Below are 71,242 nucleotides of genomic sequence, written 5' to 3' on the forward strand. Positions count from 1 at the left end.
TGTGTTTTTTTGTGTTTTTGGTTTATTTTTGTGTATTTGTGTATTTTTTGCGTATTAGCTCTAAGTTTTATCTTTTTGTGTATTTTATGTATTTTTGTGTTTTTTCGTTTTTTGTGTTTTGTTGTGTTTTTGGTTTATTTTTGTGTATTTGTGTATTTGTGTATTAGCTCTAACTTTGTGTATTTTTGTGTTTTAATGTTTTTTTGTGTTTTTGTGTATTTTGTGTATTAGACCATTTTTGGGTTTTAAAGAAAAACAAAAAAAAAATTAGAAATAAAAAGAAATACCTCGTTGAAGCGGAGACAAGCTTCCCAAGGATTAGAATCGAAACAAAATATTCCTAAAACATTAAGTAAAGTATAAAACGATTAGTAAACTTGGAAACCTAACGAATCAACAAACAAAAGTTACATGCATCCCTCAACATTATATTGTTTAGATTCAGATTAAGATTTGATATAAAGAGTCAAAAATAAAAATCAATAAGCAAATGGTCTCTAAGGGCTCAAGCATTAAGTCAACCAAACACTATATGCATACTCATGACAAACGTGTATATGAGCATCCTAAACATTCAGGTGCAAGAATAATCATGAAGTAAAAGAAAAACTTTCAAAGTCTCTAGAAACTAAAATCTGAACTCCAAAAATGAAAGAGAAATATTCCTCTTAACACATGCATGAGTGACCAACAAATAACAACAACCATGAGTGTATAAGACTAATTTTTAACAAATTTTTCTGTTCAAAATACCATAAAAATCAGAAGAGAGTGTAAGAGAGACTATAAGGAAATGGTCTCTAAGGTCTCAAGCAATAAGTCAACCAAACACTATATGCATACTCCTGAAAAACGTGTATATGATCATCCTTAACATTCAGGTGCAAGATAAATCATGAAGTAAAAGAAAAACTTTCAAAGTTTCTAGAAACTAAAATCTGAACTCCAAAAATGAAAGAGAAACATTCCTCTTAACACATGGATGAGTGACCAACAAATAACAACAAACTGGAATTAAGAACCAAAAAACTGAATGTATAACCAAACATTAAAGGCTTTAAAACACACACTTGATTATGCAGAATAACAGAAACAGCAGCCAAGGTATATATTATAATGTACCTTCGCAATTTGATTGACACTGATCACGTATTTGGCGTCTTCAGTGTTTGGCATTATTATCTTTGTGCATCTCGCAACCTGGACAGAGAATAACGTTTACCTTAACCCCTTATAGTCACCATGAGATAAGAAGACGTTTCAGACAACTATCTAGGAAAGAAAGCCTACCTGCAGAGGTTGCTCCTCTTGCATCATTTGCTTATCAGATACAAGATCCCATTGACTGGGACGAGCTAAACCATCAGACTCCTTGGTACCTGCATATTTCCATATAAGCAACCAATAAACATTTTAGTCATTCCGTAAACAGAAGTCATTAGCTAATCAAAGTAAGCCCAACACTTGAGCAGCAAAGAGTGTGCACATACCACATAGATCGTTGATCTTCTTGGTGAGTTCCTTAAATCTCTTTCTCAGCTTTCTTGATAGGTGCAGAGTAAGGCCCTAACCCCCTGCATAGGTATGACATATACGAAGGTCAGCATATGGAGAGAGCAGATACACGAGCAGATACAGCAAATACCCAATCATCTAAGTAGAAAATAACACAGAATTGAACTAAGTAGAACAATCAAGCACATCATAAAGCACCTAAGAACGGATCTAGCTTGAAATTACTTAGGAAAAAAAATCAAATTGGTTTGCAAAGAGACGAAACCCTCACATTCGAGAAACCAAAAAGCGCTTAGTAACTAAATCAACTCGCTTTACAGAAGAGACTAAGATGAAGATAAAAAAACCTGTACCGATTTGGGTTTGAGACGTGGTGAAGAAAGAAGCAATGCGGCGTCACGGCGATGAATCACCGGAGGACTCTGATCCCAACAACTCTTTCTCGTGGAATCCAAACTCATCCTCATCTCAACAAGATTCTTCTTTTTCGTAGTTGGATTTCATCGGAACGTAAGTGGCGTGGAGAGAGTCAGAGACTTTGACGAAGAATGCTTTGCTACGTCATTGGTCGTCTCTAATCTCAGCCTCAATATCTCTCACCATGTTCGCCGGATTTCGAATCGGAGATCTGAGATTCAAAGGTTGAGAAATTGAATTACTATTATGTGTCTTGCCTGAGAAGAAAGTTGCTCTATTTCTGTTGGATTGAATTCTCGGGAGTTCCTAATTCTAGACACTTTCCCTTTTCCTAGTATAATCCCCAAGTTCACTCTATTCTTAATGAAAATTGCAATCCCCAAGTTTTCCCTTACCAAACCGATTCAAACCGATTCATCAAACCAATTTTTAATTAAATTAATTATAAAAAAATCCAAAATTGCTGCTTGTCAAAACAAAAAAAAAACACTTCAAAATTGGTTCCATCGTCTCTTCTTCCTCTCCAGTCTTTCACCATTAAAACTCAAGCTTAAATATTTAAATCTTATATTTTCTTTTTCCTATTACTTTTAGCTTAAATCTCCTTTAATCCATAGAGTATTAAATCGATTTGGGTTGTTTTATTTGAATTTTAGAGATTTTAATTAGATTTGAAACTTGTGTTGACAATTATAATCTATTATGGGTCGATTAATAAATATGAATGGACTCTAGTTGCTGAATCGTGGTAAATCATAGGTAGAAAAAACAGAGACTAACCTTCCGAAAGCATTAAAGACAGCCTGAGAGAAACTTGGATAGCTAGTTTCACAGCCAAGATAAAATTCAAGATTAGTGTATTTTTCAATGTACATATGTAGTTTATGTTTTTGTATAACTTGGTAAAACTCGGTCTTGTAATGGTACAACTACGTATGTCTTTGCTCGTATTCAGTTTGTAAAATGTGGTACAACTAACGGTACAACTACGACCAATTTCTTAAAAATTCAAAAGTACTTTATAAATATATTTTTTTGGAAAATGTTAATAATCTTTCATATTCACTTTATTAATTGAAATTTGTGTGACAAATCTTCTAAGATAGCATCAAAAGAAAAGAAAAAAAGAAGAAGATAGTGTTCATTAAATTCATTTGTATACAAGAAAGACCTTATAGTTTTAAGATGACTATCTTATTGTTAACTCAATTACATTAAAAACACACAAAAATAAGGTTTTGATTCATATTTTTGCATAAAGATATGGGGAATGTAATAAAAATAAGTAAAATCTTCAGTCCAACTACAAAGGTTTTGTTTGAATAAAAGTATAACTGACTATACTTAAAAATCTCAAAAAATACAACTATATAAAAGAGAGTACAACTTGGAAACTAGGAACAACTATGTTCATTTCTACGGTGCCACGTGTCATGTTTGGTGACTCCATGTGTTTACGTGCAGTTTATACGATGTGGCCCACATTTTCCCCATTTTTTGAAAATTTTGTCTAAATAAAAAAAATTAATTTTATTTTCCCATCCAACTAATCCCAAATTTCCCAGTTATTAGGCTTTGATAATTTGAGATCCGATTTCAGATCTTGTGATTGTTTTTTTTTTTTTTTTTTTTTTTGTAAACCACAATTTTATTAATGAAAAAAAAAACAGAATTAGCCACCATTACAGGAGGAAGACAGCATAAGACCTGCTACAAAGTACACAGCACTAAAGGCTGAAGAGGCTGCAAACACATAGACAATACAATAGATTAACACAAGAAACAAAGAGATAAACCGGAGGTGAAGAAAGTTGAGAACAAGCAAAATTCTTCCTGGCTCAACGGTGACTTCAAGTGACTTCTAAGGTTTTGTAAAGAGCTGAGAATCCAACAACAAGTGCAAAACCAAAATGTATTCCTTCCACGCCAACAAGAGGGTGTTCTTCCGTAAAGAGGTAGTCTTCGCCATGTTATCTTCTGTTTCCCATGTAAGGGTGCTAGAACGATAAGCGATAGAGCTCTCCTGCAAGGGAACTTCAAGGGTTTTAGAAGAAATCATGTCCAAACAAGATGCGACATCGAGTCCACCAACACCAAAAAAGCTCTTATTCCCTGCAAATAAATTGAAAGATTCAATTTCAATACTCGACAGTTATAGATTCAATTTGAGTTTGTACAACTGGTTCAGTTGAGTAACTCTGAGACATAAATTTATCTTTTTTGTCGATATGGTTTCGAATACTCAATATGAAAAAAGCCCAAGCCTCGAACTCAAGTGAAACCTCCTTTACCCGAGCAATAGTAAAGGTTCATGAAATTCTAAAGAGGTGTAGGTGTGACGAAGGAATCATTGAAAATATCTATATACGATCATACGATCCATATTAAGTTGTACCAAGTTTTATGAAGTTGTATTTTTTAGTTTTAAAAACTTTTAAATTACAAAATCAACATAGTTATACCAAGTTATACATAGTTATACACAGTTAAGAGATTTATTGTTGAATCCCCATTAGACGGCTTTGTTTCTTCATAATCAACTGGAATTGGTGACTATTGTATCTTTTGGTTTGAGTATTTTTTTTTTAAACGGGAATAATTGAACCAAGTTGTACTTAGTTGTGCACGGTTTTGAGAACAAAATTTCTTAAACTTAAATCGAAAAGAAGAAATCGATATGAAGTTATACAAATTTGGAGTTGTTCATAACTTTATCCATATATGAGGAAGAGACACAGTTGGGTTTCTATATTATGCGAAAGAGAAGAAGATTCGAAATCTAGAAAATTAAAAAAATAATAATTGTTAATTGCTTAAGATAAATTCAACCCAGAAAAAATGGGTTCGGGTAATTAAAGAACCAATTAGATTGGTTGAGTCGTACATACTATATACTTTTAAGGGTTATGAAGTCTTCTTCTATTTTCTGATTTAAATAAATAAAATTTAAATTAGTTTTTAGAAAAAGAGTATTTGAGATATTTTTGGGGGAATATTATCTATAATGCCAGTTTTACACCCAAAATAATTGGAACTACTAGTTTTCTTTTGGTCTTCTATGAAGTGCCATACACAGTAAAAAGGTTGTGGGCAAATAGACGAAAATACCCTCTACCAAAGGGATAGCATTTTGCACAGTTTTCAAAAACTTGATGGGATGAGACATTATTTTCGACAGCTACAGGGGGTATTAATTGGTGACAACGTAAGCTATTACCATAGGACTATTGATTTTGTTTGTATTTAGATAGCAAATCAAAAAAAAAAGAAGGTTTTTTCTACACACCCAGTTGTCCACCATCCTCTTATGTAGTTCTACACACCCCAGTTGTCCACCATCCGAGCTGCTACCATGGACTTTTTACTCATATTGTCCACCCAGTATAGTGGAAACCATACTTTCATCACCTACTATTTTACCCGTCTATGGACAACTGATGCTCGAATGTGTCATGAATATTTGTCCATGATGTTTTCATCAGATTTGGTCCACCGATCTGGTCCACTAAATCTAGTCCATCAGATCTAGTCCATCGATCTACCAGATCTCGTCCATTGAAAGACAAATGCAAAATTTGGCTAATAGATCCGGTCCACCGGGTGTAACACACATCTTCAAATGAAACATCTTATCTCATCTACAACAGAAGCAGGTAGATCAAAATAGATGTTGTATTGAAACAATTTGAAACTTAAAAAAAATTATAAGTGGATAATTAGAAAACAATGTAGAAGAAAAAGAAGAGATATATAAAAAAAAGAGAAACAAAAAGTGTTGAGAAATAAAAAGGTGAGTGAAATGAGAGAGAAAAAGGAATAATTTTTTTTTAAAAAATAAGGGCAAAATTGTCTTTCTTGTTGTTGAGTGTGGCAGGCGAGAGAAGCCAATTAAGAAAGTGGCAGTCCATACAATTTTTGTCACTGTTCATGTCAATGTAGACAATTTTCTCATTTTTTGGTAGCTTGAGGAGCTCCCGAGAATTTGATCCGATCGGCCCTAAGTGGAAGGCAATAAACAAGGTTAAGTGGCATAGCCTGCACATGCTCGTATGGACTGTTTGCATGTAGCATATGTGTTTTTTTTATATTAATGTATGTTTGATGTTAATTATGATGACTCAATCTTGATCCGTGAAATAGATGAGTCTAGCTAGAATGACCCAACTAAATACAGAATAGTGTTTTTCCAATTATGAAATAGAGCCCAAGAAAAGCTTGTAAAAATTAACTCCTACAGAAAATAATGAACGGAACAAGCATTGTATGTGTTTAAATAATTTGTCAACAGCTTTTTAAGGTCAACTTAAAGCCAATTCGAAATAATATTCTTAAGAGAAAATCTTTTAAATACCGTTAAACATAGTTTTAGTTCCTAACTTACCATTTATTACTTATTTTTCCATTAATACTGTCATTAATTCAACAAAAAACCTATTATATATCTGTGTTATAAACACTTAATTTGTTACATGCTCATCATTTGTTTAACTACGTCGTCGCTCGCTACCCGGAATCTCCGACGAGTTCAGACAATTCCGTCGGTCATCGCTCACAAGCACAAATCTCGGACTAGTTCATACGGCTCCGACTTTCTTTGATATCTTTGGTCTCCGATGTCGTTAAATAGTTTGACACCGCTTTGCTTTCATCGACAATGGCGTCAACGGTCTCTTAACTCACCAGTTCACCATCAGATCTGAATGATCTCGAAGCATCAATGAAATGGAATGAAAATTAGATCTGTTTCTTAGTTTGCTTCAACCTCTAATGAAATCGAGAGAAATGGGAGGTCCATTCATCATCTTTCATCCAATTATCAAGATCAACACTCTCATGTACCATTTTATAACTCGAAATCTAAACGTAGAGCAGTACGGAACTAGTGTGCATGATAGTGTGGTACGAAATATATCAAATTTTTATGTCTGAGGGTTTTGTATCTCTATATGTGCTCACAATAAGAATTGGTAGATATAAATTTATAGCAATGTTTTTCCTTTGAGGAATTTCAATGTCCAACTCGTGCATGCGTGTTGTGCGGACTTTGCAGATGTCAACATAAAATATGTTGCATAATGTCAACATCAAATATGTTGTATACAAAGAATTTGATATAATATTATTGGGAACAAACCAGTTGGTAAAAAGTAAGAAAGTTTTTTGTTGTCGTCGATTTCGATATCTTTGACTTCTTCGATTTATAGGTCATAAGTTATAGAGCTTGTTGATACAAGGATTTTTAATCATTTATGTTCAATCTCCTTAGTGGAAAGGGTTTATCGATCCAAATAAGTGCGAAAGTAAACAATCAGAATTGTAACATGAACTAAAAGCCAAGCCAATTTTGTAAAGTTTTTAATAATCCTAAGTGCAACTGAATTTAAACAAGGTGAAACTATGGAATATAAGCTAAGCACCCAAAAACTAACATAAAATAAAATGAAACGTAGTTTAAACTAGTTAAAAAATCAAAAGAGTAAAGCTCTCAAGGATAACCGGTTATCGATTCAGTGGAGTCTTTTAATCTAAGTAGATGCCAAACAAACTCGATCAAGCTATCCCTAGACAGTGAACTTCATAAACTATTCAATCTAGTTTTGTGGCATAAACTATCAAATTAACCTAATCACATCTAAAGTCAAATCCCTTTGATGAATTATGATCAAGCAAACATTAAATTCTAAATCATTAATGTCAATAATCATCTTAGACATCTAATCGCTTAGGCTAAAAATGTAAATGTTTGGTACTAGCTGTTTCAGACATTTCATCAAACACACTTTTGGTGCTGAAATGTCTAAGACCTAATTCCAAATGATCATAATGAAACTAGCTAATAAGACATTTGTCCACAACAGAAAGCAATCAATACTAAGTTTAGGCATCCTAATAGACTAAGATTCTTCATATAATCTATACATCCTTAAGAACTCTAATCACTACATAAAACCCATAAAATATGATGAAGAACACAAACCTAGAAAAATATTAAAATAGACATATTTATATAGATCAAGATCTAAGGATCAATATTGTACAAAGACGCAAGTGCAAATTCTTAACAACTTAAAACATATTTGGATTACAAGTTTCTAGAAGTTTGGTGGCTAAAAGCCTTATACGTTAATTAAAAGCGAGATCCTTCTAATTGACAAATGTGCTATCTATATGAAAGAAGGAAAACCTTAAGTCACTAATAGGTAGTGTAGTTCATGTGTGCTTCGGTCGAGCATCAGTCTTCACTCCAATCACGCGATCACATACTCAATCGTTTGATACATTGTGTGATGTGGTTGTGTGCTCCAAGTCTCCTTCTTACTTCTCCACTTGTCTTAGTACATAACTCCATTTAAATTCATTCCTTAGCTCAATTAGATTCCAAAACATATGTTTTTAAGCTCAAATGCAACCATGCATGCAATGCTAATGTAAGACTATTCTAAAGATGCAAAATAGAGTTTAAAATTCCTAATGCCTAAGGAACAAGACTTAAAAAAACAAAATGAAGGATAAATGCAATGCAAAATCAAGTAAAATGCAGAAATATCAACTTCCTCAAACTTATTCTTTGCTTGGTCTCAAGTAATCAAACAAATCCTAAGTTGGGAGACAGGTTTAAATGTGGGGCCTCGGAACCTAAACATTGCTTAATAGAATAGCAAGAATCAAGGTCTAGATTATTAATTCTACAATGCAACGTGAGAGAACCTAAAGTTTGTTATATTTCTACTATTTTATCCAAACTCTTTACATAAATATATTTTACACCTTAATTGACTACACCGCAATAAAATAAAAATATAACATATTCTAGTACGTTAAAAATCATATGTATATGTAAATATTCTCTTGCGCTATAGCGTGGATCCTATCCTAGTTAAAGAGTTAATAACAAGGGCCATGATAATAATCTAATGAATATAACAAGCTAACAAGGTTGAAATTGTAAAGCTCGTGTCCAGTTTTTAGGACACTATCGATCGACACCAACTGTGGGTGTACTCACTACAAAAAAGTGCCTTTGATAGCACATTAAGATAGCACGATTTTGCTAAGTGATATGCTGAGATTTTAGGTTATATTAACAGCAATAGAAAAACGCTAATGTATCAAAACGATAAGCGGGATAATAAAATATCTTTAAGCGCCCAACACTTAGTAATTTTTACTAAAATTTTCAGTTCTAAGCGCCCAACACTTACGTTTTATCCCTCTTCGACAAATTAGGTTTTCTTCCCCAAAAAGAGGAACTCGATTTCATCCTCTTTGTTCCAATTAGAAGCTCGATTTCATCCTCTCAGTCTTTATTTCAAACTCAATTTCATTCCCTCTGTCAGGTAAGAGCTCGATTTCATCGCCTCTGTCGCTAATATAAGCTCCATTTCATCCTCTTGTATCAGTTCGATTCCATCCCTTCTTTCGCACATCTCAGGTGGATTTCATCTTCTCCGTCGCACATCTTAGGTCGATTTCATCCTCCCTCAGTGCTCAGCTCGATATCATTCTCTCTATTGCACATCTGGTTTCGATTGCATATCTAGGTAAGCTATTTCATAGCTTTATATCTTCTTAGTCTTGTTCTCCCAATTTGTTTTATGAGATTTAAGTTTTATTTATGAGATTTAGGTTCTCTCAAGGTTTACTTTATGAGATTTAAACATTTAAAAGAAATGTCTTGTTTTTGCAACCATATATCTAAGCAAAGTTGGGTTTGATTTGGATTGGATTAAGCTTTTTACATTACTGATTCTTTCAAGTTTAAGTAGATTCACGAATGAGTAGACTGATTTTGTTATGTTTCCAAGTTTTGGTGACATGTTATACACATTTACGAAGCTATACATTATCACCCAATCATTGGATTTTGCTCTTAATTTGGTGTAAGGTTTGCTCTCAATATTTTCACTAATAGATACTACAGAGACTGTATTGTTATTTCTGTTTGATAAAGAGCATTATTCATTGTTTATGTGATGTGTTTGCTATGAGATTAGAGTGACTATGCAACTGTTCTTTTTCTCGTAGTATATTTAGGTTGATTTATTACATTGAAGTGGCTTTACTTATATCTTGGTTGTTGTGTCTGTTTGATGTGTTTTTAAAATTCAATGTATTTGCTTATATGTAGTAGTAAAATTGTAATCGGTTATACAAATTTGATGACTAGTTAATATGCATTGTTGCTCAAACGGTTTTAATGAAGGTAAGATCATATAATGTTAGAAAAAGCATGAAGCATCTTTGTAGACATGATCATGCTTATGAGATAGGTGCATGGAATTTTTACAAGACTATCTCACTAGATAACGGAGACAGTCAGTTCATAATTTGCCTTTGTAGAGACTGTCGCATTGTAGATCGTCATTCATGTAGTTATGTTGTTGACCATCTTGTAACAAGAGGTATGGATGATGTTTACAAGCTGCGTAAGGACTGGTACCATCATGGAGAATATAACTCAGTTTTTGAAGCTGAAGAGAAAGTAAATCATTTTAATGAAGAGATTGCTGGGTTATACAGAGCTGCTGAGTATGAAGATCATGGGTTTGATGATGCATATGACTTTTATGAGATTGAGGAGGTAGAGGACAGTAGAGAAGATGAATTCCAGAAAAAGTTAGCAGATGCAGAACTGTAAAAGTTAGAACAAGCTATCAACTATTGTCTCATTATTTCGACTCAAGACATAGAATGGCTGGTCTGACAAGAATTTCAACGATCTGTTTGACACACTGTCAGAGATGTTACCAGCTGAAAACGTGCTGCATACATCATTGTATGATGTAAATAATTTTTTTAAATATTTTGATGTGGGTTATGAGAAGATTCATGCGTGTATGAATGATTGCTGCCTATTTAGAAAGGAGTTAAAGAAGATTGACTATTGTCCAAATTGCAAGGCTTCAAGGTCGAAGGTTAACTTAGAAACCGGTGAGGTGAAGAAAGGTGTACCACATAAAGTTTTACGGTACTTTCCAATAATCCCTAGGCTAAAGCGATTGTTTAGGTCTGATGACATGGCCAGAAACTTAAGGTGGCATGCTACTAACAAGAGCAAAGATGAGAAACTCAGACACCCTGTAGACTCTGTGATCTGAGGCTACTGCAATGTTTAGAGAGAGTGCAAAGGATACTTCACAAGTGGCTGATTTAATTACTTACTATGGGAGAATAATAGAAATTATATTGTTGGATTATAATGTATTCTACGTTCCTATATTCCGGTATCAATGGGCAGTTAGAGGTAACGGGGTTAAAGTAGAAGATGGGTTCACGTTTGTTATCTTGAATCAAAGTCAAGTTTCTTTCATGAGAGATCCGTTCATATTGGCATCTCTGGCTAAGCAAGTCTTTTACTCGAAGGAGAATGATCAAACTGGTTGGTGTGTTTTACTAAAAGGTCCTTCGAGAAAATATAGTGAGGAAGTTGAAAAAGATGGAAACACATATATAGGACCAATGCCATCAATAATTCCAATGGATATTGAGTTAGAGGAAGAAGAGTTCGGACAACTCCCCTTTGCCATTAAAAATAAAAAGGCACAAGGTAAGGGATTTTGTCGAGGAATCTTTTTCCTATTCATGTATCATCGATTTGGGAGGGAGATTTGGATCTGTTTGCTCTTCCCAGCATTTTCCATATGAAATAAATTAGGAATAGAGAATCTATTTCAAAATCAAAACAAGGTAGATTTTATATCTATTCTTTTTTATTGGATTTGATACATGGTGGTCAATCACGTAAGATTGGTGAATTAGTTGAAAGTACGGAAAGAGAGGGATTCGAACCCTCGGTAAACAAAAGTCTACATAACAGTTCCAATGTTACGCCTTCAACCACTCGGCCATCTCTCCGACATCAGGATTATGTCTGAGTATCTGGATGAATAGCGAGTTATTCATCATTTTTTAGATTATGGTTAATAGATACCTTTTTTGACCGGAAAAATTGGAAGTAGATAGAAGGTTTTTTTTATGAGTCCGCTTTTATGTTAGTTCGTACTATACAATTCCTTTGTTTGTGAGAAAATTTTCTCACAAAAGAAAAGGTAAAGGAAATAAAAAGAGTTAGAGAATGGATTACTACCTATGCCAAGATCGCGTATAAATGGAAATTTTATTGATAAAACCTTTACAATTGTAGCCGATATCTTATTACGAGTCATTCCGACAACTTCCGGAGAAAAAGAGGCATTTACTTATTACAGAGATGGTGCGATTTGATTATCATTATTATTTTTTTTCTCGCCGATTTGGATTGGAATAGAAAGAAAAACGAGTATTGAAAAAAAATCTACGCTTTTGAAGGTGAAGTTTATAATATAAAAAAACAATCCCTTCTGTCATGTAGCCACGATTAATGCAGCCTTAGATGCTTTAATTGTGAATTATAGAGAGAACACGAGAACACACATAACCCTTACTTTAAGGTTTCATCGAGTCAAAGGCCACAGGAGTAACTTGTCCGATGTGGCTTGCAATCTCTCTGATAGTGTTCGCAATGTAATGAATCACCGGAATGTTATGAAGAAAAATCCACACTCGCAACACTTTTAAAAACTCCACCGGAGAGTTTGCCATCCAACTCTCCAAAGTAATACTCAAGTAATTAAACGCCCAAGCTCCACTTTCAAAGACCATAGCGAGATCAGAATCATAGTGTTTTCATATTTTTTATTAGTTTGTTGGTAGGTGTTTTCATCTTTGTTTCTTCACTTTCATGCCTAAAAGCTTCAAACTTTTCAACCAACAACTTAGACGTGTGGACTGCGATAACGTCAAACATCAATTTTTGGTTGTTTTCTCCTTTCTCATTGTCTCCTACGTTTCTGACAAGAACCTGGCTCTCATACTACTTGAAAGGATCTTGGATAGAAGATCCATTCCCCTAGAACACTTCATGTGTGGTGTAACAAGAGATGAACGCATGTATAAATTGGATGGCTCAATTGTGTGAATATAGACACGTTATTAACCAAGAGTAGAGAAGTGACAAAACCTTCATTGTCTACGCTTAAGTATCTTGAATCACAACCAATGTGATTGGATAAGCATACCCAATCCTAATAATATATATTAATTTTTTACTCATTAAATTCCAATAATATATTAAATCCCAATAATATTGCTCATACAATTTTCAGACGGAAGATTATATATAAACTCTTTGCTCACTAACTTCCAATAGTTTGTTATCTTTGAGTTGTTACAGGGAGACTAATAGGGTTGGACGTGTCGCGGGTTCCAACCTAGCTTGCAACGAAAAAAATTATTTTATTAGAACGACTAGAACGACGTTGTTTTATGTCATAGCACACGCACACGTGGAATCCACTTCAGCATCACTTGATGGTAGGATTAACAGTGTCAAGCATTTAACACGTTTTTCTATGTTGAGGCACAAAAACAAAACATTAGATTAGAATTTAAATTTGAAAAAATGTATGTATGTTCTCGCACAATGGATAGTTTGATGTATAAATTCAACACATGGTAATTGTGTAATATGAAAAAGCCGTTTTTCCTAGAAGTGTGGTGATAGCTTGACTTAATTGTTTCTTCTTAGACCTTGTTATAGGATCTTTAGGGACGTACAAAGTTTCTTTAGATCCAATATCTCCATCTTCAAGTTGCTTATTAGCTCCATGATCCTAGCTTTCTATGATCACATCAATTCCGTCCCCAAAAACGGCACTAAAATGTGAGAGCCAAATCCTACACCCTTTAATATTAGTTGTGGAGAACAAGATTTATTTTCTTTTTAAAAAAATAAAGAATTTGTCATAAGCAATACTACAATTAGCTCAAGAGATTTGTAAAGTGTTTTTATTATTTAAAAATAATGTGTATTCACGAAATATAATACCTCATATTTATACTTATACGGGTAATTAATACAATGAAAAATTAATTAATGCATTTGTGTTGATGTTGTATTCATTACATAACGGTTGTATCCTAATTTGAATAATTTCTCTTTAAATGTCAACTTAAATACTTATTCTAATGTCAAACTCCTCTCTTTAAAGCTCTCAATCTCTTCTCTCTCCATCTCCTTATGCTCCTTTCTAATTGGTCCATGTATGAACATCAGTAAAAATAACAATGTTTGTGTTCTAAAACGGTGGTGAACAATATGAAAAACCAGCCTCTCCTTTCTTGATGTTTTAAACTCTCTTTTATACATTTTTCCTTCCTCCGAGGGTGTCTTTATCTGTCCATTTAATCATATGATTCTCAACTAATGCCCCCATTTTGATGTCGCATTTAATCCATAACGTTTTGACTTTAAATGATTTGGTCTCCTTCAGGGTTCTTGATTCACATGCGTGTCTACGTGCTCCTTCATTATGGACACTTTGAGTTCCCCGAACTACTACGAAGTCCTGCGAACAAGATCACAGAGAATGAACTCTTCATCTTTTGGTACTGTTGCAAACACATGTTTTACTCCCACTACAAGGAAATAGTGGTATTGCAACATAATTTTGCAATGTTCGTATTAATAAAAAATTTGTAATAAATTTTTCCATATTTTTGCAATATAAATGCAATGTTGCAATTTTCTTACAAGTTTATTGCTAATTAACTACAAAAGTTTAAGCTGCAAGTTTTCATCAAAAATTAGCAATATTTTTACGACATATTAAAAAGTCTTGCAAACATGTAATTACAACATTTAATTATTCTATTGAAACATATAAGTTATATGTCTATATATATAAAATATTATATATTTGTATGTTCTTATTAAGTTACAAGATATTTGTTGCATATTTCATTAATATTAAAGTATATATAATATTATTTGGCTATTTAAATATTTTGTGCTTATTCTTTATGTTGTGGCTAGTATAGTCCATGGCTATAGAGTCAAAAAATATTTTTACCATATTTTAGTTAATTTAACACTTAATAATGATCATGAATAAGCCAAAAAGTATTTAATATTACGTATATCATTTAGATTAGCCAAAAAGAGTACACATATATTGACCAAAGCATCCACGACCCTTTTTTGTCGTAACCTTTTTTCTAAATCATTTTGTAACTAAGTGACTTAATCATTTGGAGAACAACAGAAATCCAGCGAATGAAATTTTATTAGTTTAAAGTTGTACATTTCGTTTAGGAGGGAATAATAAATAATATTCCCACCTCTTCCCGCTAATTTTTTGTTGTTGATAATATTTTGGAGATTTGGCTAAATCTAAAACAATTTGATATCAAAGCTACGATTGTGTTTTACTTTGCTTATATATATTTTAAGAACTTTTATCAATGCAATACGTTCACAAGAACAACTTCTTCCCTAAAGGTAAACACAATTTTTATTGTAGAATCTGATTAGCAATATAACTATTTGCTTAAGTCTTATAAGTTTTATTTTAGTATTAATGTTGTTATTTTTGAAACATATTTTTTCAGATCAATCCTGTGGAAAACTAAGGCCAAGTTCATGGAGGCGCTCCGGCTTTTTTAGGCGTTCTTAATACAGCAAGACTTATTGGAACATTGTGGTAAGAAAAACTTTATATTTTTTTGATTTATTATGTAGTATTATTTGTGTAATTAATTTGATTTTATTTGTAGGTTTATACATGATTCTGTAATCACTAGTGAGATAAGACAATCATTCGTCAAGGGTGGAGTGTCAACTATCTTTGAAAATCATGTGGAAAATGAGGAGGCTATTAAACAGAAACTGGAGGAGATTTATCAAGAGAATGAGCAAATCAAAGAGAGGATCAACAAGCTTGAAGGGTTGAAGAAAATGATCCACATATTGTGCCCTCATCTATCCTCTGCTCGTGCGAACAACTAACTTATTTTACGTAGTTGTTTTATTCATGCTTATTAAGTTTTTACTATGGATTTTAGTTTATCGTTGATTTTTCTACTAGTTTTTAATTTATGCATTGCTGAAATAGTTATTTGATTATTTAATAAAATAAGTTATTTCTTTTACTTTCTATTAGAATATAGATTAAATAAATATTTGTAATTTAATAATTTATCAGCCAAAAAAACATAATATAGTTATTTAAATTAATGTTGCAAAATGAATTGCAATCTTACAAATATGTAATGAAATTATGCCTATATATTTGTCGTAATAATGCGACAAATATAAATTGTAGTGAAATATTTGCGACATTATTTAATTCGGTCATCTTCATAAATTATATGCAACAACTATATATGAAAAAAATAATTACTACAAATTTGCAACAATAATTGCTTTATATTTTAAGTAGTTTTTATTTATGATAATTTAAAGTTGCACTAAAACGTCATGATTATACCACTATTTTCTGCATAATTATTGTTGCAATAATACAACACACATAGCAATCAATTTATTCATGGTAAATTTGTAATCAAATTTTCTATACGTTTTATGATGCAATAAGTTGTAACAATTTAAAGTTACAAATATATGTCACAATTTTACGACAAAGTTATTGCAATAGTATTGTCGCGATAATATGACATAATAGTAAGAACTTAATTCATTGTAAATTTTGTAACATATGTGCAACAAATGTGAGTTTGCAACACGGAAATAACAACAATACAAAATGTGTCTCAATTTTGTTGCAACCTCATGATTTGCAACGATATTTTGAATTATTGTAACATTTTTTGGTGTTGCAAGACCACTATTTTCTTGTAGTGGATCCCTTTGATACTGGACTTGAAAAATAACTCACCAAATAAGTCTCTTAATCAGTTCATAAACTTGAAGGACAACTTTACTTGTTTTTTACCATGAAAATTAATTCAAGAACTGAATCACATATTAATGTAAATATTTGACAATCTTTTTTATGCCACATGGATTCTTGGGCCTCCAAGTTGACATGTCTTTGATGCATTATTATTGAATGCAATTCCGAAAAAACTAAATACAAATTTTGAACAATGAAAAAGTAGAAATATCAAAGGAATGGTAGTGCTAAAGAGATTGAACAGTGGCTTGCAGATGAACAATGATCCATCTTCTCTTCCATCAAGGCAAGAGAATGCTTTGGTTTAGTTTATGTGTTTTCCATTATCTTACAACTTCTTTGTCAATCTTTGAGAAACTTATTGTCAGTACCAAACATCTGCGCACCACAATCAAGAGAAATATTTGTTTGTAGTTTTCCACCCAGAAAGTACATAATGTGTCATTTACTGCAGTTGATATTGTGTCATTTGCTTCAACATCAATATTTGACACATCAACTAACTGCCATGGTGGTCAATTAAAAACATTATTGGTAGAAACATAAGTAATAAATAGAACTTTTCTAAACATTTATTTGAGGCTGATATTTATTTTTAAAAAAGGAGAAAAAAAGATTATGTTTAATGTTTGGTAAAATTAAAAATGATGTACTAAAAATGTTGTAGCATAAATTAATTTCATTTTATATGTATTTATATTAATGAAAAATAAAACAAAGAAAAATGTAAGAAATATGTGTCTCTTACATCTTTTACTTTTAATATAGTTCTACAATTAAATTCAATCATTCAAAATTTTTAGAATGAATGATATATTTTAATTAATTATTTTTACGTTTATTTGAGGTAAATTTTTAATTTTCAGAAAATATAGAAACCAAACATAAAAAAATAGTCGTTATATAATCGTCAATTTTACAAGCTAATCTCTGTTGTCTTACCAAAAATTTGGCAGATTGTTTTGTTTTGGTGTTGAACCTTCTATGGAGGCGCCGAGTGTCTTATGTGAGATTGATAGAGAATATTCTGAGCATAGAGAAAGTACAACAGGATTATGAATTCTCAATCAACATATGGTATATTTGCACAAAAAGGTATATAAGTGTTAACGATTAGCGTTTTGTCAAAGGTTGGAAATTTGACAATGGCGAGGAGTATTTCACTCGGATCAAAATAAACAATGATAAAGACTTTCTAGAAATATCAAAACTATCAGTGTGTTAGTTTCTTTGAAAAATATCATGATTTGCTATTATGTTTCTTCAAACATTTTCGTGGAGTGTCCTATGGTTAAATTAAATAGGTTATGAAATTGGCACTATTTGTACTAATTGGTATGAAATTTTTTTTTTTTTTTGAGTTTGAATAGAAATTCGTAATGCAACTTTGTAAAAATAAAAATTGATACTTTTGAAGTTGTACGAGTATGAAATGAACATTTTCACTAAATGAATAAAAGACAGAAAACCAAAGATAAAGAAGATAGATATACCTTGTGTTTAACCTCAAATTGAGAAGGTGTCATACGCCTTAGATATTCTTCTAAAAAAACTTCCCTTTCACATTTCAGTTTTACATATGCTCCAAAATTCTAACTTAGCATATTTGTTTCAAAACCTACAAAAATCACAATAAAAATAAATAAATATATTAGTTAAATAAATATTGATATTAAAAATAGAGAATAAAATAAAAAAAACAACATAATGTTTTAAAGTCTTATGAAGAATTTTTTTTTAACTAAACAAAATTTACTTATTTATATGATGAGTCTTGTAATATTATAAATTATTGATAAATGATACTTCGTTAGGGAAAATATAATTATTAAAAAGGCTTCACAAAAATCTTAAGAGATTTTTCAGTATGAAAATATAGTTAACTTAGCGAATATGAAAAATAATGTATTTAAACTGAGAGTATCTCCAAAGATGAACCCTTGTTAAAGGTTCTTAGACATATTTTAATAAAGTTTTATGATTAATTAAAAGTTGTCGACCTCTTGTTGAATGTTTTATTTTTTCTCCTCCAATGGACAATGGTGAACCTTAGGGTTTAAAAAAAAATACTATTTATTTATTTTAAATATTATTTACTTAGTTAATTGAAAAAAAAAAGTTTATTACTTGACATGAAATGTAAAACATACAAAATATTGAGATTTAAATCATAAAACATTTAGTTGAAATCTTGAGATGCGCAAAACTTGTGCCATAAATTTTCAACCAAATCAGCTTTTAATTGTTGATGCATTTTCCTATTAGGAACTTGATTTCGAATGTAAATCATATTTCCTAGATTTGTAGGCATATCTGTACAATACATCATATCCATTTGAGAAGTTTTGCTTCCTTCTCCTTTATCAAATTTTGATACATCAAACTGAGTGTATACATCTTGTTTATTTTCTACTATCATATTGTGCAATATGATATATGCTCTCATAATCTTTCCAATTTTTACCTTATCCCAAACAAGAGCTGGGTTTTTTACAATGGCAAATCAAGCTTACAAGACTCCAAAAGCACGCTCTAAATAGTTTTAGACGGATTCTTGATATTATTAAGTAACGATGCTGTTGGACCTTGAGGAATAGGAATAGATTGGATAAAAATGACCATTTCAGATAAATAACATATTTCAAATAGTACGCCAATTGATACTTGTGAGGCCCCAGTTTGCGTAGAGGTTTAAATGAATTGATTTGACCACCTATGTCACCAAAGTGCACTTATCTTTTTCGGTCAAAGGTCCTGAGAGAACTCCATAGGATGGGTGACTTTTTGGAACTGTGGGAGTGAGGCCAAAACATACGGAAAGATCATGTGGTGATTTGTAGGATCGGTAATCAAGTCTTAAAGCCTTTGGGACGTAGAAAACGAACCGTCTGATATTGATGGACTCATGGGCCTAGTGAGAGGACGTGAGGCCCATCAGAGAGGTGGGCCCATGGGCTGGTGGTGAACATGGGGCCCATTGGAGGGATGGCGGTTTGGGCGTTACAATACTAGTGTCCGTTGACCATGTAATTCACTTTTGGAGCTCGACCTTGTAATATATCATCAAAAACTAGTGAGCAACACTACAAGAATATTGAGTTTAGATAGCATTATATAGAGTTTCAATGAATAATGTTATGGTTGGTCAGTCGTTTTTTTATACAGCGTTTGTACATTTACAAACGCTATTATATACTCTCAATCGGGAAAAATTAAATTTTTGTTATATTTAATAGCAGATACTCAATAAAAACGCCACAATAGGGTTAGGCTGTAAATTAAAAATTTCAGATCCGCGACACTTAGAAAAGTTTAGTGCCTTTTCCAATAGCCTCCATTGAAAACCCCCAATTTTTAGACCTAATTTTGTTTTCTCTACCTCCCCACTCGGTTTCAGACATCGACCCTCTACATCCCCACCGAAATCTTAATTTTCAGACCTCATCCAGACCTAATCTCAAACATCGACCCTCTATCTCCAATATGTACTCCTTTTTTGTACTTCCCTTAACCTTATTATCTCATTGTTGCGTGAAGTCTCACTGTTTCAAACTCAAAAGCTTGGAAGCCTTTCGTTTTGCTCGATTTGGTATATTCTCACTTTTGAGTCGTCGCTTTCGATTCTTCAGTTAGGTTAAGTGTTTCTTAGAGCTGAGATGATTAATTTCTTCTTTTCTTTCCTTTTGTAGTTCGAATTTCGCAAAAGAGAAGACAATCTACAAAGGTATCTCACTCAAACTCGATTATTTTATCAGATCTCGTTTTGTAAGGTTGTTGTGGCTAAACGTGAGGTTCTCTGATAATTACTTGTATGAACCTTTGGTCGGAGCTGTTGTACCATGGAGAAAGCTTGGGTCTGGTTGCCAAGGTATAAGAATTTTCAATTTCATTACAATTCTTCACTGATTTTATTTGATGATTGGGGATTAAGAGTTTTTATATTATCACTTACTGTTACTTACATGAATAGCCTTGAGTATGAGTTAGGTGCAACTAAGTTTGTGTTTGATTCCGCAAGATATTTGGGTAATGTATCAGATATGTTCTGTCCTTACCTTGATTCCTGCAATGTGGTTCATCAGTCAAAGGAGATCATTTTGGAGCATCTGGTAATTAGAGGGATGGATCTAAAGTACAAGAGAAGTAATTGTTGGAGTAAACATGGTGATTTGAGGAATGATAAGAGAACATATGTTCCTACTTGTGAAAGTGAGGCTTATGATTTGATTAGGACAACTTTTAAGGCAAGCAATCATCTCAGAATCAGAAAGTAGAAGAGTTGCATGACAATGACAGTCAAGAAGAAGTTGAGTTTAGGAAGAAGTTAGAGGATGCAAAAACTCCATTATACTCAACTTCTCAGAACTACACAAAGGTTTCTGCAATCATGGGACTCTACCAGATAAAAGTCAAGAGTGGGATGTTAGAAAACTTCTTTGATCAGCTTCTGATGCTAGTTCATGACATGCTTCCTGATTACAATGTGTTGTCTAAGTCTACAGATGAGATGAAGAGATTTTTAAAGCTTTTTGGTTTTGGTTATGATGCCATTCATGTGTGCAGAAATGACTGTATCCTTTACAGGAATCAATATGAGGAGTTAGTGAGCTGTCCAAGATGTAATGAATCAAGATGGGAAAAGAATAAGCATACGGGTGAGGAGAAGAAAGGGATTCCAGCACCAAGCAACAACATTGATGTATATTTTCACCCATTGATAGATGACCTAAAGGAATTGTGGAATGAAGGTATGGAAGTGTATGATTCATTCAAGAATGAGAGTGTCATTTTAAGAGCTATGTTGCTATGGAGTATCACTGACTATCTAGCTTTACGTACATTAGCTGGATGAAAAGTGAAGGGAAAGCAAGACTGTAATGTTTGTGTGAAGGATACACCTCATAGGTCGTTGAAGCATAGTCGCAAGCATGTTTATATGGGTAACAGGAAGCGTTTGAGGCCACAACATCCTTACAGACGTAAGAAAGTATGGTTTGACAACACAGTGGAGTTTGGCACTGCAAATAGAATTAAGAGTGGAGCAGAAATATATGAGAGCCTTAAAGACTTCAAGAATGAATTTGGTAAACCTTTAGATAAGAAAGGAAAGAGAAACATGAATGGAGCCAATGATGACAATGTGAGTTCAGGTGATGAGTATGAAGAAGGTGATAATCAATGGAGGAGGAAAAAGAGATCAATCTTCGTTGAATAGTCTTACTGGAAGGTTAGTAGTTAGTACATTTAAATTAAATGTTTGTTTTTAACTGTAACTACTAAAATGTGTTTCTGATAACAACTTGTGTTTATATGACAGTACTTGCCAGTGAGGCATAATATTGATGTAACACACGTAGAGAAGAATGTGTCTGATGCATTATTATCCATTCTGATGCATAGTGTAAAATCCAAGGATGGCTTGAAAGCAAGAAAAGACTTAGAAGATATTGGTATCCGAAGCAACTTACATACTGAGATGCGTGGTAAGAGAAATAACTTGTCTCCAGCTACATATTGATTTTTTAAAGAAGAGAAACGTAAATTTTTTAAAAGGTTATCCAAATTCAGAGGCCCTAATGGATATTGTGCCAACATCTCCAATTGTGTGACAGTAGATCCTCCTAACATTGGTAGTATGAAGTCACATGACCACCATGTTCTTATTCAGAATCTGCTTCCTTTGGCATTGAGTGGTTTACTGCCTAAAGGAACTCGTGTTGCAGTGAATCGTATATGCAATTACTTCAACAGGTTGTGCCAACGTGTAATTGATTCAGAGAAGCTCGTTACATTAGAATCAAAATTTGTGGAAACAATGTGCCAGTTGGAGAGATACTTTCCACCTTCACTTTTTGACATTATGTTTCACCTGCCAATACATCTATCTAGAGAAGCACGCTTAGGTGGCCCTGTTTATTTCAGATGGATGTATCCTTTTGAGAGGTAAAGATTTATTTTTCTTATAGATATAGTAAGATAATAAACTTACATTATGTGTAGCTAACACTCGTATTTTCTTATTCACATGTAGGTACATGAAGACACTTAAAGCTTATGTGAAGAATTTTGCAAGGCCAGAAGCTTGTATGGCTGAAGGTTACTTCGCTGGTGAATGCATTGCATTCTATTTTGAATTCCTTAAGAAATCTTTCCCAGTTCATGAAACCATTAATCGCAATGAAGATATTGAGGCATATCAAAATTTCCTTTAAGGCAAACCACTACAGCAAGCTACAGAGAAGATCCTTACAGATAAGGAGCGAGACATAGCTCATCGGTATATTCTTATGAATACAACAGTCATGGATCCATATCTTGAGTGAGTGCAAAACTAAAAGAGTCATAGTTTTAAAAATTTGTATAATATATTTTCAGTGACTAAATTTATGAAAGATGTTGCATTTGGAAGAACTACAAACTAGAGATGCAAGATGTGCAAAAAATGAAACTCTATTGTGGAAATATCATACAGAAAGATTCCCACAGTGGATCAAAGAAAATGTTAGAAAAATTCCATGACTTATTTAATGTTTAGTTTAATGATATTGTTTAGTTTTAAGGATAATGACTTGTTTTTTGTTTCATGTTAGATTCCAAGTAACTCGAAAGACCATTCTAGTAGACTGAGATGGCTTGCTTTTGGACCACGACATGTTGCTCAGACTTACAAGGGTTATATAGTTAACTAGGGAAATAACCCGCGCTTCGCCGCGGTTCACCGGATAAATATACACCGTTTGCGTTATATTTTGACGACGAAGTGATATTATCACTTAGAATAACAAAAAGGAAATCAATGTGATTATCAATTCATTTGTTTGTAAGAACTTGAAAGATAAATTTGGCCCATTGTTTAAAGATCATCAATGTAATGGTAAATGTTTATATATCAAGCAGTAGACCGAAAGTTATAAATTTGTAAACCAAAACATGATATAAAAATCAAAAACAGCATAGTTCTTACTTAATTTATCCGATGATTCATAATAGCCTCTAACCAAAATATAAACTGAAACATAATATTGGTCTTATGAAGGTTTCAATATACACAACATCGTAACATGCATAAGCAGACCACTTGGTTCCTATGCGATAGCTGCATTGAACCTGTCTTGTACTCATTCCTTAGCAGATAAACCGAAATGGTAGGTTGCAGCAAACTCAAAGCTACAATTTACATAGCCAAGTTGGTTAGAATCTATATTAAGTAGACAGCAATGGGACATCAATATTATTAAAACAATACTTCTAAACTTACTTTATCCTGTGGTTTTCAAGACCATTATTGGTTGGATTCAAAAATGTTCTTGAAGCTCCACTATCACATTCAGCATCATTCGTAATACAGGGATTACCTAGAAAGAGTAAAGAACAAATGAAATTCTAATATTTCATAATCTGTCTATTCTCAAATGTAAATCATTCAAATAGAGTGAAAGCTTTCTTTACCGTGATATGTAGATACTCTCCAAAATCTAAGGACACAGAAGACCGGATGTATTTTGTAACTAATATTGTAACCCTTTGATCTCCACTCCCTTAAGAAGTTCTGAGCACTAACTCCTCTAATATGACAAATGATTTTTTCATTCCTGAGTAGGGCAATTGTATATAGTAAGACTAATTTATAAGCAAAGTTTTCAATGTAAAATGTAAGTAAGCATAAGTAACGTTTATTAAGTTACCTTCCATTTATCATTTGGAAAATCAAACCGTTGACTCCATAAGCATTACCATACTCATCCATCTTTCTAAACTTTTCTTTCAAAGGACCAACATCAATAACAGAACCGAAGAAATCTAGCATGACTCGCAAGAAGACAAACTTATGTTAAAATTTATTACTTTAAACATACTGAACTTTTTACAAAATGCTGTAAAATAAAAGCAAACTTACCATACGAATAATTGAATGGGATGATTCCTTTGAAGACATGACTAAAATCTTCAAACCAGTAGTAATCTCAGGTGGACAGAGTTTCTAGGATCATCATGTCTGTCTCCTCAATAAACTTTATATGGTACTGATGGCTGGTGTTCCGTTCTGGCAAGACTGTCTTGATGACCTTGAAATTTCGAATGTTATACCATTCCCCATCGTAGATATGATTAGGAACAGAGTGTTTGGAATTCTTGCAGAATATATAAGCCTCAATACGATCACCCTACAATGAGAATCCAGTATTTGTTCAATTGTTATATCTAAACCAATCAATATAACCTATTAAGCAGTTCTAGTGATTAATATGTTATAGAGTTCTGAAGAATTGAGTTTAACACAATTACATTTAGAATTCATCTACTTAGAACATTATGTCCAACCATGATCACAATAATCGAGTTTTGCTTAAATTGCTATATATAAACCATTCAACTAATCGATTTAAGTTACAAACGAATGCTATATGTAAATAGGATAGATACTTACCCTTTGATCAGCAAGGATTAAAACCCTTGTCGTCATGAAATCTCTCCTGTAAGCAATACTCAAAATCTTCACGTCTATGTTCCAATCAGTCTTCGACGGATTCAAATTGGCTATGCAATCTCTACGCATTTTGAAACGCCGTGAAGAATGTCGTGATTTTTTTTGAAGAAAGTGTAGAAAGAGATTTCGTGATTAAGAGTTTTATCGGTTTCACTATTGCCAAATAGATTCACAGTCGGAAGAAGATGAAAAACCTATAAATGAAACAATATATATAATCATTAATCAAAACAGTGCGTCGTTTCTGTTTTCAATTAAGTTTAATTTTTCACTTTTTGTATAAATCTATTATTTCGTGTGAAATTAGTATTTTGTATTCAAATCATAAATAATAAATTAGATATGATTAATGTTGATTATTTTTGATAAATTGGTATCTTAAAGATTTTTTAACACTAATCGAATTTCCAAATATAATTCTTTAGTTGTAATACCTTTTTAAAGTAGCGAATATAAGTTTTTGAGAATTTATTTAGAATATACATTAGGTTTATTCGATTAAAAATTGAAAAGATTAACTATAAAAAGCGAAATTATTCAAGAGCGCAACCAAAAAAGTGGATGCATGATAATATTTATTCTTACTTGAAAATAAAGCACGTAAAACTGGAGATGCAACAACTTGATACGTAACTAAATGTTATCAAAAACTTCTTTAAAAAATACGTTAAGAGTCTTGTTTTGACATGTCCCATCTTCATTCGTAATCAAAATCTTCAATCCTTTTCTCGTCGTCACTCTAGATAGTGCAACATATAGTTGTCCATGTGTAAAGACTAGCTTTGGTAAAAACAATCCAACGTATTCCAACGTTTGACCTTGGCTTTTGTTAATAGTAATTGCATACGCAAGAGCTACAGGAAATTTGCGACGCCTCATACGGAAAGAAAACTTTGCATCTGGCGGAGACACAAACATTCTAGGGATAAGTACTTTTTCATTAATACCGTTACCTGTTACGATTCTTGCCTCTATAACATGATTAGCCATCTGAGTAACAATTAACCTCGTACCATTGCACAAACCACCTTTAGGATCTATATTCCTTAGCAACATGATAGGGGCTCCCTTCTTCAATGTTAATTCATGCTTAGGTAATCCAGAAACATTTATACTGTTTAAAAATTCCTGCGAGTATACCATATCGTCGAAAACACTCGTATCCGATGTTTCAATGGAATCCAAACTAAGATAACGCCTTTCTTCACCTATAATAATATTGATAAATATGTATAAGACACAGGTAAATATGTATAGAATAAATACACGTAAACAATTATAATACACACCTGGTAGTTGAGAAAGCATATATTGATTGATTTTATCAACGTCTTCGTTCCTCGGACTAAGAATAGCTCTTCGCTTAACGAATTTTGGGTCATTCTCTTTAGCGAAGGATTTACCATAGATTTCATGAACGATTGCGTGGATAGGATCCTCAGATGCTGTTAGTAAATCTTCGGGTATTTCTATTTCGACCTCGCCATCGTTTGGCTCGTTGATTTTCCCATCACCAATATCCAGGAGCCACTTTGAGAACTCGGCGAGAGCATCCGATTGCACGTTATTAACACCTTTTCGTAAGCGCATATTTTCTGTAAGCTTCAAAACTTTACAACTTGGCCAAAGCAACGATGATTTTATAGAGGCCAAAACTGTTGCGACCCTACCACCTTCAGGAATTACTGGGAGAATCTGTCTAAAATTACCTCCCAAAACAACTACTTTACCTCCAAAAATCCTATTGCACTTCATTATATCTTGCAAAGTCCTATCCAACGTTTCAAAACAATGTTTGTTCATCATCGGAGCCTCATCCCATATAATGAGTTTCGCTTCTCTAATCAATTCTGCCAGATCGGACTCTGCATCGATCGAACACATTGAATATTCGTTTATATTGATAGGCATACAGAACCTAGAATGAGCTGTCCTACCACCCTCCAACAGCAAAGCAGCTATTCCACTTGATGCAACGTTTAGAACAATATTACTTTTAGATCGAATATCAGCTCCAAGTATACTCCACAAGAAAATTTTTCCAGTACCACCAAATCCATGCACAAAAAACATACCACCCTTGTTTTGATTTACCGAGTAAATTATGTCTTGATAAACACGTCTTTGCTCTTCAGTTAACATAGAAAATAGTCTGTTGTATTCTGTCTTTTGTTCATGAGGCTTATAGTTTTTCTCATCCATGATAAGCCTATTTTCATTAGGGTTTAGCACACTATCGTCTGGTGTTGGCATATTAGTGAAAAAAGAAAGGGAAGTGCCATTCGAACGCATTAGCAATTCGATTTCTGACAAACATATGTTCCGTATTTGAGCTTGTGTTAACATAATACCTGCATTTCATTTTGTATAATAGAATTAATAAATATTATATCGAGAATTATTTATACCGATGATTGTAAAAAATATCTTATAAAGACATATATAAATAATAGAGCAAATATTTTATAAAAATTTCACTAAGATTCCGATGTACCTTATTTATTCATGGGGTTTCTATGAAGGGATAAAATATCTTCGCATAGTAAATCTCTTGTCGCGAGCCAAAGATTAAGCGGAACAGATACTCTCTTTGAAATCAATAGTATCACAAATAGCTTCCTTAAGTACTTCCCAAAACACCAGAGACTTGCTTCTTTTATGGCTGAAATATATTCTTTATCATCATCCAATAATCCTAATGCATAGCAAGCATCTTTAAATTCTCCGTAAAGAACCCCGTTTACCGTTTTCAAGAATTCGAAACTGGTCGCACCTGGAATTTTATTAAGCAATACTCTTAAGTAGTAAGCATCCCCTATAGAAGGTGGTACGTACGTAATCCTTCCTATTGCGAAACTTCTTCTTTTCCTTGATCTCAGCTTCTACATTTTTCCTTTTTATACCATGCATAAGCGGTGGGAAATTCGGCATACGTTAACTTCCTAGCTTCAGGGTCAAGTCTATTGCATTCCATCCATGCTAAGAATTTGCTCCCTCCATTTGTTGAACGTGACATAACATTTTCTATTGGATCATCCTCATTATAAACAACCAATTCCTGGCCAGGAAGATGGAATGGCAGTTTTTCAACTGGCGTTGTACGATAACATATCGGGGAAGCTAATATTCTCCATGTAGCTTCGCATGCTGATACATATCTACAGAAACACATGATTTAAGTATATTAGTGTTACCTTTAAATATAATAGAGTTATAATTTTACTATACATACATGTAGTTAAAATATTGTTTAATTTCATTTTCTTCATCCTCTTCTCCTACAGATGCTCTTATATAATCTGGTCCTTTGCTGATATATTTGAAAAGATATTTGATTGAACGTCACTGATTGCACCACTCTACATTTATGTGAGCACGATAACGTATCGACAATTCTCGATTATACGGAATAACATATCTGTTGTCTAAGTCGAAACCTCTCTTATGTACCAATCTTCCATCATCTCTTCGCCTGTATACTGGGTAACCAGCATCATCTATCATAGTATTATCTACGTATGGCTTTGGAAAGAATTTTGTGCACTTACCATCCTTCATGCAAAGACTATCATTGTATTGACGTCCACAAGGCCCATGAATCATAACATCAGAAACAACATCATATAAATACTTATCCACTTCTTTGTCCGGTATTTCAGCACTTATGAATTTATCTATGTCGTCTGTTGTGCGCATTTTACAATCCGGATGCAGAAATAAGACCATGTGAGCATGAGGCAGTCCCCTTTTTGAAATTCTATTGTATACATAGCTGCGAAAAAATCAAAACGGCAACGTAACTATATATATATATATATATATATATATTTTGTATAAGAATATTAATCAAATGTATATTAAAATAAGATACGTACCAGAATTCACCGTGCCGAAAGTTTTTTCTTTGGTGACTTGATGCATAAGCTTATCTAACTTCATTTTGAAAACCCGGCAACAAATATCTGGTCTATCCTCTTGTTTAAGACGATGTCTAGTAATATATCGCACAACTTCAGGCCACTTAGGATTGCAAGTGATCGTTATGAAAAGGTACGGGAAACCAAAGAATTTGCAAGTGGCCATTGCATCTAAATAATGATGCATCATATACCGTTTTCCTCCAGTAAACGACGAAGGTATGTAAATTATTTTACCATGGTCTGAAAGATCAGTACGTCCTTTATCAGCAGCTTCGAGTATCTTATCTATTCTTTCTGTCCGAAGTTTTTTTTGGTTCATCCAAATATAATTCAATCTGTTTGATTCTATAGACGTGAAGGCATCGACTAAGAACTGCTGGAATAATTTTCCGGACATAACAACCGTAGACGCTTCTCCATATCTCTCCAATATTCGATAAGCATAAAATTCCCTCATGCTCACGGTTTTCCTTTTCCGTCCAGCAGTATCTACAAAACCTATGTCAATCCCTAACCGGTAGCCGTCCTCTCCATATGGAAACAACAAAGGATATTGTAAAGGTATATATGCCGGATGCAGCTCGCTTATTCTTTGTAAATTGCCTGTACGACCTTCTATAATAATGTCACGCTTATTCTCACCGAAATTAAAATCACCAGGAATCAAAGCAGCAACCTCATTGCAAGTAGGTAGATTATGAGTCCTCTCATCAGAAGCTCTATCCGAAGGCAAACGTAATTTTAAATCTTCCACACCGTAATCCATATTGAACTTCTCTCTTGCCGACCTAAAAGCCCGGACGTGCGGATTATAATTATCAAGCATCTTCTTGATTAGCTCTACAGTCAAGGGCCTCAAATTTTCGATCGATGCAGATCTCCTATAAAAACACCAAAAATGTGAATTATTTATTTTGGAAAATAAATTTAAAATATTATATAAGAGAACACGAAGATGTTATTATTACCCGTATGCATTTATTCTATTAGAAACCTCATTCTGTATATCATGAATATATAGATGTAAGAACATAGGTGTTTTACCCGGTTCTGGCAAAATATCACCAATACGGTGATAATTTTCTCCACACATCTGAAACAGATAGGGTCCAGAACCATCACTAACAGAATGGTTAACCTTGCCTCCTAGAGATGTGAACGAAAAAATCATATGCTCTTATATTATCACGGAAATTGATGCTACTATCATCGTGATTATAGAACAACGATGACAACGTATTCGGTGGAGGTTTGAGAAGAGGGAGTTTAACTTTTCTATGATGACAACACATTGAAAAAACAGGCTTTCCTTTTTTGATTCTTTATTCACACGTTCTCCAAACCACATATAGGCTCCACAATTCTCACATGTATAAAAAGGATCACCATCATCATAATATCCTGCGCAAAATTTACTACGTAAGAGCTGCTAAATTTCCTTTATTTTTATTTATGATGTACATACTACCATTATTAGTATTAGTGATAGTAATCGGATAAAAAAACTAAAGTGGAAACTAAACACACCGTTCTCTTGTAACCCAGCTTTAACAGCCGTAAATCCGCCGATTACATTAGACGTTGTACTATCATCACCATGTTCGGTATCAGACTCGTCAGTAGACATATCATTTTCGCTTCCTCTATTTGACTCCGAATCAGTAGCAATAAAACATACAAAATCTTCTTGTAACCCAGGTAGCAGCAAAGTTTCTACACAATGAATAATAATTGGTTAGCATGTTGATGAGAAGCTGTTTTACTCATTAACATTTTAATTAATAAAAGTTAATGTTACCTTGGTTACCCTTCTCCGTTCTTCTTGATTTCAAAACATGCATTCTATTCATCCTGTCGATTTTACATACGTTTTTGTGTGTCATGTCTTCAAATTGGTGATGTATAGATGTAGGTATAGAGACATCTGCTATAGATTTAAATTAAAAACTTGGTAATTATGTCTAGAATCAAAACCTGAATCATAAATATTAGAAATTTGGAAATAATCGTTCTAGAATATTATATTTTTAAAGATATAAGACATTTAGTCACTCTCTCTAGTCGAACCATGAGATGCATCTTTCTTTCTCCGGTATGGAAGCTTCGTAGGTCTCGTTATATAGACATCTTCTATAGATTTAAAAACTGGGTAACTATTTCTAGAATTAAGACCTGATTTGTAAATATTAGAAATTTAAAAGTCAGCGTTCTTTAATTTTAATTTTTGTATAGGTTTCAAAGATTGATTAACTATTTTTTAAACATACCATGAGCTGCATATTTCTTTCTCCGATATGGAAGCTTGGAAGGTTTCATTGTGTTTTCCTAAACGTAACGACCTACAAAAAAATCAAAAATACAGTTAATCATTGTCCTAACATGAAATTATGTCTATAATATCATCTTTACTTGATGTTCAACTCAAAGATCTGAACGATAGGTTTAAGTAAAATTTGTATCTAATATATAAACTCATGGTGAAGAGATTTCGTGATTATCAAATTAAGAATCGTATTAATCTTATAATTAATTTAATTTTATTGATTAGCGAATTTGTATATTTCCATTTAGTTTAATATATATTATTGTTGACATTTTCATTATCCTTTAAATTAGAAATTTTGCTTATCTATAGTTTTGCATATATTTTTGTATTAGGGATATATCTTACTTGTATTGTCACACCAAACAGTTTCCTATAACTTTAGGAATTTTAGACATAATACTCATTATTGGGATATTTCCAGTATTTCACTTTTGTTGTCACACCAAATAGTTTCCTATATTTTACTTGTATTGTCACACCAAACAGTTTCAAATAATCAAATATTTAAATATACTTGGATAATTTTTAATTAATTTCATTATTGAATAATAATTTCTTTATAATACTATTATAATATTTCAATATAACTTATAATATATAACATAGTATTTCAAATTATCACTTATTATGATATAGTTTGAGCAAAAAATTAAAAATAATTAAATCAACATTAAAGATTAGCATGTTTTTGATAATCCAAAATAACAATCCAAAACAATATACCACAATATTAGAACATCGCATCTTTGAAATTAATCCAAAATAATAAAACCAATCTTAAGCTAGTTTCTCAGTTTTGATTTTTTTCCTTGTAATCATATTATGACTTTTCGCAGAGTCGCCACTCTTTCGGGAAGTTTTCTTCTTCGACGGAGATGAAGCCGATTCAACTGAAGAACTCTCGTCATTTCCATCTGTTATTTCTAGAACTCGAGAGTTGACATCGGCATTTGCATAGCTATCCTATAAATGTAAGAATCATGAATATATTTCAGAATAAATTTCTCGTTATCACAGAATAACTATTATTAATATTCGTAACATTGTACCTTTACAAATTGTACGACCATATCTTCTTTTTCCCAAAACTTTTCAACAACATATGCCGCTTTTGAACTCTTCAAATTGTCATTTGTGATCGAAACCTTAAACAACATAGTTTTTCCAATAAACAAAGAAATAGCGTTGGGAATAATTGAAGGATCATCCTGAAGCATATGAATCTATTGGTTAAACACCGTTTATTAAATTTATCAAGAATATGAATGTTAAAAATGTTACATCACCTATCTTTGCAACCAATTCGTCAGCCTTTTTTCCAATGAGAAGTTGAGCCAAACCGTCAAAGAAAAGTAGCCTAATATGTGGCGAACTTCCATATGAGACATGTAAGACTAATTTAAACCTACTGTTATAAAAAAAAAACAAAAAATCACAACTCAATGGTCTTCGCCACATCTTAATAGGTGTATCAATTTTAAAGAAGAAACTAATGAGTGACTCGTACTTGCAATCCACATATGTAACGTCTTTGTCGCAAACACCACAGCTGTATAATCGTTCTTTTCCGACTTGAGAATCTAGTGGGTATGGTTGAACTTTTTTATTACAGACTTTGCAAGCAAGGTAGTACCATTTAGGCAATGTCTCTACGGAGATAATTTTTGCGATCGTAACACATGTACGCACCTGAATATAAGCAAACGTATAATCATTAAATACATCATTTTTTCTATAACATGTAATTTAAAAATACCTCTAGTGCATAAAGAATGTCGTCTATTGTCATCTTTTCATTGAGTACGAAGAACTCTTCATATAGTGTAACTTTCGGTTGTTCATTTTTGGGTTCAGTATTAATCTGAACAAAATCGACGACGTCCGATGGCATCCTTTGAAAATCAAAACATACTAATAAGGACATGTATATATACCTATAACACGTTTAACAATCATACGTAATTAATTTATACGAAAGTACTTACATTTTAGTAAAGTTCTCCACTTCTGGAATATTTGGATTGAACAAAACATCCGTTGAACCGAAAGAGTTGGATATGCTATAAACCCCTGAAAATCGAAAATCATATAATATATAACCGTAATAAAACCTGAAAGCAATATCTTATATTCAATGAACAGTTACCTCTCCACTCCTTAATGCATGCATATCTAATAACGCAAACGACGACAGATTCATCATGTTCTTTTATTGAACCTTCAAAATTCCTAGCAACATCACCCCAAAGCGTGCAATTTAACTTTGTACCCCTATTAATAAATGGATAGTGAGTTTTTTGTTGTAATATATTATAATATATTAAAAGATAAACTCTTAATCAAACAAAAACCATACGTTAAATCTTGCAATTCGAAACTTAATTTCACATTGTCCTTCCCTTTAGTTTTGACATTCTCAAGAGAGTCGACGTTAACAATCTGGCCAATTACATCTACATAAACAACAAAACATTAATACGATTTGGAAAATAATTTACTTAAAAACAATACATTACCAATCTTACAACTCACCGATCAATAAATGTCTGTCTGTTTTTCCGGCCAAGATATCGGAAAATTCACGAAAATATTTTTCAGAAATTGGCGCTGGGAAATAATCAAACGGCTTGACCGTAATAGTTCTGTAAAACAGCATCTTAAAACCTGAAGAACTTGTTCTGTAATCACCATCATAATCAACTAAATCGAACGTGTCTATTATTTTCGAATCACCAACAGCAAACTAGTGCTGGAATTTTTTGACCAAAGACTCCTCAATAGATGCATGGATCCTTGTTCCCTTTCATACAGAAGAAAACATTAGACAAAAAGTTCTATACATATACAATATATCATATATTTTATCACATACGTATGATATAACTTAGTCAAATATTAGAATTAAAACAGATGTGAGGCTAACGTACCTCTGTATCAATCAGTACCATCTCTAGAGTCTTGAAAGATTTCCAAATCCGCATAACACGCACTTTGATCTTGTATTGATCATTAGCAGGATTGATTTCGCTAGCAAGATCAAAAGGAGAATTTTTTTTTTTATAGAGGCCATGATGGAAAAGTAGCTGTAAACTTTAGGAACATGTGTATGCGTATTTATAGTTAAATAATCGTCTATACGATAATACTCAATCAGTTGTGATAATAATGAATTATTTACTTAGTTTTAATTATGAGTAATTTCTAGATCATGATAAGTACGTAAAGATTCTAAATTCATTATATTGGACTTAGAAATTTAACATTTATCTTTCATTCAAATTTAATTATTATTTACCACAAATATTATAAATGTTAATCTTCATTTTTTTAAAAGCGAATAATTCCTCTTTTCTATTTTTTTTTGGGTCTATTATGAGCCATCTTTAAAAGAGTTAAATTTGATGTTTACCTTAACTAAATATACTTTTTCTTAATAATGTCTTTTATTGGTATTTTAACAACACGGGAAAAAAATGTGTAAATTTATTTTGAAATATGATAAGGGATCATTATTACAAAGATTTAATGACGATTTCATAATATAAAAACTTTTGTCTAATAATGAAATATTAGAGACTTTAATTTCGCAAAGCTTAATTACAATGATGTTATTTTAGTTAACCATACGCTGGATAATATTTTACTAAGCTATTTAAGTAAATTAAATATATATAATCTTTAGAAAAACCAAGAAAACAATAATAATTCAGCCTCTATGAAGTAGATCAAAAGAAAAAAAAACGTAAAAGTATCAAATAAACTCCATCAAACTTAAAATTCTCCATCTTCCATATCAGCAAAGGCATCTCTCATCTGTGTCACATGCGGACATAATGGATTTATCATTATGCTCGTACAATTATGCACCGTCGAAACTCTCCACGTTTCTACATTAATTATTTAGTTACGTACACAGCTTAGATTCCCAATGTTGTTATACAATATGTTAAAGGTATCATAAGTAAATATTCAGAGGTAGACACAACCTTGGTTAATCTCGATTCTAGCAAACCTCATTACATATATAATGATATTGTCAACCGAATGTCTCCAACCATTAAAGAAATCGTTCGCGTATGATCTCGGTAAACGACATGATAATCGATCACCCCTTGATTTATATTTTAGAAAGTTAGAATTGGTAAAATAAAAAATCGATTATTAATATGTATAAGATAATTAATTAACATACTCAAGATCTTCTAACTCGAAGAATATCTCATTCCAGTCGTTGTCAGGAGTACCATGTTGGTTTTGATTCCCTACAGCCATTACTCGTCCAATGATATCTACATATATACATAAGCGTTTTATAATTTAGAATTAGACTGTGAATAAGAAAGTAGATGAATATAAATTAAAACGTACCAACACAGTAAATAGGATCAAGATATCCACTCTTGATATCACTAAATGATACGAACGAAACGAAATAATCCGAAGTCAACGAAGCAATTTTCCTGAACCATGTCGTCGATTTCCAATGTATCATAAAACGTTGATCGGTTGGTCTAAAATTACCAATAACTCTGCTCATCGAAAATCCTGAAATTAATATCCAGTTCCCCTCATGAAGTCTTTGTGAAAAAACGTCTTCAAATTCTTAACCCATCACGGCATGAATTTTTTGGCCCTAGGATACAAACAAATAAATTTATATAAGATTGTTATACATTAGAACCCTAAGTAAAATATTAAAGATGCGTAAAATTAAAGATTTCAATACTCTAATTCGTGAAAATACCTTTCCATCTACTAAAATCAGATCGAATGAGTTGTAAGGAGGAGTTGTACACTTAAACTTTCACAGAATCTTGACTCTTATTTTCCATTCGTGTGTCAATGGATTCAAAGTAGGCAAATCAACTAAAAAATCTTTTTCCCCTATTTTTTTCTTGATAGCATTAGAAAGTAGGTTTGCCATCTTAATATTTTGAAGTCTCCAATGCAAATTCTTAAACTGAATATTTCGATATAAATAGAGTTCGGTATGGTATAATATATGTATATTTTACATTTATTTACGTGCCAAATATTCTCATATATTATAATTTTGTTATAAAATTTGGTTTTAGAGTGATAATAATTATCACATAAATTTTATTGAAAATATTTATTATTGATTGGATGAGATAAACAACACACATCTTACATAATCATGAGACGAAAAATACTGAACAAAATTAAACTATAGAAAATAGATCATTAATCCTCATCTCAGCTGTCATCTTGAGGATTAAGCTCTGGTTCTTCACCCCTGTATACAATTAAATTTACAAATAATTATAAACATAGCAATTTCTTATTACATGTTTTAAAATAAGTTACGAAAAAGCACCGCAAAACGTTAAACTTACAGCAGCGTATCCATGTTCATCTCCATGAACTCGTGATTAAGGAAAATTCTTGAACAGCCATATTGAGAAAAGAGAGATGGAATACCTATGTAAATTATAGAACAATGAGTAGCTAAGTTTTGGTATTGATACACAATTATACACACAACATATGAATTAAAATTATAGAAAAAGTTGTAATAATGTAAGAATATCAGTACTAACCTTCGTACACAGAGATCCTCCAAAAACGCAAAACACAAATAATAGGACTTTCGGCATCGTCATCATACTGATAAATAACTTGCTCCTAGGTGTTTTCAAATTCTATGGCGGATTTTCCCACCGCAACACAGGTTATTTCTTTTTTCCTGATCATGAAGATTAAAATGTATGTTAATATAAGAGAACTTTTTAGTAAATCCAAACATATAGGCAACTCAAAATATGCTTACGTTTCATCTATAAGGGTGAAGGTCACAACGCTTTCGGTATTAGAGTAGCCATTCTGTTCATCTATAAATGTTACTTCACGAAGCTGTGAAACATTAGAGACAATACCGCTAGCATCTGTTTCCAATTTAGAAGAAAATATTTTAGAAATTTTGAATTTGAAATATTCCAAACATGTCAATGTATTGAATATAGAGAGTATAAGTATACATACCATAACAATATCTTCTATCGTCCACTTCGGAATTGTTAAGTTGAGTGCATGTAATAAAGTTGAAGTAAGACTTCCGAGACATCTCTTCCACTTCTCCCATTGTTGTTTGATAGATTGTCCTTATTGTCAAGTGATGGCGAGAATTTTTAACTTGTAGATTATTCTCCATAACTTGAAAGTTGGAAAGTACATATGAGACTATGGAACGGTGACGCATATCGAATGTATGGAATTGTTGCATCAATCCGACAACCCTGTGTTATAAAACGATATAACATTTGACGTTAGACAATAATTATAGTTAGCCTAATAAAGTTACACGCAAAATATATCTAAGTTATTCACCTGTTGATCTACTAATATCATACTCTTCCTCTTCCCTTCAAATCATTCTTCGGCTTCCAGACAGCCAAAAGCTTAACAAAAACACTCCTGTTAGTCGAATTCGTAGAGATATCAGCGAACGAATGTTGTCCTGCCATTTTCTTGAGAGAATTATATTTTTTTACCTTCTACTGTGAATTATATTTGTTCAGCTCAATCGTCTTCCTCGATGGTGATTATATATAATGAAAATAGTAGTGTTATGAGCTGTTTTATTTCAACCTTTCCTTTAACTTATAAATAAATGAACGGTCGACAAAATTAGAACATTATTGAATAACTCTAAAATCTCAGTCTATACTGACATTGGTTCGAATGACCTATGCATGTACCCTTAACATGTGAACTCGCCTCACTTGTCATTCATATAAATAAATCTTATGTTGGCAAAAGTAAGAAAAGTTAAAGGTAAGGCTTCGAAATCATATATAGATTTAATGCGATATGTAAATACGTCAGATAAAAGCTAATGTTGGCGATTCACGGGACAAATAAGAGGTCTTTATAATTATCCATATCAATTTTCAAAACTCCTAGTTCATTCCTCAATTTACTGTGTTGCATGTGTACTTGTAAATCTCTTTCCAATACAATAAAACAACAATATACACTCTTTTATCTATTGTTCATCGGGAATGTCTTACATTGTCAATGTTAGGAATGTAAGTAATCGGAAAACATTAACATGAATACGGGACTCTCCGAAATTTGGTCGAGGGCCCTAAGTTTTATTCGTCCGGATAGGTCGAACGGTAAACTGGTTATCGATAAGCCTCGACCGGTCGAGACATTTCTTCGACTATCGGCATTATTACTATTCTATGATAGATTTAAATAAAATCCATCGGAAAATATTCCCATTAATACGTGACTTTCCGAAACTTTGTCGAGGACCCCAAGTTTTTCTTGTCCGGATGGATGGTCTGGCTACGGGCTGATCGATAAGTTTCGACCGGTCGAAACATCTCTTCGACCATCGGCATTTAGAACTATTCTATAATGGTTTTGAAGAGAATCCATCGTAAAATACTCACATCAGTACGAGACTTTACGAAACTTTGTTGAGGACCCCTATGATGGGTTTATCAATAACCGTCGGCCGTCCGAGATATTTCTTCGACTAATCTCATTCATAACTTTTCTATGATGGTTTTAAGGACAATCCATCGGAAAACATTCGCATCAACACGGGACTTTCCGAAAGTTTATCGAGGACCCAACATTATTTTTTTTTCGGCCAGAAACGTCGACCGATTCGGGACTTATCCAATTCTATATTCAATTCGTTTTATTGATGTGGGACTCAGATTAATTTGTATGCTAACAATAATTCAAAAGCTATGTATTTTGAAATCTCCAAAGTTACCCACTCGAATTACTATACTGCATGTGATTCTCTAAGACCCTATCCTGACAAACAATAAATCTGGCAGTTCAGACTATTATTGTTTGCCGTGAAACAGTTACATTGTCAGGTAGGAACTATATCAATGAGTTTGAAAGATTGACCACTTTATATTTAATACATCGACTATAAAACGTAAAGCATGATATGTAAAAGACGTATAATATAGTATAATAAGGAGAAGTCATGAAGTCTTAACATTAAAACCAATCTGAATCATGAAAAATAAATAATAAATATAGCTATTCTCTTAATCATAGACGTTGTCTACTTATGCGGGTAGACCTCCTTGGATTCGTAAGAAAATAAGATATGAAACAAAACTATATCAGTCACATAACAAAGGTTAACTATCATTTTTGTAGATGTAAATAAACTTACATTGCTACGAAGTTGTCCACCTCGGGAATCTTTGGATTGAGTCTTACTTGGGTACAAACGGTGTTAGACACAGTTCTTTTTCCTATAATAAGAATAACAATTTTAAATATATTTAATAACAAATATACCAAAGCTATCATAGATAAAAAAAACGTTAAGTAAAGAATATGCTCACGAACATGTACCTTGGAAAACGTCTATTACTCCCCATTGAATCACACAAATCAGACTTTGGTGCTATAAAGCTTTGTAGGCCTTAAAGAAGTTAACGGCCGATGATCCAGTCAACTCACATCGTAAAATGACTCCACTATATTAGCAAGATCAAAAATTAACATTACGTATATATAACCATAACAAATATACTTATAATGAAAATGAACTATAGTAGACGCTTGCATAGTTAGAATCAAATACCTATTGTTTCGAAGATTAAAACAAATATTATTATGTATAGAATATTCCATTTTATCATCGACCTCTTTGTCCACAGTTTGATTACAAACATCCTCTTCTTTTTGGTCGTCATCTTCATTAAATTCACTTGCATCATATTCCTCCTCTCCATCTGTTCCTTCTTGTGTATCATTATAACCAGTATCATCTTCTCGCTATCACCATCATCATAGCCATCAGTTTCAGTCTCCGATTCATCGCTTTCATGTTCTTCTTCTTCACTATTATCAACATCGCCGTATCCATCACTCATATATTCATCCTTTTCCGTATCCATTATATCATAAAAACCCTCATCTTCTTCATCCTCTTCTTCTTCCTCTTGCTCATAGTCTTTATCCATTGCATCTTCTTCGTCGTCAATATCATCACTGCACAAACTATCGTCGTCAGAATCTTCGACCTCAGAATCATAAAGACGACGGACGTTGGAAGTGTATCCCTTGTTTGGCAGTTCGTCTCGGCAAATAAACTTAAAGAGATGACGAACATAGACGGAACTTGATTTAGACACAACTTGAACGCGGTCCTTCTGCTCATCGTCGCTGTCTACATGGTCCCAATTATCGAACTTTCCCACGTGTATAACCTCTCCAATGACATCTATAATAAATGAAAATAATCAGTATGAATACAAATCCTAATGAAAACTAATTTAGGAAATAGAAGGAAATTATATTTTTAGTAAACCCTAAACACAATGTTTAAGTAACTTACCGACCAAGTAATCATCACAATAAGAACCATCCAATATATGTTTATAATCGATAAAATCAAAATACTCTCCACCTCCAATAATCATGGCCTTCTTAATCATGGTTTGACACAAAATAATAACTTTGTATCGATGAGTAGTAGTTTTGCAAGATCCATATTGATCCACAACCTTGAAATTCTTGATTTCAAGCCAATCACCAACAGCATACTTGAAAATATATCTATCATAAAGAATACCACGTAAGGAACAATGAACCTTCTCACCCTACAAAAGAGTATATACTGGTTAAAAAAGATTATAGTATATAATCATAAGATTTAAGAGTTTTTAGTTTTAGTAAAAATAATTTTTAAAAACGCATGTTATTTCAGAAAATATCAAACCTGAATATCGACGATCACCATCTCCAAACTTGGTCCAAGTTTTAAACAATTCTCCTCCCATAAGCATAACACTTTCACCTGAATTTTCCAGTCATATTTCGAAGGATTCAAACATGATACACCATCAACAGGATGGTTCTTCACCATAATGAAACCTATATAACCATAGAAACATATTAGTATAGCTATTGAAACTATGATCAGAAATTGTTTTTATTAAAAAGTTGAGTAATGAATGGCAATATATATACACACATACTCGTTATAAACAATGTCTTTTATTAATATGGACATTAATCTTTAACTTATATAAATATTTTATTTTTTTATAATCTGTCTTCCTATATTTATCATTATCAATATGTAAAATTTATATTTATCTTGGTTTAAACTCTTTAGAAACGATGAAGATAATTTCAAACTGAGTATGAATAAAGAAGAAAATCTATAGTATATATAATACGTATTATTGTGAAATTTCCTATATAGAACAACCAATTATTAACATGTTTATCGTTTTAAATTGTTATATATACATATAAATTTCTGATATATATCGGATATATAGTTTGAATATATTTTCAAACTTAGATGTATAAAATTAATATATAAATATTTTATTATTTCAGAGGATAAACTTATGTAGGCTAATCAAGATATCTATCTTTATCCTTCTCATATTTAGTAAACTAACCCTTAATATTTATATTCCATCTTTAAATTTTCATAGTTTTGAACCAATGTTTAATTATTAAGTTACGAACTAATTGTCTATCTAGAAGATATAATCAAGAGTAGTAAAATAGTTTGTTTAACGTTATTAGACAACGATTTTATATAAATCATTCAGTAATATCATCTTTTAATAAAAAATTTATAGTAATATGTATATATCGTCTTTTTTTATATTCTGGTTTATTTGGTTTTCAGTACTAAATATAAAACCCTAAAACTCTTTCTTATTAAATTAAAATTAATTAGTTGTAATATAGCGGATTTAGTTGTAATATAGCAGTATTATAATATAAAATATAGTTAATTTTAATTTTACAATATGAAATTATTATTCAGCGAAATTATGATAAAGAAATTAATCGACGCAAATTTCTTTAGCGAGTAATATTAAATATTTGAATATAGGGTTAGCTGATGATGTCTATGCTTCAGATTTAATCTAATAAGGATTATTAAAAACGCATTTTATTAAACTAAAAAATTTAGACGCTAATGGGTAAAAAACAGCTAAACATTATTTTTTCGGAAAATTGAAGATGCATCATAAAGCATTAAAATATAATTATAATGATCATCAAATCCGAATGAATAATAGTTGTTTTTCTCCTTTTTTGGGGATCTTTGCTTCCACTGATTATGTTGAGTACACCAAACAAATTCTCTTGAAAATTCTTCATATTTGTACTTCCTTGGATCACCATCTATCGAATTGCTTTCCATCCAACTTTGCAATTTAGATCTTGAATTTGTAGATAGCAATGTAACGTCTTCTCTAACATCGTCTACAACAAAACAACCAATATAACAACTAAATAAATTTTTTTAATGAATAATCAATCTAAAATTTAAACAAATTAAAATACCTAAACGAAAAGGTGATGTAACCATAGAAAAAGGTGCGGTATTCTTTGACATTACCTTCCAAACAACCACTACACGAACAGGAAAACGGAAATTAGAGGATGATGAATAAAAGGAAGAACAAAGTTCAGTATGAAAGAATAATTCTACGAACATAACAAAAAACTAAAGATCTACTTTTTTTTTTAGTTATGGGGATAGCATAAAAACCCTAGTATTTATAGAAGTGTTTTTTAGGGTTTCAACTTAGGACGTGTTTTTTGTTAACGGGCTTTTTTACGTAAGCCTGTTTCCTCTAAACCCTAAATTTAGATTTTTTCGGCTTTAGCTATAGAATTTCGATTTTGGGTTACAAATTTCCAATTTTTATTGTTTGGTTTAAATTAATTAAGATCTAACTTAAACTTTTATATACTTTTAAGTTAGGGGTATTTTTTCATTAAGGGTAAAATAGTAACCTGGTCTTACCTAAATTTTTGATTTTGCCTTGCAAAGAGCCGATTTTAATTTTTTTTTGTCTTAATTAATTAAGGATTAAGGAAAAAATTACAATTAGGGGTATTTTTCATTAAGGGTAACTTAGTAATATTTTTGTGAGATTGAATGTGAGCACTTTCGACTACCCCTTTAATAATATTGCTCAGACTTACAAGGGTTATATAATTAATGGCTATCGCTTCCATTCAAATGATGTCAATAAGACGACACAGAATAGTGGAGTATCCTATGAAGTATTTTTTATGTGTAGAGCTAGTGATAAAGATAATAGACAAATTGCAGACATAGTAGAATTCTATGGAGCGATTAAGGAGATCATATTGGTTGATTATCACATGTTCTAGGTGCCTCTATTTAGGTGTAGTTGGGCTAACAAAGGGAATGGAGTGAAAGAGGAAGATGGTTTCACACTTGTGAATCTTCATATGAACCAGTCATCATACTTAAATGATCCTTTCATTCTGGCATCGCAGGCTAAATAAGTATTTTATTCTAGGGAAGATGACTGCTCTCCTTGGTATGTTGTTATGAGGGCGCCACCAAGAGGATATCATATGTTAGAGACAGAAGAGGAGTTTGTTTCTGCACCATTATCAATCCAGTCAATTGAAGATGATTTAGGAAATCAATCTGATGATGATTATTTCTGTGTTAGGAATGATTGTGAAGGTGTTCTAGTATAGAATTAATCATTTTTTTTTGTGTTTCAGGTAATCAATAAAAATGAAACATGTAGCAGTAAATGAAGTTCGTCGTAGTAAACGCCAAGCATGCCTTGAAGTGAGTCCTGTAGTGTCAGCAAAACAGAGGAAAACCAAGAAGGTGATGCCAGAGGAGAATGAAACATATGGTGTTGGTTATGATGTAGGAGATATGTCTGTACATTTAGAAGATAATATAGAACGAGTTGAGGAAGAAATACAAGAAAATTCCACAAAAATAGTCTCCAACGCCTCTGAATCACAGACACAACAATTGGGGACCAAAAAGAGGATGTCTAGAGGTCCAACTAGAATGCGCAAAGTGGCAAAGAATCTAGAGGAGAAGGTAGAAGTTGAATTTAACTATCTAGGTGAGCATGGTTGTAGTAGATCAGTGACACTCTCATCGTTCCTTGGTCCTCTTGTAAGAGAGCATGTGTCAGTACTATTAAATGATTGGAGACATCTTGATGACATAACCAAAGACGTAATGTGGGAAGAAATTCAGGTCATTTTTTTCTTATACTTGAATAAATATGTACTTCTGCCTACATTGTTTCTATATATGTTCTATGTTTAACTTATGGATCTTTGACAGGGGAAGTTCAATTTGAAAGAAGATTAGCAAAAAGATGTAGTCTTTAGGCAGATGGGAGCTTTGTGGAGGGCTTCTAAATCTAAGCTTGTTACCAAAGTTAGAGCTACTAAAAGCAAGCTTGAACTACGGCAACTAAAGCCTAGCAACATCCAATGTGCATCTGCTTGGAACAGGTTGGTGAAGGAGAAGAATAATTTTTTACTTTTAAGGTTATTAGTAAATGTATATTGCTTATTAGTAATCTATTTTGGATATTAACTATGCTAAACTAACTTTTCTGTCATTAGGAACAAAGTAAAAAATATAGGCAACTCAGGAAGGGTCAAATTCCTCACACTACCAGCTGCAAAGGAATGAGTCGATTAGCTCATGAGATGGTATGTATGCTGTAGTGAATTGAATAGGTGTGAATTTTATATTGAATGATGTTATGATAATCATTTGCATGAACTTGAAAAAAACGTTCTGATCCAAGGAAAGTTACTAGAAGTAAGGTGTGGGTCGCAGGACATACACATTCGGATGGGAGTCCAGTGAGGGAAGAATTTGCAGAAACAATTGTAAGAATCAATTTAAATCTTATAAATGTTTGTTCTTCTGGTAATTTTAAATTATTCTACTCTTTGATTTTAGGAAAAGATCAAGACAATTGATAGTGAAATGGGCTCCACATCCACAGATAATGTAAGGGAAGATGCTGTGAGTCAAGTACTAGGAAAAGACAAACCATGGGCAGAGGTGCTACTATTACCAAGTTGGCATTCCTACAGACTAGAGACTCACATGTCCAAAAGCTTGAAGCTACCCAAGCAGAATTACTTAGCAAGCTTAAAGAATTGCAGAACGTGGTTAGTGACTTAGCTGGTCATAAGGTACACTTTCACACTTGTTTTTGAACACTATGAACTTTTATATTCAATTTGTCTGGAATTTATGTGTTGGTCATGTTATCTTTGCAGAGGCAGAATGTTCATGTTTCCAAATCTGACTTAAGTGATGGTAGCAAAGGAGGAATTAGGTGCCAGCTATTGGATTGGTATTCAAGTGATGAGGTAGTTGTTGGTGAAGGAGAATTCTTCTCAAGTGAACCAACATCTAAGATTGGTCGAATTCCATTAGGTCCTAATGCAGCTGCTGTAATTGTGAACTCTGCATCAAAACTTGAAGCATATGTCTGGAGACCTACCCAATCCATTTTTTCACTTAGTCAAGCTATTGGAAGTAAAATCACTTGGCCCTCTAACAAGATAATTTTAGACGATGAAGAAGAGTTAACCCAGCCTCCTAACACTGTTGACTCAGAGGTATATTACAGCTTCATTTTTCTTCCTCTATATACATCTAGAGCATAAATTACTAAAATAAGATTGTATATATTTGCATAAATCATTAGAAGTTAAGATCCAGCTAGTAATTAAACCTGGTACTTATTTATGGAGACCAATGCCTGCAATCTCATTGATGGGTGATGCACTAAATGAGACCATTGCATGGCCTATTGATAGATTACACATACCTGATGTACTTGCAGAAACAAAAGGAAAATCCCCTCAGGTAAGTTCCTCCTTACATGGTGATGTCGTTTATGATGAATATTTTTTTATAAGTTTTTGTTTCAGAGTGCTAGTCCCAGCACTACTAGTCCCAGTACTGCTAGTAGCAAAGGTGCTAAACAGAAGTGTATTTTGTTAGACATTGATGACACTGGGAAGCAAGTTGCAACAGGTCGTGTGTCTTAAACTGATCCAATAGAAAAGGTTAATTTCATCCCTTAAGGTCCCAATGCTAGCAAGGTCTAGGTAGAGGTTTCCAAGGTTGACACTGCAAAAGTGTGGAGACAAAATTCTGAAGTAGAATTCATAGCTGATGCAGTAGGAACCACGGTGGCTTGGCCTAATGATAAGATTATATTTATCTGAAACATTTGAGGTTGATGTAGTACTTTGAATTTCTGATATTAGTATATGTTATGTAAAAATTATGTTTATGTTTTGGTTGGTGATAATGAAGTATTTTTCATATGAGCAATCGGTTAAATATAAATATAAATTTTATATATATATATATATATATATATATATACTAGATTTTGACCCACAATTTTTTTTTTTCAGAATATTTTTTCACATGTATATGTAGATATATATTTATTGTACCTATTTAAATTTTGTTGTTTTATATTTAATGATATTGTACGAAATAATTATAAACTTGTTTCAGATCCAAAATAATATTTTACTTATACCTAAGTAAATTTGATATGTTTAACATACTTTGGAACCTTGAGATCGACTTGAATTATATTTAGAAGTTTTGTTTTCATTTGGAGCCTGTTTTATTTGTAGTATTTTCTGTTGTACGGTTAAATTTAGAATCATTTTAAATATAGAAGTGTTTTTCTAAAAACATAACACAAAGTCATGAACGTCTATAGAAGACCAGATTTTGACAATATTAAGTAATTCAGTCTTTATAAATATCTGGTTGTATACTTTCCGAATTTAGTTTATATGCGAAAATATGAAAGTTCTGAGAATTTTGGTTTAATCTTGCATTGCAGCTGCAGAAAAACATATTGCTGACTAACCTATATGGAACATGTAGAGTGTAATGGCACCTATACATGGAACGTAAGACATTGTCCGACTGAGGTTAGATTCTCTAAAAAACTCGTAGCTTAGTTTCGTTGAATTGGTTTGTTTGGTGTTTGTGTTTATTTGGTAGTTTTCGTCATTATTTTAGAATAGTAGGAAGGAAAGATGAATCTCAGTACAGTTGTTAAACCAAAATGAAATTCGATTTAATTGTACATCTGCATCATGAAAGAGGTACACACGCGGGTTAAATAGATTTGTTATTAGCCCATATAATATTGCATAAACTACACATCGTTTGTTGTTGCTTAATGTTGATACTATATAAATGCAATGATATATATAGAGAAACTTACCAACCAACATATGTGGATTGAGTTCTCCACTTTGTATCTTCTGATACTTTGCCAACGACAGAAAGCAAGAATCAGATTTGGGGTCACAATGCATCACTATAAAAAGATGGCTGGTTGGTCTGAATTGGCCGTTAGCATAGCTTAGACCAAAGTTGTCAATGAAAACCCAGTCATCAACGTGCAGCCTGTTCACATAAAGGTTGACCAAATCTTTCCTCACGGTAGGTGTATCTTCTTACCCTATAGTGCATTAAGTAAGAACGTTAATAAAATCGTCATAACCATGATAGAAAATATAAAACATGGAAGCGTGAGTATGAAATTAGTTTCTTCCTTACCAGTTCATCAGAGAGAACCGTCTCCAATGTTTCACAAGTGTTCTGCGTGTAGTGACGCCACGAATGTAGCATCTTAACCTGAACACGCCATGCCGTTTTGTATGGTCTTACATCTTTGAGGAAAGCAAACGATGCCGCCATTTCTGTAATGCTTGGGATGTGTGTGAGTGAGTGTGCTTCTGTTTTCTTTTCACTACATATTTATAGTAGATCATAGAGGTTAGTAGGTTGTTAAGATCGAAAGGAAAAAAGTGAATATAGGATTATGATGATATGCGTAATCGGTGGCATATACGAAGCATAATTGATTTGATTCTATCATGCAATCTTTGTAGTTTCTATAAGCGTTTAAAATCCCTTTTAATTGTTATATATTCAAATGTGTTTAAGATTTTTAGGCTTCGAAAATGATTCTAAATACGGGTTAGCTAAATTAATGCATAATATTTTTGCGAATCAATATAGTTTGAGCACAGAATGCGTAATTATAGGGATCATGATATTCGTGAAATGCTCTACTAAGACATAAACGTATTATTAACTCTATACGTATGGGCCTTGTAGTTATTTACACTTTTACTTTCTGAGACTTGTATGTTGGGCATTTATTTTCAATAACCATGCAGGTAACAATTGCAGAGAAATAAATGGGTGTCTTAATTTTTTGTTTTTAAAGAATTTATACCAAGTGGCATTGTCTGTAAATAAGTGTGAAGTCCAGGATTTTTTTTTCATATGTTGCTGCAAAAATGTTAATATAGATATATATTTAATATATAATACGTTCAGATAATTACACTTTTATAAATGCTATTTATATATTTTAAATAGAAAATTGAAATCGTTTAAAAAGGTAAATAATGACAAAAGAGACACGCTATTATAAATTATTTAATTGCAGACAAATAAGCACTATTATATATTACAATACAATAGCATAGAGAAAAACCGCTATCTAAAGTGTCTAACCTATGAGGACAGACGCAGAAATAGCGGTTATAAAAACGCTATACAATCGTAAGATAGCGTTATTCAGATAATAAGATACCTATATTTTTATAGTGCAATCAAGTACATTGATATCGTTTGAGGTACCTTGAGCTCCAAAAAAAGAGTGTCATATCCAAAAATCATGTGACACTACAACCTCTAAAATGCTTGTGGATTTTCCTGATCCACGAGTGTATTGCCCTTACCACGCGGTGGAGAAATTCTTCCACAGTCCATGCTTCCTATTATTCTGGAAAATTCACGTATCTCTCCAATATCGAGTAGGCATTCTTATTCATCTCTGAAAAAATTTGTGACAACTTCTAAAAAATTTCCAAACATCAAACTAGGAGTACTTTCATCACGCCGGAGATATTCGTAAACCGCGTTAGCTGTACAACCTTATGGTCCAACAAACAAATTATATTAGAGAATGCTAACAAACAGAAAAAAAATTATTACAAAAACAGAAAAGTTATATGAAACCTCTTTAGCTATCACATATATATATATATATATATATATATATATATATATATATTCCTATTATAAGAATGTACATTGTTACAAACGCGAGATTTTGGTTATTCATTAAGTCTTTGAAGTTATTTTGAATGTTTCATACAGATTTGAGCTAGGATTAGAGAAGTCTGATCCAAAAAGAGCGTTACAAAGCGCGTTCACGATTGCAATCGCTTATGTTCTAGGCGGTTCAATAGATATGGACGAATGTGTGGGTGGGTCCATACTGGAAAAACTAGGTATCTGAAATGGCTGATTTCTCTATGGATCCGGGATTCCGGTTCAAGATCCGACACCAACATATATTATCTATAGTAAAAATTATAACAAAAATGAGTATAGAAAAGGAATGTGTGTTGTTTGATGATGATGTGTTTGAGTGAAATTCATGTTATTTTGTAAAAATAATATTTTGTAAAAATAAGAGGAAATAATGTGATAAAGGCACGATGGTGCGGATGAACCGCGTAGAGTCTTGTAAAAAGAGATTTTACAGTTGTATGGTGGCCTATGGACGCGGGATGCAGATAGGTCAGGATGGCTGATAAGTCAACAAATAAGAAATGCATGGAAGAAGTGCCTAGGCATGAGGGATCATGTATGCACGAGTAAAATGTGGAGGGAGGAAATGTTAGAGGCACAAAGAATCCGGTATGCACGAATAATAGTGTGTGTTGACACGTGGTATCAGTAGCAGACCCACGTAGAAGAAAGGGGGTCATCTGACACCCCTTGAATATTTATATTAAAATTTTCACTTATTAACTACAATGCTTTAGTGGCTAAATTGGTTGGTGATAAAACTATGGGAAAATGACTCAAACAGCCCATATAACTTACATAATTACTAGATTGGAGTGTGTTTGAAAAAAAAATTAAAAGGCAAAAGTGCCCATTTGTATGTGAGAGGGGATGAAAAATATTACCACACTGCCATTATAATTTAAAGCCACGTCAGCGTTTTGAGGAGAAAATTTAGAAGTTTTGGGGGGAAAAACTCCCGGTACTCAGATGGCAGTTATGGCAGACAAATTTTTACGGCAGATATATTAGACATAATTTTATTTTAGATAGACAAATGAAATAGATATATAAATGCGGATAGATAAATGTGACAGATATGTTTATGTGTTGTAGCAGAGTTTTAAAGTATGGCAAATGTATGAAGGACTAACAGATAAATATGGTAGATTAATTTTAATGGTGGTAGAGTAATGGATAGTTGGTAGAGTAAAATAGCAGAGATATTGGCTGTGGTGGCAGATATATATATTAATGACAGATGTTACGAGGATGATATTTATAAATGACAGATTTATAAAACTTGAAAGCAGATAATTATATTAGCCACAGATATAAACGGCAGAGTTTTTAAGTAGTGATGGCAGAGATATGTAAGTGACAGATTAATCCGACATCTGACAGAGTTATCGGCCATAGTTGCGATAGATTTATTAGCTACCGCAATGTACAAAAGATGACAGAGCTATAGAAAGTGTGGTGGTAGATAAAACGGAGAGTGGTAGACAAATACTATTTAACAATTAGGTCAAATGAGAACTTCACATGGGAATTGTCAAAATTGTCCTTAATTTTTATCTTCTTCCTCAACCTAAATCGGAAAAAGAAGATTAAAAAAGAAAAAAAAATTTGGAGATCGAATCCGAGATAGTTTGATCTTTTATCTTTAACTTGCTATAATCTCAACTAATTAGAAAGTTTTGATCTATGGAGGATATATCTATAGTGTGTGGGAAGTGGCAATTAGTGAAGAAGAAGTGGGAATTTTGTGTTGATGATAGGAGAGGTTCGAGGGTCATCTATGGTAGGAAGGAAAGCTCATATAAGGATTTTGTGGCAATGGTACACGAAGATTTCGAAATCGATCGGAATGTATGTCATATTCAATTAAGTTATAAGTTAAGAAAGAAGATGCACAAGATTTCAGGAGATACACCTCCCGTTTTTGTATGCAATCAGCGATAATTTGACGGTTTTATGAGGAAGTGTGAGAGCGAGCGTCTTTGTGTGGAGATTGAAGAATTTGTTGAGGTGAATGTTGATAGCAACATAAAGGGAACAGTGGAGGCAGAGGTTGAAGGAGCTAGTCAATATAAGAAGAATCAAAAGAGGCGAAATACATTTGAGGATGATAAGTGGGATAAGAAAGCTGCCAATGAAGCATCTTCTATCAATCCGACCCAGTATGAGGATAGAGGAGTTGGGGCAAAAACAGAACATTGTGATCCGGTGGATATCGACGATGAGGACGATGATTTGAGGTATGACTGTTGTGATGATAGCGATGGTGCTAGCTCTGGTGCTGACAACTTTGGTTTGTATTAAAAGTTATCAAGAGAAGAGGAGGAAGAAGAAGAAGAAGAAGAAGATGAGAGTGATAATTGTTTAAAGAAAAGAAGAAAACCCATTCCAACGAAGATGGTCAAGCCTTTGAAAGAGTCTATCGATTTGGAATTTGGTGATGTTGATATTGGTGTAGGACAACAATATCAGTCAAGAGAAGCATTAGAAAACAGATTGAAGATCCTAACTCTTCTAAAGCAATTTGATTTTGATGTCGATCGATCTAGGCGTGATTTGTATATTTTTAAGTGTTGGGTTGAAGGATGTCAATGGCGCGTGAGAGCTTCTACGATTGGAGATTCACATGTCTTACATATTCCTGATATCTGTAAAAGAGCACACTTGTTCTGTCACTGAACGTGGCGGACGCACCCGACAAGCTACTCCAGATATATTAGGGAAGTTGTACAAAGATTTTGTTGGTTGTGTTGGAGATGGTGTCATACCAAAGCATGTGGAAGATGCTCTCTATCTACGGTTTGGCTTACAGGTAAACTTGTGAAGTTGTGAATTGTTTAAAGAAATGGACTTCCTTTTTCTTGTTCATTCTGTTGTTGATATGAAACCTTAATGTGTAGGCTGACTATTGGAAATCACATCATACTCCGAAGTGTGCTAGAAAACTAGTTCATGGAACATCTGAACATGGGTATGAGAATCTTCCCTCTTACTTATATAGGATTCTGCGAGCAAATCCAGGAACCTTTACACGGCTCGAGGTTGATGAAGAAGACAAGTTCAAGTATGTCTTTATAGCGTTTGATGCTAGTATTTCTGGATTTCCTTTCATGAGGAAAGTGATTGTAGTTGATGGTACATTCTTGAAAGGTACATATCTAGGTACCCTTCTATCAGCCACAACACAAGATGGGAATTTCAACATCATCCCCATAGCCTTTACTATTGTTGAGAGTGAGAATGATGAGGTAAGGGAATGGTTTTTTAGACAGTTAAGTATAGTAATTCCAGATGATGAAGGCCTTGCTATAATTTCAGATAGACATAAATCTATAGGAAAAGCAATTGGAAATGTCTTCCCTCTTGCTAGACGTGGTATATGCACGTACCATCTCCACAAGAACATTGTCGTTAAGTTTAGAGAAAGTGAGACATTTAGCTTAGTCAAGAAGGCAGCTCGTGCTTTCCGTCTTGAGGAGTTTAATGGATACTTTCAGCAAATAGGTGCACTTAACCCGCAGCTCCAAAATTACTTACAACGTGCTGATCTAAGTATGTGGACTCGATTCCACATTCCTAGAGATCGGTACAATTTCACGACTAGCAACATCGCTGAATCCATTAACCGAGTGATAAACACTGCAAGAAAGTACCCAATTCTCTACCTATTAGATTTTATCAGGTCTACAGTAACCCGTTGGTTTGCTATACGACGAAAACAAGCAACACGGATGACTACAACACTTACAAGTGGGGTTGAGAAGTTATTAGAGGTATGTTCAATCAGAACCTTTTAAACATAAGAACTTGTTTATTATTTTCATTTGTTTACTAATTCACACGAGTTATTTATATATCACAGGTCTAGTAAAATGAATGTGCAAGAGATAGATCCTCACCATTATGAAGTTCATTTTGGGACATCCGTAAATGTTGTCAACCTAGCCCAAAAAACATGTACATGTCGCCGGTTTGACCTTGAGAAGATACCTTGTGACCATGCGATCGCAGCTGTAGAAAAAGGTAAGGTCTCAAGAATTTTACATTGCCATCCCTATTATCGATCAGATTACTTATGTCACGGGTATGCAAAGTCTGTAATGCCAAGGGATGCATCAATACCGGTCCCTAATCAGGTAGCCACTAAACTTGTGAAGCCTCCTTTTGTAAGGACTCAGTCGGGGCGTCCAAAGTTGTCACGAATAAAGTGTCCATTAGAGGATGCGATGGCTGGTCGAAGACAAAGGAAATAACATGCTTGCTCTCGATGTAATGAAGTTTGTCACAATCGCAAAACTTGTCTTAAAGGTTGATTATGTTTATGTTTTTATGAACTTTGTCTTTCGTTTGTTTTGTAATGTTTAGGAAAAGAAGAACTTGAATGAAGTAAGTCACGATAAAGAGGATATTTACGTTTTAATTGTATTTTGAACCTATGTTATAAAGTAATTGTATTGTAATTGGGCCTTATTATCTATTACAAGTTTAAATAACAAATTTGGCCTTGTAATTAATATTCAAACGTAGGCCTTTTAGTTGTGCAATTTTTGTTGGGCCTTTTAACTTGCAATTGTTGTTGGGCCTTTTAGTTGTGCAATTCTTATTGTGCCTTTTATCTTGCAATTCTTGGTGGACCTTCTCATCTTCCAAAAAGGCTAGGGTTTCTCATCTTCTCATCTTCCATCGCCTCTTCCTTCTTCACATCGGCGAGAGAGAGAACTCACCTTTTGAAAGGGTTTTCTGTGCTTTGAGAATGGCATACATACCAAAGCCACTCCTTATGGACATCGTTCGGCGTGTTGGAAAGCAAGGATTTCGACATCTTGGTCCGTTTATCTCTGCTGGGAAGTTCTTTCATTCCATTCTGTACTCTCCAGAAGTGCTTGCAAAGGTTGATGTTGATGAGTTCATCATTAATGGTACACTTGCTAGAGAATCTTCTGGGTACCAACCATTCCTTCTCGCATGTGTGGACGCCGAAAACAGTACTGCCCATTTTGTTGAAGCTATCCGGAGGTTTGTTCAGGTAGGTCCAACGCAAGAAACTCTAAATTTGTTAGGGGAAGCTGCTCCAGATAGCAGCTATGCTAAGTTTGCATATGAGATATTTCTTATCCTCTGTGGCAGCTTAGAGGATGGGCTAAATATTACTAACTTTTTTTTAGGGAAACTGACATGTCTAGCTGAAGGTATCGCGGTTGGTGATACGGTGGAAAGTCTCATAAGGGAAATAGGGCCAACTGGTAATCGCGTTTTCGAAGGATTTTTCCATTTTGGGCTTCAACCTCCGCAATGTCTTCTCCAGCATTTCTCATCCTTAGACATTTGCGAGATTGCTTTGCCTTTACTTATGCCACCACCTTCAATGAAATGACTTAGTTTGGTATCTTTCTTAACTCAATGTTAGTAGTTGTACCACGTTTGTAGTTTATGAAATTCATGTTTAAACAATGTAATGTAATGTCATTGTAGTATCTTAATTTTCTACTAATGTATGTTTTGTGTTTGAGAATGTAATGACAATGTGACTATCTTATTCTCCTACTAATGTATGTTTTGTGTTTGATGCGAAGAAGCTATGAAATGCATAATATTTATTGCCATTCCTACTAATGTATTAACGAAGGCTTGTTACAAAGATATTACGGTGACATAAAATCGTTACGAGTACATACAATTTACAAAAAATTACAGTTGCCAATTAACCTAGACAAATGGAAATGTGGGCTGACCAAAAAGTTGTACAACAGCCACGACCACCTACTTCCCTGAGTAACCAACCACTTGAACCAAAAAATAATTAAATAGCCCTAACAGCCTCAGTTCACCTTCGTCTCCTTGACGAACTCGACTTCCGATGTGTGTCCAATACGATCACATGCATCTGTCATTTGAATGAAACAATCTGTATTGGGAACTTCGTGAAACATATCCGCTGCAAGCTATAAACGAATAGCTGGCATCGCCGCATCACATAGGCCATCGAACTTAATCCCTAATGCAAGACATTCAATGTACTTAAGAGCAAAATGAGTTGGCACCCATCTTTTTCTTCTCATCCAAGGGAGCAAAGTGTTGCATAAGCAGTGGAATCATCTTAGTGTAGTGCTTGCATGATTCAAACGTTTGTTATTTAGTGGAGCAGCTGATGATCCTATCATATATCCTCACACGCCTCCCAACTAAGTCGATCTCGCAAGCAACCCAATGCCCTCCCTTGTAGTTGTGCATGAGATATAAAATATCCACATCATCAACCCATTTCTTGTTAGTAACACCGTATTTCTTTGAAGTCCCCTCGTAAACCTTGAAATATTCGGGGGGAAAGGACCAATCCTTTTCAGTGACAAACCATTTGTAATCATGTGACTATTGATTAACAAACCATGGATCCAAACATGTAATCCTTTTTTATTTGTAAGGGGTGACTTCTTCCATAGACCTATTACGGAGCATCTGCATTATAGGACACAAATGCTGCAAATATGTGGATGTAACACAAGTTAGTGAATCTAATTTACAAGAATATTAGACCATAAGAAAGATAATACATGAAGTCAGAAAAAAAAATAATACATGGTTAAGAATATTACCAAGTTCATCAGCCACCCAAATTTTGGTTTATCTTCTGGCCACATCTCCTTGGGTGTCAGAATCTTATAGTAAAAATTGGAAGCTGCAAAGTCTGTGGTATTTGGATCCTCCCTATAGTAAAAGGCCATTAATGCACCAGCCATTAGAGTAGTGAACTCCAAATCCAAAAAGGGAAATGAAATTTGCAATTGGGACTTACACTTCACGCTTGATATAGTCAAGTAATGCATTCATTTTAGAAGCATCAGCCTTTTGGAAAGGGTCATAAGCTCTAGGGGATAGCTTCACTCCACGCATGATACATTTGACAATAGAACTGCCAATAAAAGGATCAAGCTGGTTGGATGCAAGCCTTTTGGAACATCCTTTCTTACGGGAGAAATTGTCATCATTCTCTAAAAATGTTTGCGAATCAGAAAGTGCCCCATCTAAAGTTTTATGACGCGCCTCTTCAAAAGAATCTGATAGGGTGTTTGATGTGCATGGTGTGTGAAGACCCTCGGTTCAATCTACAACTTTTGATTCTTTTTCCTCATCGGGTTTTGTAGGAGAGGTGTAAGGTTGTGAACGCTTGGCTTCTGATAATGCCTCTTGTTTTATGAATCTACCAACTTGAGTTGGATTATCTATACTTTCAGATTTGGTAGACTTAAAAGCATGAACAGCTTGTGCATTTTTGACTGTCTTTAATGCATTCACACCCTTGTAACAATCAGCTTCTCACATTCATCCTCTTCATGACAGAGGCTATGGCATAGCGTGCAGAGCCCAAACAACCATTCATAGCGCAGCGTCACCGGAACCTCCACACAATTGCCAAAGTCCAGCTCTGTTTTAAAATCACCTTCACCCGGCCACCGTGAATATCGATCTCCTCGACATTTCCCAAAGCTTCGCCAATGCTCCTAAAGGTTGGCTCTGCCCAAAATTGCAAAGGGATGCCCATGACCCTGATCCAAAACGTGATGGAAGACGGATACTCCGGATCAATCGATGGCCTCTAACGCACCATCGCCACCATCCAGTGATCAAAATGGAATGGTTCCATTTACAGCACCTTAGAGATGTCCTCTTGATTCTCAAAATTGAGTTGGAATTTCCCCAACCCCAAGTCAGATCCCACAACCCTGTTTTCGATCTACCAGATCCTGGGACACATTAAGAGAAGAGTCTTCATATCCTGCTTGCTTGGGTTGAAGCAGCGCCTGATAATATGTTTTCGCATACCCCTCGATCAACGCCGTGTTATCAAAAGCTGGAACTTTGACACGCCGTTTGGGAACCACCTCTGTCTCCTTCTTCCCCGCCCCACCGTTTTTCACTAAGGAAGCTTGCGACATCGTAACAGAAACCAGACAAAACCCGAGAGCAAATTGTCGGAAGATAATCGTCAAAGAGGAAAAGTAGAGAAAAAGGTGTGAAGACTATCTCAGCCCCGAAACCAATTTATCCCCCACCGCTTGCCTTGCGTGAGACTGATTGCACAAATCCCATTTAATGAGATCTTCCCATTTGATGCCTCGAATCAGCCCCATATCTTCCTTATTCACCGAAATCACATCAGCACAAATCCTCCGTAAACGAAGATCCTGTAGCACCAAATCGGAATCCCGCATCCCCCATTGATAAAAAGAATCACGTATCCTTGCCTTATTAACCTCCAGAAATCTCCTTCTTTTCCCCCGATATAGAAACCGAATCCAAATAAACAATGATCCGGAATCCCCATGCCTCACCCATATCCCGATCCATATCCACCTCCAAATTAACCAGCATCCTACGCCCCTTTCACCAATAAGATCCTTAGCCCCAACCGCAAAAAAGCCATGATAAAACCCCAACTGAATCCATCGAAACCTTTACTCATTGTACGGCGAACCCTAGAGTCGACGCCATCCTCGAGAGAGTTTTTTTTTTTTTTTTGATTAGCTAAGTTAATTTCCATTAAGAATAATATATCTATGGTTTAAAGAACTGAAATTTAGAACCGCAAAGTTATAATATTTGTAGACTTGCATTAGTTTAACTTTCGGTTTTTAAAAGAAATTTTTTAAAGTGATAAGAATTTGGTTTCTTTTAATGTGCATAATTAAGAAATTGATATCACGATAATAGGTTTTATCAAATGATGATTTGCACATAAAAACCAAATATTTTAAAAGAAATTTTGATATGTTTATGTATTAATTAGCTACCCACAGGTAGGCTATTTTCATCAAACATGATAAAAAAATTTATTAGAATGTTTGTATGTGAGTTAATTAAGTATATCCACATATAGCTTAATTAATTTGATACATCATTTAAGAAAGGTTTTCGAAAGCTATGACCTTATGAAATATTATAGTGACTACCCACAGCAGCATTATAATTTATAGTCATATGCTTTCAATAATTGTAGTTAATGTGTTGTTTAACTTTGAACCTTAATTAAAAGCTTGTTATATCTCTAAATCGCAGCAGTCATTTCCTGTTAATTTGTCATCTATGGTCTCCACTGTTCCAATCCTCACTGGAACCAACTTCTCAGAATGAAAAGAGAAAGTTGAGTTCCCATTAGGAGTACTAGATATGGATTTGGCACTTCGTGAAGAAGAGCCAGATCCCTTAACTATAATTAGTACTTTGAAAGAAAAGACACTCCATAAAGCTAGGAAGAAAGCGAACAGATTGAGCATGATGTTTTAAAGAATGACAATAGCTAGCAATGTTAAAACTTCCCTTCCTAATGTAGATAAAGCTAAGGCTTATCTAGCAGCTATAGAAGAACGGTTTAAGACTGCAGACAAATCCCTTGCAGGGAAACTTGTGGCAGATCTTACAACCATAAGTATGATGGGACAAGGTCTATGCATGAACATTGCATTGAAATGACCAACCTTGCGGCCAAATTAAAGAATTTAGGAATGAGTGTGGACGATTCTTTTCTTGTCCAATTTATCCTAAATTCACTACCTCCTCAGTATGGACCATTCCTGATCAATTATAATGCAATTGATGAAAGATGGACATCTAATGAATTGACTAATAAATTAGTCCTAGAGGAGGCTAGACTTGGTCGTGAAAGCATTAAAGTTGCTCATTATGTCCAAGGAGCTGGACTTAAAGTTGGGAAAAGGCATAAAAAGAGCCATCAAAGAGCATCACCCACAATGAACGATCACGATCAAGCTAATTCGAAGAAAAAGGCAAAGAAAAAGATTGGACACTTTGAAAAAGATTGAACTAAAAGAAGAGAATGGTTCGAAAAGAAAGGTAATCCTATGGCTTACGTATGATTTTTCGAATCTAATCTTACTCATGTTTCTTCTAAAGCTTGGTGGATTGATAGCGGTACTAATGTACATGTAACGAATTCTGTACAGGGATTCCTCACGATCCACACCATAAATTCAAGTGAAAACTACTTACTGATGGGAAATCGAGACAATGCTCCAGTTGAAGCTATTGGCACCTATCGTCTCATTTTAGATGGTGGATTTTGTCTAGATTTATATCAGACTCTTTATGTTCCATCTATTTCCCGTAGTTTAGTTTCTGTAAGCAAACTTGATTTGGCTGGTTTTAAATCTACTCAAGGAGATGGTTGTTATAATATATTCTTGAACTCTAATCCAATTGGTTCTTGAATATTAGTTGATTGTCTCTATAAGTTAAAATTGGCTGATCAACCTTATGAGACACATCTCTCCTTGCATACTGAAAGTAGACTTAAAAATAAAACATGTACTAATAACTCATATTTCTTGTGGCATAAAAGATTAGGACATATTTCCTATGAAAGAATTAAAAGATCGGTAAAAGATGGAGTCATTTCGAAACTTGACTTTACCAACATAAAAGAGTATATAGATTGCATTAAAGGCAAGCAAACTAAACAAACTAAGAAAAGAGCCACAAGAAGTACACAGCTTCTTGAAATCATACATACAGATATTTGCGGACCATTTGATGTTCCAACTTTTGGAGGAGAAAAATATTTTATTACCTTTATCGATGATTATTCACGTTATTGTTATCTATATTTGCTGCATGAAAAATCTCAATATGTGGATATTGTACAAGCATTCATTATTGAAGTTGAGAGGCAATTAGATAGAAAAGTGAAAATCATAAGGTCAGATAGAGGTAGTGAATTTTATGGCAAATATGATGCGTAGTACACAACGCCTGGTTCTCCATGGTAGAATGGTGTAGCTGAAAGGCGTAATCGTACTTATATGGAAATGGTTAGATCCATGATGAGTCATGCTAACCTACCTATATCCTTGTGGATGGAAACATTACGTACCGCGGTCTATATCTTAAATCGGGTTCCCAGCAAAGCAGTTCCTAAGACCACTTTTGAATTGTGGAAAGGCTGGAAACCTAGTCTGTCACATCTCCAAGTTTGGGGATGTCCAGCTGAAGTATGGTTATGTTGCTGGTTTGAACTTATTTCATTTGTTAGATAAATAGTTTATTTCAAACAAGTATAAAAAAAGATAAATGATTATATATATAGATTAGTACATCTACTTAAACCCAAAAAGAAAAAGATTAATATATCAATTTACAAAGGTTATTTTTTTTTTCCTCAAATAAATTAATTATATTGATGTAAAAGAGTCAATACAAAGTTGATTCTGAAGCCAAACAGGCTGAGAAATAGAGTTTGCGTAAAAATTACAATCAATACAACCATATTTAGCTAGACTATGAGCAGCACCATTAGAAGTTCTTTTAACAAAACAGAAAGTGATAGAAGAGAATTTCGCAGCCCAGAAGTGTATGTCTCGAATTAAACTAATAATAATATGATCAGTTGATTGGCCATTAATATTTTTGATAAGTGTTTCACAATCACCTTCAAAGCATATATCTTGAAAACCTCTAATCCAAAATTGTTGAATAGCTGATAACAAAGCTTTTGTCTCTGCTTCCAAAGGAGTGTCTGTATGTCCCAAATTTGAAGATCCCCAAACAACCGCTGATCCCAAATGATTCCGTACAATCCATCCCGCAGTAGATCTCGAATGATGAATGTCAAAACCCGCATCAAAGTTACACTTAAAAGGATGCTCTGATGAAGGAACCCATTGAGAAGATACATGACTAATTTCCGCTGATCTTGTAGAACTTGAACCCCTGTTATTTGTGTGAGAAGTAATCCTAATCCAATCCTTAATTTCTCCTTGCGCCTGAAGAACTGTCCGCGAAGCACTTTCACGATAGCCATTAAACACCAAATTGTTTCGTGCTTTCCAAATATGCCATAATAACCAAAATGGTTGAAATCTTTGAAAACTTGTATTCTCCTAATATTTACAAAGGTTATACTGCAGTATAGATTACATTATCTCTTTATTTAATTTCCATATAGGAAACATAATATATATATAAAAAACATAGTACAGTATATACATCAAGACAATCGATCAGAACCAATTTATTCGACGGCATAAACAGAATTACGACGATATTAATAATATATATCGAAAGATTTTTCTCAAAGTCATTCTTTTAATTGGCAGTATGATAAATCCCAGTCAAGAGCTTATAAGAACAATAGACTTCAAACATTTTTCTCCATATATTTTATCATAAGATGTTATGAGTATTTATACATATTAAGGATGAGCTATCTAGATCTTAGAATATAGGAGATATACATGAATCAAAGATTTTACATAATCTATCCAAACCACTAACAATAACAAGATCACTTATTATATTTTCATTCTTTTTAACCCTATCTTAATCGACACCGGTTTACTTCGGTTATGCTCTCATCAATATTCCACCCTCCAAAAGAACTTTGTCCTCAAAGTTCATGAGAAAGCTCGTGCATCTTCTTGAGTAGCTTCTTCCCATCTTCTCCGTTTGTGTCGTCTTCTCGGAATAGCTTATCAACGATCAAAGGGTAGCTTCCTGTGACTATTTTTTTTTTCTTTTTCTCTAGTATTGAAAATATAGATTTTGATACCACAAATGTGGTCCAAATCAAAACCAAAAAAGAAGATAAAAAATAGGGTTTTATACTACAAGTTTGGTCCGAATCAAAACCAGAAAAATAAGATAAAATTAGATTTTGATACCACAAGCATGGTCCAGATCAAAACCAAGATAAATAGTGGATGAAGGTTGCTATTGATACCACAACGTGGTCCGGATCAAAAACGAGATGAAGGCTCTGATACCAATTGATAGGTCCCAATCAAGAGCTTATAAAAACAATATACTTTAAACATTTTTCTCCATGTATTTTATCATAAGATGTTATGAGTATTTATACATATTAAGGATGAGCTATCTAGATCTTAGAATATAGGAGATATACATGAATCAAAGATTTTACATAATCTATCCAAACCACTAACAATAATAAGATCACTTATTATATTCTCATTCTTTTAACCCTATCTTAATCGACCTCGGTTTACTTCGGTTATGCTTTCGTCACTGAGACACATTTGAAGTGACAAGATGGGGGAGAAGGGGTCGAAGCCTCGTAATACTCACGTATCTGCTCTCCGGTTGGGTAGACAATAAACTCACGTGCATTCATTGTTTTGATCACGTTAGTGTTAGCTGAGTAGAGAAGATGTGCCATTTCTTCTTGCGCTTTCTCTGTGTTGTGACGTCCGTCGAAGAAGAGGTAAGCTCGTTGATAGTCACATAGCTTTAAGTAGATGTTTCCCTTTCCACAACCGTACGCTTGATGCGTCCCAACACCGCAACACGATATGTTTGATCCTAGAATCCTACATATATATATCAAGTATTAAACAATTGATTTGTTAGAAATATATGTATCAGGTCGAGGGATTGATCTTACGGAATTTAAGAGGTCTATGTATTCTACGAATAATGGCGTCGTAGAAATCAAAGACAGCAAACTAAAAACCGTTAGTCAATTTCGGAGGACTTAGCAAAATCGTTTTGCATCGGACCGATGTTTGCGTTGTGTTGTTTGGCCAAATCGTTGAGTGGCTCGTAACAACTATTGTTGCCGGTGTTGTAGTCTTGTCTCACAACTGGTAAGCAGCCCAATGGTGCTAGCAATTGAACCCCAAATTTTGTCTACAATTATTTACAATTATTTAGTAAGTCAGTTGGACATAAAGTGGTCAAACTAAACGATGTATATTGGTTTGTTGACAACTTACGTTGATGTCATTCCTTAATTGAGCAATGACCTGACAGACAAAAGTTTGCTGCTTAGAAGTGTCTGTTCCGGGATTTGTCTGGATGAAATGCAAATAATCTTCCGTTCCAATGTATATCATAAACAATGATCGTTTGATGTATCGTCGGTCCAACTTGATTTCATTGTTTTGAATATATCCACTTGATGAGCCAGTGTGTACATAAACACACCAAAAATTTAAAAACAATTTAACTTTTTTAATTGATTTTTTACTTAAAGATAAAATGAATTTTTTACATTATAAGTTAATAGAAAGCTAACGTCTATAACTTTTTTCCCGTTTATAACTTTTTGTCTTTTACGTTTTACTTTTTTTGGCAAAAGTAGAGTTACAGTGTCCGCCGGAGTCTCAAAAATAGAAGTATCGGCAACAGCAAAACTAGCTCCACGGCTAATATCAGCGTCCTAGTTATACGCCGGTAGGAGTACTCCGTTCCGAATAGACATGAACTCAGCTCAGCTGTTATACTAAATCTTGTTTTAGTAATATATACTCCACAAAACTATATATTAATTTTTTTTATACCAATTAATTAATGCATGCGTGAACCAAGAAAAAAAAAGCAAAATCCGAAACCATCTTTTTTTTTTTTAACAAACCATCTTAATTAGTTATACCAGGAGAATGTCTTAACATATAATTAATAAAAGAAATATTGATTTTGTAAAATAAGTTTTCAAAAAAAATGAGACATTATGTGTAAAGTGTATTTACTAAAACATTTTTATTAAGTTTGTTATTGTTTTTAATACACTCATAATATAATATTAGTATTTTATAATTAAAATTAATGTGAATATACCCACAAAAATTATGCAATAGAGATTGTCTTAGAGTAGTAAGAGCGTACCAATAAAGTCGGGGACAATATCCATCAGAAAACTTGCTGTTTGTGTCGTCACGAGATTTGCCGTAAGGCCATTTGGTTTGGGGAGGAGAAACGGTTCGTTCCCAGGGTCGTAATAAGAGTCTCCGAAAGCGAACAACGCTATGTTGGGACTTGGGAACACTCTCAGCCAGCATAGACTCAAGTAATATTGCAAAATTTATCTAGTAATATTATAGTTAGAGTAAATGTAATTAAGAAGAAACAATGAAAAACTACAAGTAAATATATATAAATCGCATCTGAAATATGAGGCTCGCTGGGTCCAGACTTCCTTCTGGTTTTGACTCTTGGTTCCCTCTGGATCCGCTACATGCAATTCTAGGTCATCGCGGTTTTATTGATCTTGGCGTTCGATCTACGGCAACAGTTGCAGCTGCGATCCGTTGACAACATCGCCGTCGCCGCCGTATGCTTCTCCTCGTTAAGATAGAAGACGAACTAGACGTAATAGAGCTTTGATCACTGAGCATGATATCGCCTTGTGGCGTCATCAAGGATACAAATACATATCCAGGTTCTCAACAAAAGAAACTTGGGCCCAAATCCAGACTGTGGGGCAGACACAACCGTGGTTCAAAGGGGTATGGTTCTCCTCTGATACGCCCAAATACAATTTCTTCACTTGGCTTGCCAATTTGAATCGGCTTACTACAGGAGACAAAATGCAAGCTTGGAATGTTGGAATCTCTTAAGGCTGCGTTTTATGCTCTCATAATTGGGAAAATCGAGATCATTTGTTTTTCTCATGTACATATTCACGGAGTATATGGGAAGACTTGGCTCGGAGATTAATGCAATCCAATTTCGCTCTTGGCTTTGAGAACATACTCACACTTCTCTCTGGGCGAACCTTCACCACTGCCACTCGCTTCTTGTTAAGATATGTTTTCCAAGCTACAGCTCACACAGTTTGGTCGGAACGAAATTGCAGACGACATGGCGAAACTCCAAAGCCTGCAATTCACCTTATCAAATTCATCGACAGTGTTGTCCGTCATCGCCTCTTGTCCCTCAAGCGTGTCCACCCCTCAAAATTGGAGAGACTAAATACGTATCTGGTTGGAGATAAGGAGCTAAGTTGACAAGTTTTTATTCAAAAAAATCTCTAATATTGTTTATACTCAAAGGTTAAAAGGTTAAGAACTCTAAAAACAAAGGATGCATATATTTGTAAAAAGGTGTTTTTGGTTTGAATAAATTTAACATTCATTAGAAAAAAAGAAATATGAGTTAGATTCGAAATTTTGTTATTATATAAAACTATATATAAAGCGGTATGTTTTATTAAAGTTATTTATCTTAATTTTTCTTCTCTATTTTTGATTAAATACTTATCATAAATTTTTATATTGAAATAATTATAAAGTTGATCCTACCTAGTCTTATTATGGTTATGTTATTGGTTATAACTTATGTCATTTGTTAAAAAAAAAGATAAATAACTATATATAGATTAATGAGAAATACCCTTCAATACCATAAAAACATGTTTTGGTTCCTAAAACACCACACACTAATTAATTTTCGAGCAATACCATTAAATATTGCATACAATGACCATTATATCCCTCTGTATAAGTGTATCAGAAGGACTTTTATTTCAACAAGTGTTAAATTGCATGTCATGTTTTGGTTCATAAATGGACAAGTGTTAAGACAAATGTCACTCTTATGTTAAGAGAAGCATGCAAAAGAACACTTGTCCTCACACTTGTCACCATTGCCTTAATTTCTACTTTGATGGATAGTTGAGATTAAATTGGAAGGCAAAACCCTAATGAGGAATGAGGTCCTCTCCCCACCTATAAATAGATGACTTGCTCCATCAAAATCATCATGAACAAAAACAGTACTTAAAGGAAAGGGTTTATAGGAGAGGGGAGAGAAACTTTATTTTCCACTTAAAAGATTGAAGAGTTTCTTTTCAAGACTACAAGCCATTGATCAAGAAAGCTTCAAAAGAAAACTAAAGAAGGCTTCACAGAACCATTAAAGAAAGCATCATTTCTACAATGAGTGGAGGTATTACTTTAACCGTCTTTATGATTCTATTATGTGATTAATATAGATGTTTAAGATCTAAGGGTTCATGTTAAAGTATGTTTAACATGTGGTATCAGAGCTTATGGTTATGAACATCTAAATAATCCATTAAGAATACTAGATCTATGGTTTAAGGAACTGAAAATTAGAACCGCAAAGTTATGATATTTGTAGACTTGCATTAGTTTAACTTTCGGTTTTTAAAAGAAATTTTTTAAAGTGATAAGAAATTGGTTTCTTTTAATGTGTATAATTAAGAAATTGATATCACGATAATAGGTTTTGTCATATGATGATTTGCACATAAAAGCCAAATATTTTAAAAGAAATTTTGATATGTTTATGTATTAATTAGCTACCCACAGGTAGGCTGTTTTCATCAAACATGATAAAAAAATTATTAGAATGTTTGTATGTGAGTTAATTAAGTATACCCACATATAGCTTAATTTATTTGATACATCATTTAAGAAAAGTTCTCGAAAGCTATGACCTTATGAAATATTATAGTGACTACCAACAGGAGCATTATAATTTATCGTCATATGCTTTCAATAATTGTGGTTAATGTATTGTTTAACTTTGAACCTCAATTAAAAGCTTGTTATATCTCTAAATCGCAGCATCATTTCCTGTTAATTTGTCATCTATGGTCTCCACTGTTCCAATCCTCACTGGAACCAACTTCTGAGAATGGAAAGAGAAAGTTTAGTTCACATTAGGAGTACTAGATATGGATTTGGCACTTCGTGAAGAAGAGCTAGATCCCTTAACTATAATTAGTACTTAGGAAGAAAAGACACTCCATAAAGCTAGGGAGAAAGCGAACAGATTGAGCATGATGTTTTTAAGAATGACAATAGCTAGCAATGTTAAAACTTCCCTTCCTAATGTAGATAAAGCTAAGGCTTATCTAGCAGCTATAGAAGAACGGTTTAAGCAATGTCCGCATAACAAAATGGAACATAATGAAATGCAAAGTACCCTTATGCATCTCTTGTGGGAAGTTTAATGTATGCACAGGTCTGTACTCGACCTGATATTAGCCATGCAGTCGGAATGTTGGGTAGATTTCAAAGTAACCCAGGACTTGCTCATTGGAAAGCTGCGAAAAAAGTATTGAGATATCTAAAGGGGACAAGAAACTACATGTTGACATATCGAAAATCAACACATCCACCGATGGTTGGATATTTAGACTTAGATTTTGGTGGATGTCAAGATTCTAGGCACTGTACTCTCGGCTATGTGTATCTCCTTTCCGGAGGTGCCATTTCATGGAAAAGCCAGAAGTCATAATTAATTTATACATCCACTATGGAAGTTGAGTATGTAGCATGTTATGAGGCTTCTATTCAAAGAACATGATTGCAGAATTTCGTGTCAGAGTTTGGGGGTTTGAACTTCATTGACAAACCTCTAACTCTTTATTGTGACAATCAAGCTGCAATGTTTTTCTCAAAGAATGATAGGATATCTAAAGGAGCCAAGCATATGGAACTCAATGTTAAAAGAGAAAAGTTTGTCATTAAACACATAGACACTGAGCTAATGATCGCAGACATATTTACGAAAGCGTTACCTCCTATGATATTTATGAAGTATGCTGAAATTATGGGTTTGGAGGATAACACTTGATTATGTAGTATGCTAATGTTTTAAATCTATGTTTGACATGAATTAGAGCTCTCTTATGACTTTTACATCTTCTATATATTCTGTTTCCAACGTGCGCACACATTATTGTTTGTTGGAATTATTGATAACAGAATACGTCTTTAGATATATAGACATAAAAGAGACCATTAAAGATAACTCCTACTTATGAAATAATGTTTATGGTCTATTTATGAAAGTAGTTAATGCAGTAGTACATGGAAGGAATCATGTTGCAAAATGATGTGTGACTGCCATGACTCTCATTGATTACAGGATTAGCCATGACACTTATGAAAGACCAAATGAATAAATATAACATATTATGCCGGCCTTATGATTTCCAAATAAAACCATTGAGACTAACGACCAAGTGGGAGAATGTAAGAAAATTATTTATTCTTACCCATGTATGTGGTCTAATAGTTGGTCTCTTATTTGGGATTATTATATTTTGATAAAATTTTGGTAAGCAATAAAATTGGTTATTAAGGAGTTAATTCCTAAATGAATTTAAAGAACAATAAGAGGACAAGTGTTAAGTTGCATGTCATGTTTTGGTTCATAAATGGACAAGTGGTAAGACACATGTCATTCTTATGTTAAGAGAACCATGCAAAAGAACACTTGTCCTCACACTTGTCACCATTGCCCTAATCTCTACTTTGATGGATGGTTGAGATTAAATTGGAAGGCAAAACCCTAATGAGGAATGAGGTCCTCTCCCCACCTATAAATAGATGACTTGCTCCATCAAAATTATCATGAACAAAAACAACACTTAAAAGAAAGGGTTTATAGGAGAGGGGAGAGAAACTTTATTTTCCACTTAAAAGATTTAAGAGTTTCTTTTCAAGACTACAAGCCATTGATCAAGAAAGCTTCAAAGGAAAACTAAAGAAGGCTTCAAGGAACCATTAAAGAAAGCATCATTACTACAATGAGTGGAGGTATTACTTTAACCCTATGATTCTATTATGTGATTAATAAAGATGTTTAAGATCTTAGGGTTCATGTTAAAGTATATTTAACAGATTTAGGTATCTGTTTGCACTTGTTTCATACAATCTAGAAAGTTAGGATTTGATCATGATGATCTCTTCTCACTCGAGCCAACAGATCTACACTCGTGCCAGCATATCTACACTCGTGCCAGCATATCTACACTCAAGTAATAAGGGAGCTAATGGCAAAGGATTTGACTTGTTAATTGTTTGAATCTCCTCTCAAGTTTTAGCTTTTAATGTATACATCAATTAATCATTAGAGCTCTTATAGTTATTTTTTAGTTTCCTTTGCATTTCCAGGACCTTTTTAGAATATTGTTTTCATTTTATTACATCAATTTATAATTCATTCCTCCTTTCTAGTTTTTCCTAATTTCTACAGTCTTTAAACATTCCATTAATGTCTCCAATTCAGTTTTGGTTTGGTTTTATTGTCTCCAATTCAAGGGAATGATGTTAGTAACTACATCACATGCTGAATCTTATCACTAATACCTGATAAGCCCATAAGTTCTCGAGTTCACATCCTAAAACCACAAATTTAGGAGTACCTTCCTAAAATTAAAGACGCTTCTTAAACATCATGAAATCCTTTCTAATTTTTTAAACATGAGTTCTTACATCTATTAATTTATCTTTTGCCTCAATGTATCACAAATTACTCTATTTAGTGAGGAATAATGTTTTGATTTTGTGTACATCATGTGGGGAAGACTGATGGAGTGGGGAAGATGAAGTGTCCTGTGGGGAAGACTGATCGAGGAAGAAGATGAACTGCGAAAACAGTCAACGGAGACGAGATAGAACGAAACAAAGACGGCGAGGCAAAACAAGGCAAAGTGCTTCTGTTGGTGAATTGAAAGGATTACGGTGGCTAAGGTGAGGCGATTCAAAGCAAAGAGAACACAAAACATCGAGACATAGTCAGACTTAGAAAACAGTATACCATTGAGGCGACAGAGAATCCGACGAGTAGACCGGCGACGCGATGAGATTCCGAAAACCACTGAAATCATATCTCTTTGATCGAGGAGAGAGAGGAGACGTGATGTAAACAGTGAGGGTTTGAAGAGAATCTGACGACGGCGAGGTCGTGTATGGAGAGAGATGTGTTTGTTTGGGTGTGATAATCAGAGGGGCATTTAATCATATTGGTTAATGAAAAATGTTAGGGATGGAATTTGTTGAACCTAGTGGTATTTGTGACCAAAAAACATAAAAACATGCTATTTCTGAGAATTCCCCAAGATTAATACATCTACTTAAAAAAAATAGAAGAAGGTCAAATATACATATATATTTATTTATTTTGTATTTTCAATCAAATAATACATCAAATTTGAGTTATTTCATTTCATACTAGTTAAAAATAATAATAGTGTTCTTTTAGTTTCTGTGCTACTATTTTTTCCATAATATTTTTTTCTCATAATTCGAGTTTTACATCACATAAAGTTAAATTTTAATCACTAAAATAGTTAGCTTCAAAATAATGAAAATTTATTTTGATATTAAAGCTTCTTTTTATTTAGTAAAATAGTTTTAAAACTAATTGTGCGTTGAGTCGTTAACTAAGTTATTTTCTTACCGAGCTTTGAAAAAATTAACATGAACATTAATGAGATATTGAGTCATAAATATATTTATTATAAAATAATATTAATATAGTCAATAGTTTTTAAAACACTGTTTCTTTTATTTTAGTTTAAATTGGAGTTAGTGTAGAATAATATTTTAGAAATATATAATCTATAACAAAACAGAACTAAAATTTTAAGGAACTCTAGAACAGTGCAAAATTCTATAATCTACACATATGTTTTGATGTGATGTCTTCAAAAGCAAATATATTGGTCGGGATATTGCCAATAGTGTCTCTCGCAATGGTCGCTTGCAATTGTATTTTGCTCAATATGGCTTAGCTTGGTTTCACGCAAAGATTGCTGCAAATGCAAGAGGGTGGGATTTTTGGCACGATATCCTTGGCAATACATAGAACATATATATATAAAGTTACATTTTCTTTATTCTCCTTCCGCCACATCAGCGCCACATCATCAACTTTTCCTTGAAATTTTATATATAATCTCAAAAGGGCATGGGCTAGAGGCCCAACGGTTACACAACAATTAAACCGGTTAAGGAAGAGCATCAGGAAAGGTCAGATACACGAATTTGAAACTGGATAGTTCAACATCGGATACAACAATCAAATCGGTTAACGATAAATCAAAAAACATCTACTAGAACTGTTGTTTACAAGAGCAACACTAAATGGCTTGTCTAGTGTTGTTTGGGGTTAAAATATGCTAGATACAATAAATTTAATTGATTACAAATGCTAGAGATGCATGAAGAGTGTTTAGAAGTGTGTAGAAAGACTTGCTGAAATTTTGTCCGAAATGGGCTAAGAACCCACAAACATTGCTTTGAAGTATAAAATGGCTTGTCTAGTGTTGTTTGGGGTTAGAATATGTTAGAATACAATAAATTTGATTGA

At 33.4% G+C, this 71,242-nt stretch overlaps 2 protein-coding genes, 3 long non-coding RNA genes, 1 other non-coding gene and 2 pseudogenes across 8 annotated transcripts; 2 read left to right on the plus strand and 6 right to left on the minus strand.

The window, feature by feature from the left end:
- Nucleotides 1-1,121: 1,121 nt before the first annotated feature.
- Nucleotides 1,122-2,201, minus strand: LOC111829038. The gene is made up of 4 exons (XR_002832619.1): nucleotides 1,869-2,201; nucleotides 1,491-1,574; nucleotides 1,291-1,379; nucleotides 1,122-1,200 (listed from the first exon to the last, which is right to left on the minus strand). It is a non-coding gene; the product is annotated as an uncharacterized LOC111829038 (long non-coding RNA).
- A 9,499-nt stretch (nucleotides 2,202-11,700) lies between these two features.
- Nucleotides 11,701-11,787, minus strand: TRNAS-GGA. Its single transcript has one exon. It is a non-coding gene; the product is annotated as a tRNA-Ser (tRNA).
- Nucleotides 11,788-20,399: 8,612 nt separating this feature from the next.
- On the plus strand, nucleotides 20,400-23,126 carry LOC111829033. 3 transcript variants are annotated; one of them, XR_002832617.1, is made up of 5 exons: nucleotides 20,400-20,532; nucleotides 20,747-21,412; nucleotides 21,509-21,891; nucleotides 21,982-22,607; nucleotides 22,696-23,126. It is a non-coding gene; the product is annotated as an uncharacterized LOC111829033 (long non-coding RNA). The 3 variants fall into 3 exon arrangements; XR_002832616.1 differs by having other exon boundaries at nucleotides 20,747-21,891; nucleotides 21,982-22,147; nucleotides 22,280-22,607; nucleotides 22,696-23,124; XR_002832615.1 differs by having other exon boundaries at nucleotides 20,747-21,891; nucleotides 22,696-23,125.
- A 2,659-nt stretch (nucleotides 23,127-25,785) lies between these two features.
- On the minus strand, nucleotides 25,786-27,405 carry LOC17874456 (ATP-dependent DNA helicase pif1). The gene is made up of 2 exons (XM_006279267.2): nucleotides 26,442-27,405; nucleotides 25,786-26,360 (listed from the first exon to the last, which is right to left on the minus strand). The coding sequence occupies exons 1-2, from the start codon at nucleotides 27,403-27,405 to the stop codon at nucleotides 25,786-25,788; spliced, it is 1,539 nt and encodes a 512-aa protein (XP_006279329.2).
- A 4,770-nt stretch (nucleotides 27,406-32,175) lies between these two features.
- On the minus strand, nucleotides 32,176-35,670 carry LOC111829043 (annotated as a pseudogene).
- Nucleotides 35,671-52,473: 16,803 nt separating this feature from the next.
- LOC111829046 lies at nucleotides 52,474-53,748 on the plus strand. The gene is made up of 3 exons (XM_023777680.1): nucleotides 52,474-53,045; nucleotides 53,226-53,386; nucleotides 53,729-53,748. Exons 1-3 carry the CDS (start codon nucleotides 52,474-52,476, stop codon nucleotides 53,746-53,748), a joined length of 753 nt encoding a protein of 250 aa, XP_023633448.1.
- Nucleotides 53,749-54,940: 1,192 nt separating this feature from the next.
- LOC111829031 lies at nucleotides 54,941-57,854 on the minus strand. The gene is made up of 3 exons (XR_002832614.1): nucleotides 56,157-57,854; nucleotides 55,957-56,068; nucleotides 54,941-55,840 (listed from the first exon to the last, which is right to left on the minus strand). It is a non-coding gene; the product is annotated as an uncharacterized LOC111829031 (long non-coding RNA).
- A 4,530-nt stretch (nucleotides 57,855-62,384) lies between these two features.
- Nucleotides 62,385-65,034, minus strand: LOC17874454 (annotated as a pseudogene).
- Between the last annotated feature and the right edge of the window lie 6,208 nt (nucleotides 65,035-71,242).

Source organism: Capsella rubella, unplaced genomic scaffold, assembly GCF_000375325.1.
Source record: "Capsella rubella cultivar Monte Gargano unplaced genomic scaffold, Caprub1_0 scaffold_25, whole genome shotgun sequence".
NCBI classification, from domain to species: Eukaryota; Viridiplantae; Streptophyta; class Magnoliopsida; order Brassicales; family Brassicaceae; genus Capsella; species Capsella rubella.

Coding starts and splice junctions, on each gene's coding strand:
- LOC17874456 (XM_006279267.2), bottom strand. CDS start 27,405: ATGCCAACACCAGACGATAGTGTGCTAAACCCTAATGAAAATAGGCTT. Junction 26,361..26,441: donor TATGCTTTCTCAACTACCAG/GTGTGTATTATA, acceptor ATATTATTATAG/GTGAAGAAAGGCGTTATCTT.
- LOC111829046 (XM_023777680.1), top strand. CDS start 52,474: ATGAGGAAAGTGATTGTAGTTGATGGTACATTCTTGAAAGGTACATAT. Junction 53,046..53,225: donor TACCTATTAGATTTTATCAG/GTCTACAGTAAC, acceptor TATATATCACAG/GTCTAGTAAAATGAATGTGC. Junction 53,387..53,728: donor GATCGCAGCTGTAGAAAAAG/GTAAGGTCTCAA, acceptor TGTAATGTTTAG/GAAAAGAAGAACTTGAATGA.